The sequence below is a fragment of the Vollenhovia emeryi genome, unplaced genomic scaffold, assembly GCF_000949405.1.
Source record: "Vollenhovia emeryi isolate VEMERY1.0 unplaced genomic scaffold, V.emery_V1.0 DF939234.1, whole genome shotgun sequence".
Lineage (NCBI taxonomy): Eukaryota > Metazoa > Arthropoda > Insecta > Hymenoptera > Formicidae > Vollenhovia > Vollenhovia emeryi.
Genome location: NW_011967132.1, coordinates 260,652 through 321,581, shown reverse-complemented (window position 1 = coordinate 321,581; position 60,930 = coordinate 260,652). Strand labels below are relative to the sequence as shown.

Below are 60,930 nucleotides of genomic sequence, written 5' to 3'. Positions count from 1 at the left end.
TGAGCGTTTTTGCGGTGGAAACACCAAACTGGGTCAGAATCGGGTTGGGGTTAGGTGTTTCCACCGCAAAAACGCTCACCCCAACCCGATTCTGACCCGACTCTAGCCCGACTCTGACCCTCGGTGGAAACGTAGTCACAGGTTCTCGAAAAATAGTATCGTGTACCGTTTGCTTTAAGGCCCAATCTTGATAGGCTCTCGTAAGCAATCCAGTAGGAGAAACAGAATCGTGTGCCGTTGGCCTGAGACTAAAGGCGCAGTAAACGCATAGGACACGTGAATTACGTAACGTCCGATGTCGCGACGCGGGGGAATGGCGGGTCGTCGGTCTCGCAGCGGTGATTTCGCCAACATTCGCGATTTCGCCATGGCGCCCGGCATTAAATTGAAATAATGCCGCTCAGGTGTATTAACTCCTAATTATTAGGCCACTGAATATGTATGGCGCGACGCGCGTTCGCGCCCGGAACGTTAAATCGCCAAGTTCGATGCAGCGGGCCGCCGTTAACGACTGTCGCGCTAAACCGCCGGGCGCAATGGATTCGGCGTATCGTGTGCGCGGGTGCACTTTCGAAGGGGGATGCATTACACCGACCAGCGTCGCATCGACGCAAACATTCGGCGCCGATATTCGCGATTTGCTTTCCTCCCCCGTGCTGCAAACACGAAAGTCCGGCCTGCTATCGTCAATTTCGCCGCGAGTGTGTGCATAAACCGCGCATAAATCGCGTGCATTAATCGACGGGAACGCAAACAACGCTCGTGCGCGCGATTACGATTAATGTATTAGCATACTGTCGTTTGTAAATCGCGGATTAATGACCGCCGACGCTTCTTCGAACGTGCGAGACTGCTCGGCGACGTGTAAACGTCATTTTCGGACCTTTGCTTCAATGTTACAATTACAAAACGTAGACTCTTAATCTCGTCGAAAATCTGCCGCGGATGTTGTCGTAATGAAATGAAAAATTCATTTGGTGTAACAACGCCGGGTAATGCGCTTAAAAAAAATGCTGATTCAAAATATGAAATTTTCTTTGAAAAACCGAGAATTAAAATTTCATAATTGGACGTGATATTTTTGCGTGGAATTTATAAAATATAAAATATTTATACGTAGAAATATAGCGCGTATATATTGTATACGATATTTCTTATAAAATTATATACATTATGCATGCGAAATTAATATTCGCCCTCGCGGCAACGCAACATTCTTTTCTAAATTTACGAAATATCCCATTTGTGATATACCGCAACATTATACAATTGAAATGATTATACATTACTATTATCATATAAATATTTATATTAATTTTATATAAATTGCGGAACGATCTCAAAATATCCGTCATTAAAGTAAATGTTATATCAATATTTATATTATAATGTGTATTTTTTAATTATTTACATCATAAAGTAATATAAATTATTGTAAAAGATAGCACCGCACGCGCTGCCGCGACGAGCACTTCTAATTATATCCAAATAATTATCTCATTTTACGAAACATCTCTGAGCGCTCGTTCCTCCCGCTTGGGCCGGTGTCACATTAAATTCCATTTCTCGCCTTCGTCTCGTCCAGAAAATTAATCTCTGCGCGAGCGGGCATTCAAGCGACGCTTCGAAGAGACAGCCTACCGTCTTAGACAGGACTCCCGTTTCTTCGCTCGAGTTTCACGGCGCGCGAACAAAGGAACGATCTTTTAATATACGACGACCAAGCATTAAACATAATCCCGCGAGCAGCGATAATATCGAAGCGGGAGCGGAGCTCTGGCCGGCCGTCTCTTTAAACAGACGTGGTGCTCCCGCGCTGATTATGGTCAGATGATCAAAGTAAATTTTGAGAATTAAAGATTCAAGGGAGGAGTAAAAACAATGTCATCAAAGTGGGTTAATGCTGGTCTATGTAGGTGTATAGATCATTAAAATAGTAGCAAAATTTCGACTCGGGTAAACGAGCTAGTCATCAATGAGCCCGCCGTGATCTTTCCGAATACGCGCGCCGAGATCAAGCAAACGATCGTCACAATTGATTCTCATCGGCGACGAAACGACCCTCTTCTCGATCGCGGAGAACATTCGTTTAATGGCTCCGGGCTTCGCCGTGGACCCGCCGCGCATCGGGATCTGCCGCGTATCGATGTTATTTGCATCGAAATAGCGCGCGACAGCACGCGCAATATACCGCGACTGTTCTGCTTTCTCGAATTCCGAAATCCACCAATTTCCGGAAATCCGCCGGCGCGGGTCCCCGTGATCCCACGATGCACGCGGCACGTCACGTTGCGCAGTGGCGGGCGCCCAGTGCGCGGTTGGCATGTTTTTCTGCTAATACCTGGCGCGCCTAATCGACGGAAACTGGTATTTAGCGGCAAGGCAATTTTGCACGCGCGATTTCTCTCCGGCAAAAATTGTTTTCGTACGAAAACGCTTAAAAATAATCTTTGCATATATTACGTACGGTATTTCTTAGAAAATTATACGTTTCTCCGTCTCGCTCCTCTCGCACACATGTATATTAAGTTATAAGGGAATGTTCGCTCAGTTAAAGAAAAATTTGCAAGACAGCGAGGGACTTTTTCAATTTTCAAAGTAGGGAGAGGTTTCCCAAGGCTTTTTGGTTTGTCAAGGCTAATCTACGTGTTCTTTGCGTCTAGGAACATCCTATTTTGTACCAAGAAGAATATTATTGTCGCCAGTAATTGATTAGAAACAGGAAGAAAAATTGTTTAGCGACGTGAAACTGACTAAGGTGGTTTAATTTAACAATTTATTCCGATGTTTCGACCATCCGGATTGCGGTCGTTTTCAAGGAAATATATGGATTAGTTAAAAATTAAAGATGTCCTCCGTCTCTGGATATCGGTCGGAGAAAAGGTTTTCTCTTTAATTTTGAACAAATAAATCAAATTGTTGAATTAAACCACCTTAGCCAGTTTAACGTCGTTAACCAATTTTTCTTCGTGATTCTATTTTGTAGGATAAATACGTTTAAAAAATTTGTGCGAGTTGATCAATTGTACAATCGTGAATTGTCGACTAATTTTTCAAGCGTTTTGCTTACACAAAACAGAATGTTCCTAGACGCAAAGAGCACAGTAGGTTTGAAAATCTTTTCACCCGAATGTTTCTTCAGCTGAGCGAAATGGCCCCCGCTCCATGGCACTTGTCGATTTATTCGAGATATTCTGCGATTCTGATATCTCTCAGAATTCAAAAATTGGAAGTCTCGCCCACCTCGGGCACCGCTGCGCATGAACGTGGAAAGTTATTGCGGCCGGGTCGTTGTTATTATTGTGGAACAGCTATTGTTCCAAGGGGCTACGGAATAGTTACGGTTATGGCTCTCGACTAGACTGAGAGCACTTTGACCGAGAGAGCAGCTAGTTACAGGCGTTTTCGTCGCCGGTCGCTCTCGTCGGGCGCGCCTCGCCTCGTAACCGCTCGCGGAACGATCGCGAAATTTCCGTCGTTAAAAAGATAGAGCCTTATTACGCCGCTCGGGACGGGGTATATACGGCAATAAACGCGGCATATGCCTACCCCGCAAAGGCGGCAGCGGGTCATTGTTTCTAAACAATATCTACCTCGATGAATACGTCAACTGATTCGACGTAGCGATTTGACGAGCTACGAACGCACGCGCGATTAACATTTAATTCGGTTAACGAATTTTACGAACCGCCTGTGTTCCTGAAGCGAACGACTGAAACGTGAATGCAAAGAGCACAGCTTAAGAAAATGTACTGCTTCATTTCGTCGATGCTTCGTGTGACGTAAAAGCACGCGTCGAAAAGTCAGTTTTGCAAAATTATGTTTTTGTTGCGCAACGTGCGAGAAGAATCATCCGAGTGAACGCATTGTTATGGCTTCGATTTTGTGTCGACAGATTCAATAAAGAACGGACGCGGCAGATGTGACGTGGGAGGAGAGTTTTGTGTAAAAGTTATACCTATATATTTAAAAAAACAAGCTGAAGAACTGCACGCCCCTGCGATATGAAAATTATTACGTGAGGCATAATGCAGGCGCATTATATGTCGGATTAAAGTCCTTTCGGACGCACGAGCCTGAGGATAACAATGCGGGCAGATTTGCGAAAATATCGGAGCAGCGCGAGAAGCGAGAGGTTCGAGGGAGGAAAAGATCTAAGAACAAAATGATGTGGGCGCGGGTTAAAAGAGAGGAGCGACGATAATAGGCGGAAAATGGGCGGCGCGCGAGGGAGGGTGATTATCTAAGCGGAAAAAAAATGGAGAGACGTGCGTTACACGCGGAAAGGAAAACGATGCACGCCTCGAGGATCATAAGAGGGAGAGTGAGTGAGTGAGAGAGGGGGGGGGGGTAGAGGGGCGAAAAGTAGGCTAACGAGATCCTGCGGTAGTCGGAAGACAATGGTATCTCTCTCTCCCGTTCCCTTCCCCTCCCTCTTTCCTCCGCTTGTTCAACTTTTTTTTCCAACGCCTTCTTTGCTCTCGCCGTCCTTCGGGCAGGGGGGCGAGGCGGGACAAGACGCCAAGAAAAGGGGTCGGCCGTAATTAGATCCTTGAGAGTCGATCGCAATTGCAGTTGATCCGGCCGAGAACGCTGCTCGCAGGCGCAGCAAAACGAGCGGATGTTGCGTATAAAGTGTTGTTGCATTTTACGGCTCTGACTTTAATTCTACGATCCGGCGCTAAATACAATCATTCAGAATTCACCCGAGGAAAAACTCTCGTAGCGCAGAACTGGCGCGTTTGAAGTTTGACGCGCGAGGGCAGATGGCAAGAACGCACGATACGTACATTTTAATGCGTGTCTTCGACACGTGAATTATTCGTCAGGTGGATTGAAGATGAGAATGTAGTGCGAGATAAAAAATGAAAATATAAAAAGGAAAGACGTTAATAATGCATTTACGTAGAAAACATGGTACATCTGAGCTTGAAACATGTATACGACGGAGTATCGGAAGAGAGTTCCTTCCTCCGTTCCTGCCCGGTGCATCCCGAATTGCACTTTTCCTTCCGCTTGATTAAATCTGATCGAGCTATCGAGCGAGATCGGCAGCGACAAGCTTGCCGTCGTGTAAGATTCGCGTGCAACACATACATACGTGTATACACTGGGTTACAACGACGAAGAACTTCCCGAGCCATAAGTATTTCGCCCGAGAATTGCCATTGAGAAGGCCGGCGAGATCTTATTTCGGAATCGAGAGATCCCCGGGAGAGAAGCGACCGGTTGCTGTTGCGCCGGGAGGACGCGGCAGGATCGGACTGGAGGCTGAAAAAGGAAGAGAGAGAGACGAGACAATCCCGCGAGAGTTTGCACGACGCGTTCGATTGCTCTGAACTCTGTTCGAAACATGCCGGTGCCGTCGGAAATTTGAAAGAGAAAGAGCGAGAGAGAGAACTTTGAGCATATAGAGGATGTTTCGGAATAAGCTGGAGAACTCGGAATTTGGATACAAGTTACTTCGTACAATCTGAAGCAAGTTAAATCCGAGATGTATATTTGTACAGCTGTTTAAGGGGACGCTGGAGCGATTTCTGCACCTTTCGCACTTTTTTGCATCTAGAACTGTCAATTCAGAGGATCCCTCAGTCATCTTTTTTACCGACACAGTCAAATATAGTTTTTACGCACAAAATAATACCAGGATAAGTTGCGGACCGCATAGCAAAACATTTTCATACTTAAAACACTCAGGTCAGAAGTCTAATAAAAAGGATATTGGTATTTGAAATTTTCAATTCGTAGTTCGTACTAAATTCGTACTAAACCGAGTGTTTTAAGTATGAAACTGTTCTACTATGCGGTCCGTAACTTATCCTGGTATTATTTTGTGCATAAAAGCGCGCGCGCGCTAATAAAAAGAGTTACAAGCGCCAAAACTAGGTTTGACTGTGTCGGTGAAAAAGATGGCTGAAGGAGTTCGCCGATTGCAGAATGAATTTACCGCTCGATCGTCCTCGAAGACAGTAAAGTAAACGCTGTGTTTCACAAGATCCTAGAACTTTGGCTCTACCGATGATCGTTCCGAACATTACAGTCTAATTATTAACGCGTCACTACTGTCGCACAGGTGGAAATCGTCATTAAATTCTACGTATCGAATCGCGGCGCCGATTTTATATATGTTTTTGTCAGAGCGACCCGCGACCACGAGGGGCATTATGGACAGAGATCTCCGCGCGTAGAATTATGCATTCGGCCGCAACAAATCGCGGACGTCACGCATGGCGAGCGGCTCGGCATAATTTACGGGGCCGAACGCGAAACGCATCTCATTCCGATCGCACCTGTTCGATCAGAATAGCCGACTGATATACGGCTCCGGCCGGCCTGATTCGACGTAAGGACAATGGTGCGATCGTATCATAATAGCGGGGTGTTTGCGATGGAAATCCGTTCCCCATGAATCATAAACACGACAAATTAATTATCCGCCTGTCTGTCTCATTTCGGAGCCGAGCATTGCGCCGTCGCTGTCACTCCACGTTGTTTCATTATTCTAATTTAACCGAGTACATATTTATTTAGCCTAAACGCACACGCATGTGTATTGGAAAACGTTCTGAAAAAAGTGACAACGCCGATAACAGTGATGTTACTAAGTACGCTTATTTATTTAGATCTTTATATCTTTATTTTTAAATAATCGTATTTGCGACGACGTCATTCCCTCTGTTTTTCTTTTTAGAGTATCGCGTCTTTATTTGTACCTTTTAAGCTTATTTTTAGGTCTCCGTTCTTCTTCCCGTTCACGTTATTCTTTTTACGCGGGTTGAAACTGCGGAACTAAAAACCAATCGTGAGACTGCAGACGTTTGCAGCAAAGCGAGAAATGTTTTCCCACAATCGAGACTCGCGTATTCGATAACAGGGAAAACAACGCGAAGGTCCAGATGGCCGTGTTGCGATGTCGGCTGTGAATCGCGGAGATAAACGCGAGCCATTCCCTCGCGGTTCACCTGTAACACGCTGGAGGAACGATAATAACCGGAAGCGTATCGAGACGAGGTCCATTACCGGGGCTGTCGCAGAATCCCTCGGTCGTTTTCGTTCGCCGATACCGACGCTGGAAATTAGCTGCAATTAGCGGGGCACGCGGCTGCAATGTGTACACGGGATAATCCCGTAAATACCACTTGACAGGAAAATCCGTTAGTTTTCTCGCTTTGCGGCAAACGCGGCATGCGTTTTAAACACGTACATTATCTGTATTTAAAGTCTATCACACAGTCTGTCCATAAAATCCTAATGCCGATCAATGTGGTATAATTTTGTGGTTCTACAATCAAACGCGCAGAGAAATTTATACTTATCATTGGTACAGATTTCTTGTAGAGTAATTAAAAAATATATAAATTAGAAGAGGCATATTAGCCTTTTAAAGTTTGACGTTAAGGTTTTTATATAAAGATGACTGTTCCTGGTTTTGTCTTCATGTGTACTTTAATCGTGTGGAAGAATTTTGCCATTTTATAAAGCCAATTTCAAATTTAGTTAGAACTACGAATTAAAGTATGAAAATGATATGCGGTCCGTAACTTGTCCTGGTATTGTTTTGTGCATAAAAGTTAATAAAAAGAATTACAAGCGCAAAAACTATATCTGACTGTGTCGGTAAAAAAGATGGCTGAAGGATCCTCTTTGTTGAAAAATTATTGAAAATAGAGCGAGGGCAGGCGGAAGCTGAAACGACGCGTTTAATTACGATGGTAAATTATGGATAACAAATCCGATTCGAAATGAACTTGTCGCATAAATCGCACGTTTCAGTTGGGATTGCGGTCTGCCGATGCTAATTAATAGCGATTAATGAGCCCGGTCCGGCGAACCCCGCCGGGAAAAATGTAAGGATCGTACGAACCCCCGACGTAGCCGCTTCGGTGATTAGAACTCGGAACGAGAGCAACAAGTGGCGCACGATGTCTCTCATTATCGGCCAGTTATGGATAGACTCGCCTCTTCTTTGTTTTATGGAGGGTTTGAAAATTTCACGGCGGCTTATCGCGATACGTCCGACCCGACTATTAATAATCGACGACAGACACGAGTGTGAAGGCCTTGCATTATTCACATCCAATACCGTCGCGGTTCTTCTCCGGCAATCGCGCTAGATTGGAATCGCATCTAGATATTTCGAGACCTACGTCGGGTCGTGCGAGATAAAAGCATTAAAATGTCCAGAACATTTCGAGAAAAAGAACGAACGCTTTATGTACATTTTGTTATATTAATGAGACATAGAAGCGCGAATTATTATCTTTCTAATTACCGTTTTGTTCGTTGATCCAGACGTCGCGGATTAAAGAATTTATAAAAGAATCTAATAAAAAAAAAGAAGTACCGCTTCCTCCGAGCGTTTCGCGATAAAGTCGACATTTGAAATTCCACGGGAATCAAGCTGCAGCCAAAAAATTAGCACGTTGATTTACTCCGTGCAGCATATACGCCGTATCTCACGTGGCATCTCGACATGCTGCACTTTCCCACTTGCACGTTCTATCTCGAAGCACCAGAACGTGACCGTAGCTTTTTCGTAAGTTCCTCCTCATTCCTTACCTTCTTTCTGATCGCTCGTAGGAACTTGAGACGTAGAGTCGAAAAAATACCTTAATGATATACTCGTTTATTTGCTAAAATTTCATATCCTCCAAACTGTTACCCAGTTTATGCGACCTTCCGTCAAAATTCGAGCTCCTTTTCGTAGGGATTTCAGTTTTATCGCGCTAACAAAATTGTTTTCTCTCTTTATTTCAAGCTCGCGGATCCCACCTACATTCCGGGAAACATCCACGTTTTCGTCCCCCCCCTTTTTTTTATAGACAAGGTCGATTCGGTCCCCAGAGAGGAGTAATCCTCCCCGATTATCCTGCCCGGATCTCGCGGAAATGCAGCGAGTTCACACGTGAAAGAGACGCAATCTTTCAGGGAGGGTTGCAACGCGTTGTAACCCGCGATAATTCCGTTAATGCACACATGTCGTGCAGCTCTAACGAGTTATAATCAGTCGAGCACCGGCTGAGTACAGTTTAATGGTTTATTCCCCGCATTAGGCACCCTTCTAGTCCCTCTTTCCCACCTTGGCTTCTATCTGCGTCCTCTCCTCTCAGCCATCTCTTCCACGTGTCTCCCTCTTCCTCTCCCTTTCTAGCGCTCTCTCTCTCTCTCTCTCCCCCTCCTCTCCCTCTACCTCTCTTTCTCTAGCTCTACGTTTCTCCTCTCTCTCTCTATGTCCGGACTTCCACAATAATGCGAGCTCCATCGGCGGGATAGTACGACGAACGCGCAATTTGCGGCCGAGCTCTGGCTTTCTCGAATAATTGATGCAATTTCCGGGTTGCGAGCGAGCTGCGAATGACCCCGAGAATTTGGATTTTAGGTAGATTCACGAGATGTTCACGTCACAAAGTGAACATTAATATCCGCATACTCCCCCGAACGGTATTAAATCGCGAACAATGGACTTTTCTAAATACCCGGATTCCTATCTTCCGTACGTACGGACGTTGAATAATTGCTAATTTTCGGAAAATCTCATCCGAGTCCCGTCCCACCCGCGCCGAGTCATCAGTTTTACTCCAACAATCGCCTCAACATACGCCGCACACGTATCACGGGGAAAACGGTTTTGTCTACATACATTTGCAAACATAATCCGTTTAATTTACAGACCGTACCCCCTTCGCGTGCCTCGCTGATATCATTCATCGCGCTCGCTCGCCCGTAACAATCATTCACGAGATTATGCTAAAAACGTCACAGTCGAACGATAGTCAACGCCGATAACGTACACGACACCCAAGCTCGTCACAACTGGACGGGAGGAGAGTAGGAGGATACACTTCTATATATCCTGTCGCCTAACTACCGCTGACTTCGCGGGCTAATTCTATTAGCCTTCCCCTCCCCGGCGAGCCTACCCGCTCGCGTTCCTGCGGGATTAATTTCGCGGCTTCGTTCGCCAACCACGCCGTAAGTTTCCGCGTCGTCTGGCCCTGCCCGGGCATGATCGACGACCTCTTCCCAACCGCGGCGGCGGCGGCGTCGCTAACTTTTTCGACGAGCCCGATGTTTCCCATCCGCTAATGGCGTATTCCTTTAATCGCATTTACCCTAACTCTCTTTATCCCAGCATCGACTCCGGTTTACCAACTTGTTCGCTTCAGCTTCGGAGAAACATCTGTTTTATTATACTCCATGCCGTTTCGAATTGATTAACAAAATGTGCCAAACGTAAATTAGAAATTCGACAAGACATTTGTTTAAAACAAATAAGTACGCGAGGCTCGCGGAATCAAGTCTTGTTAATAGAGGAAAGTCCTCCATTATGAGATAGCAGGCTTTCAACGTCGAAATTCGATCACTTCGATCTTTTTTCGCGACGATTACACGACCTAACAATGAATTTTCCACTGAACATATTTCACCCCCAAGGGCGATAAATTCATGGTGGAACCAACAGATGATGCCTTGATGCCTATTAATTTAGCAGAAACTCCGCTGTCTCATATTAGGGGACTTTCCTATATTACACATTTTCGCTGAACATGATCGTGGAGTCTACGTCTCTTCGAATAATAATTCGACTTTGAAATCGCTGATTGTAGCGATATATCATTTCATTGACTGACTTTATTATGTTGTCCGTTCGTTTTTAATATATCGGGCGGTCAGTAAATTTACGTTTCCGGTACGCGCTTCATCATAGTTCGAAGAATTGGAATATTCAGGACACGGAAACAGCGGATTAATCCGTATTATGAATATTTGATCGCATCGCGCAGAACGCAGCGGGATGAACTTTAAAAGGCTCTCTCCGATGCAAATTAATGCATGCCGTAAAAAAGGCCGGCAGACGTGGCTTTTGCGATACGCTATCCATAATTAAGTTGTAGATTAGTTTTAGCGGATTAAACGAAAATAAACTAAAGCCGTACGCGAGTTATATCGAATCCTTAGCAAGCTAAAGTTTCTACTTTAATGACGAACTAGAAATATAACTAATTCAAGGTAAAACAATGATGAAAAATACCTAATTTAATGTCTCAAAATTCATGGCGTCCTTTCGTGTCGTTTAAAAACGATTTTCAAGTCCACACTGGCAACGAATTCAACGTCTTTTTAATTTTATCTAAAGCACGGCGAGTTACGAGAAATCGATATTCTGTCTAGATGCTTCGTTCCAAGTATTCCAAAGAGTTAAAACATTTTAATATAAAACTGTAATTACGCAAGGCGACACAAAAGAAATTACCATCATCTCAACGTCGTCCAAAATAATTGATATTTTTCTAGACACGCTTCTAGCGACGCTCACAAAGAAAATTGCTATAACTAATAACCGCGACTAAAGCAATCGCGATTGTGTTATCGATTTCCTTTATCGATGTACTCTTCAAATAGTTGGCACGAAAGCCGTAATTTACAGAAGCTGTAAGAAAGACCTTTCTTTGCTGAACTCCAGGTCACCAGTGGCTGAAAACGAATCTGGACGTGACACCCGAGTCAGGCTGGTCCGTCGACCCGTTCGGCCACGGCGGCACCATACCCTACTTCCTCAGGGCCTCGGGCGCTTCCGGCACGGTGATCCAGAGGATACACTACGCGTGGAAGCAGTGGTTCGCCAAGAAGCAGTACGGCGACTTTGTCTGGCGGCAGCCGTGGGACCGCGACGGCGCCGCCGACATGCTCACCCACAATCAACCCTTCGACATCTACAACATCAAGCATTCGTGCGGCCCGCACCCGCATGTCTGCCTCAACTTTGACTTCCGTAAGATTCGCGGCGAGTACACCGAGTACTCGGTCCGCGCCGTCGAGATCACGCCCAACAATGTCAAGCAGATGGCCGAGCTGTTGCTGGAGCAGTACGCGAGAACCGGCTCGTTGTTCACTCACAACGTCGTGCTGATGCCGCTCGGCGATGACTTCAGGTTCGCATAACTTCGTTACGAGAAACAGACTTTCCTCACCCGCAGACAAAATTTCCGGATCCAATACTGTTACACTTGAATGTAACATAAAATAGGATCGATATAGCGCCAATCATATTTATCATAGAGAAAGGAATATTTAAAAAATTCTCAAATCTAGAATAAAATGACAGTATGTATGAATATCGCTGTGCCAACTTCGTGCGTTGTAAGTTGGAGGGGAAATTTATTCTAAACTTACATTTATATAAGTTACTCTTGTCTCAATATAGTGAGTCCATCTTTTTTAATTTGACGGAGGAGAATAAGAATTATTGATTTTATTTTGATACTGTCTTATTTTTATACTAAATGAGGTTCTGGGAAATATAAATGCGTGAAGAAAATTTTTTGCCTCGGTAACAGAAATCCTTTCTGAGGGTGCTCGGTTTCCACATATTTGTCTGTGATTCCCTTAAATCTCGTCATTTCGTATTTTTCTTAACGCTATTATTCTGGAAGGGAGACGCGCAGCAACGTTTTCTCTTGCCCTTCAAAAGTCGCAAACTCTTAATACCTTTATTAATTAATAATTCAATTATAATTTGATAGATCACTACTTTAACTGGACAATTAGTATGCTATTAAACGCGATGTATGTTGCTGTTTGCAACACATATATGTACCGAGAAAACAGAACAGATCGCTTCTATCGATGAAACGTCACGTTTCCCCGCTATTTCAGATACGACCACGCGATCGAGTGGGATCAGCAGTACACCAACTACAAGATCCTGATGGACTACATAAACAGCCGCAAGGACGAGTACAATGCCGAGGTGGTGTTCGGCACACCGAAGGACTACTTCCGCGAGATACAAAAACGCGTGGACAAGTTCCCGTCGTTGACAGGCGACTTCTTCGTGTACTCGGACATCTTCAGTGAGGGTAGACCGGCCTACTGGAGCGGCTACTTCACCACCAGGCCGTACATGAAGATTCTAGACCGCGAGCTCGAGGCGAATCTCAGATCCGCCGAGATCCTCTACACGATCACACTAAATCTCGCCAAGCAGTCCGGCAAGGATATAAAACTTTACGAGACGTATTTCGAGAAGCTGGTGAAGGCGAGGCGTAATCTGGGCCTGTTCCAGCATCACGACGCGATCACCGGCACCTCAAAGTCCTTCGTCATGAAGGATTACGCGCTGAAACTCTTCGAGTCGATCTCGGACACGACGAGCCTGCAGAGCTTCGCCATCCAGTCGCTCGCGGCCACCGTCAGCGGCAAATCGAATTCCGTCTATGTGCTGGCCGAGTCGGACAGGGACAGCTACGAGAAGTTGCCGAAGAAGATACCAATCGGCGTAAACAGCCACGAGACCAAGAAGATCGTTCTGTTTAATCCACTGGCGCAGCCCAGACAGGAAGTAATCAGTCTCAAAGTCACGTCATACAAAATCAAAGTCCTGGACCCGCAGAGGAATCCCATACCCTACCAAATCGCGCCGGTGATGAACGCCACGAGCATCACGCACGACGTGTACGTGCTACTCTTCGTGGCCGAGCTGAAACCGCTGTCGATCGCCACGTACCACCTGCGGCAGGTCGACAAGGTGCCGGCGGAGGCCATCTCGACGGTGTATTGCAGCCGTTGCGGCAAGGATAACGTATTTCCCATCAAACCCATGCAGGTAGGCGACGTGCAGCTCGAGAATCAGCGGATGAAACTGCTGTTCGACGGACAGACGGGCTTCCTGAAGCGCGTGACGAAGAAATCCACCGGCAAGATCATGCAGTGCGCCGTACAGTTCGCCGCGTATCCCTCGGCGCAGTTCCACAGCGGTGCCTATCTTTTTATGCCCGACCCAAACCTCCGGGACACCGACAAGGACGTCCTGGAAGCGTACACGCCGCACCAGAAGATCTATATCGTCAGCGGTAGCTTGAGTTCCCGCCTCACCGTCGAGTACGGCAAGTTGTTGACGCACCACGTGGCCATCTACCATCACGAGGGCGGCCTCGGCGAGGCCATCTACTTGCGCAACATCGTGGACTTCGAGACGCCGCCGAAGAACCGCGAGACGGAGATGTTCATGCGCCTGCAGACCGACATATCGAACGGCGACCCACCCGAGTTCTACACCGATCTCAACGGCCACCAGATGATCAAGCGCACGAAGATCGAGCGCATCGGCATCGAGGGCAACTACTTCCCCATCACGACCATGGCCTACATCGAGGACTCGAACCACCGGCTGACGCTCTTGGTGAACCACTGCCAGGGTGCGGCCAGCTACCAGCCTGGCTGGCTGGAGGTGATGCTGGATCGCAGGACTCTCTACGACGACTCGCGGGGCATGGGCGAGGGTTTGTTAGACAACCGGCGGACCGTCATCAAGCACTGGCTGTTGCTTGAAGACATCAGCGGCGAAAAGGACAGATATTCGAGGCCGTCGCTGTTCGCCAATCACCTAAGCAACACTCTCAACTATCCGGTGAACATCTTCGTGGTGGACGGCAGCGAGCAAGAGGTGACGATGGCGCCGGAGGTTCGACTGTTGAGTCAGAGCTTCCCGTGCGACCTACACCTGCTCAATCTGCGCACCAACCACGATCAGAAGCTGCCGCATTTCCCGGTCAACAGCGCGCTCATGGTGCTGCATCGGCAGGGCTACAGCTGCTCCGTGGGCATTGACGTCGCGCTCAAGCACTGTCCGCTCACGGAGAGACTCGTTCAGGGAACCGCGTTCTACAAGCTCGACAAGGTCAACGTTACGAAGACGTCGTTGACCGGCACGAAGCCGGGCACACGCCTGAAGGACGGTTTCCACGAGATCGGCCTGCGACCGATGCAAGTCGAGACGTACAATGTAAACTTCGTACAATGATCCTAAGCCACCTGCCAGTCGGCTCGACGTTCCCGACGCGTTCGCGTTGATCGGTTAGCAAAATTCCAAGAGTACACAGGCGTCTCGCCCCTTCCAAATGACACTGCCGTATATTAATCGCATTGAATACTACCTCTTTGACTCTTTGTGTAACGCGCGTTGGCGGTAATGAGCGCAACTTTGCGGAAACGGTACCGAAGCGAGGGTAATCAATAATTTCTCGCGGGTGAACAAATGGGACGAAAAATGTGACAAATAACGTTGACCACTCCGGGACAATTGAAATAAACGATTGACCCGTATGGTTAAAATTAGTTCTCTCGTGTTAGGATTTTAAAAAATTAACAAAACAATTTTTAATCGACAACCTCGTTGCTCCACGGACGTGCGAGGGAGGCATTTTAATGAATTTCTTTCGACACTAATCCTGACAACGTATTGGCCTAGTAAATCGTGTTTTTATACAATTCTCCTTTCTCTCGCACTCGGTTTCTTTTCTATCGCTCGAAGAAGAGGAGTAAAGGGTTTCATGGCAGATCAAAGATTAGTAATTGAATTAACGTAAGAACTTTCCATTCCAAGAGCTTAGCCGAATTTTGCGAGACGCACGATGCTTTGGTTGCATCACATTTTCCGAGAAATTTTTTTCTTTTAATGGCAGGAAGCGCGTGCGTGTAAATATTTCGATCGATGCAACACAATTTATTGCTAATCACGACGAACGTGCAACGCGTGCGTGCACCATTGTACATATTGTTCCTGTACGACGTACCCTTGCGTTTTATTATCAAACGGGAGGGAGAGGGAAGGGAAGAGGCGAGAGAGATGTATACACGCGCAGATATATAAGTACATTAGTAATTTACTCCAAACAGAGTCTGAGATATCTAATTATAATAATATACGTATATTCGCTGGAACGAGATATTTGGGATCAGGTTTATCTCGATCTATTTTACTCATTCGAATTTCAAACGATTCTTCCATAATTTAATACCTTCATCGCGGGGGTGTAACTTTAACTCTGTATTTATTACGATTTTAGACGTAGGACTTAGCCGACCCTTAAACATTACTTTGTCGTTACCTTATCGCGGTATAAAAATTCCTCCATTTCTAAATTTTCTTATTTAATTGCCAAAACGTCGCCCGAACGGCAGCAAAATGACATTCCTAACTCGCCGCATTTCTTCGCGACGGCTCGTTTTCAAACGCGAAAAGTGATTTCACGGGAGACACGAATGGGGCCATAGAGTCAGGCCTGAGAACAAAAGAATAAAAATTTCATAGTTCACCTTTTATCTGTTCGCACGGCTGTTACCGCGGACAAACGGACTGACGGCTGACCGACGCAAAAATTTCTTTTATCAAGCGTACAGAGATATATATGTGTATATATTGTATCGTATATGTATATATTACATATCAGGTCGTAACTTGCCCTAGATAATTACCGATACCGTAGACAACCTTTGTGATAGCGAAACGATGTAAAGAAAATCTTATACATCTATTTTCGTATGTCAGATATTTTGCTATCGACCCTCCCTCTCTCCCTCTCCGCGAGTATCGACAGTAAGTGTCTTCTTGTAGACGTGGGGGCCGCGCGATTCCGGGGATCGCGCGCACAATCCGAAGATGTAGTAAAGTGTGATGCGTGTAAAATAAACTTGCGTGCCAGACGACGACGAGGAAGCTATCCTCTCGGAGATAACGCGGGGCGGAGCGGGAGTCTTCGCGAGGTACGAAGACATGATTCGCACTGAATTGTAAATAATTTAATACGACGAGTTCTCGCAGCTCTGCGGACGTTAACGAACGTCACCGAATGCGGAATCTGTCTCTCCTTGTTTCCTCTCTTTTTCTTTTCCTTTCTCAAAACTTCCGGGGCATTTATGTCACGCGTTAGATCGATAACGAGATACCGTACTCCCGTGGAGTCCTGTGTAACTTTATTACGACTGTGAACGATAAGTATTGAGACTCGCGAACGATAAATGTCGCAGAGAGAGAGAGAGATATACTTTGCGGTGTGTATCGTCGCGCGGCGTTCCCGGCGATCTTCCACTTCCACGGGGAGTCTCGAAGTGTCCCTTTTTGCGGCTGCACCGTCGGTCCGATTTGTACATATTAGATTAATTAATGGAAAGTCGTGCAGCTTCCGCGAGCGCGCGAGTGGACCGCCGCGCGTTTTCCTCCGGCGCGAGGAACAAGAGAGGAAATTAGTTTCTCCGAGGGTGCAAGAAATAATGTAAAATGTGGTCGCTGCTCCTGCGCGAGGGCGGCAAGCAAGATGTTCGTCGCTTCTCCGCGCACGGGCTCGCAATTATTACAACGTAGCGTTTTTTAATTCACGCGAAAGATGTGTATCTACGTAAATTTTCTTATTTAAAGTAAAGGTCCGTATTTACAAATACGGTGCGAATACGGTGAAAACTTCCTGGTGGTTTTATACTTCGACGTTGTCTCTTAAGAATTTTATCGCGCGCGTGTAAACTGCTGCCCGCAATTCTAATGTATAAACCATCAGAGATTGTAGATTTCCAGCTCGTTCGTTTTAACAATAAGTTTATTCAGTTATTTACAGGTAATCGACATATTTTTATCGTCACGCTATCGCTAAGAGATGTAACACGTTTGCAGTTAATTGCTTCTTTTAGCGGCACACGATGGCATCTGTCGCGCTAAATGTTACATTTTCGTTGAAACTAATTAGTTTTAGAAAAATATAAAATCAACAAGCGACTGGACTCTCGAAATTAAAAGTAAAATTTAAGGATTAAGGCTGTGAGAGTCACGACATGTCCTTTCGAGCGATCGGCTTGGAATTCACGCCCGTAGTGTTTAAATCTTCAGAATCTGTCGATGCTCCGTTGATTACTGGACAGAAACTAGTATAGTCAATCCTCTGGTTGACCAAACTGGATAATCATTTACGTGAATTAGACCCAATTCTCTCAGTCTACAATGGGGCGCACCTTAAATCGTTGAAGATGGTTAAAACCTCTAACCGAAACGTCCGGAACTTGTAATCGAGAACTGTATTTGGACAATTATATTACACTAATAATCGCGTTTGACTCTCGCGGTCTTAATCCTTCCATTTTTACTCTTAATTCGTTTTCGATCCGTTGTTAGTGTCAAATTTGTCATAGTTTGATTTCAGTCGTGAATCCTCTATCGTATCTCCTGACGCGAATTATTTCAAAGCGCGCATCGATTTGGTAAAAATTGAATATCGATCTGAAACGTACAACTTCGCGTTAAAAAGGCTGAAGAGGTCGGAGACGGCAGAAGTATATCGTGATAAGACTCGGTGTCGCCGAGTAATTAGGCGTCGGTTATGAAATTTTTTTCGATAGACTTATGGCTCCGATAAATTTCACGGTTCACGGCGCGAACGAGCGTTTATACGAGTTTAACGATGTTGTGTAAATAGAGGATCGTCGATGAAATCGTTAAACCGATAGTTCGTAAAGAGTAATGGAAGATAAAGGACGGGCGGATGGGTGCACGGGTAAAGTGTAGCAAGTTATCTCCTTCGTGCTGTTGTCACTATCAATCGTCGCGCATTATCACGTTTTTTGTCCGAAAAAAAATTTGCAAACAAATTCTATCTGCTCGCATACGTCAGTTCGATAGAACTGTCCTCTTATAACAAATCCAAATTTAACTCCCGGTTCTGTCTTTTGGTGTCGAGCCTCTGGCATTAATTGGGCGAATTAAACGGTATTACCTTATTTTGTTATTACGTAATCGGTTCGACATTAATTCATTGTGTGCACTAACGACACTGCCCACGATAACATATCGTCCGCTCCGTTTAAGCTTAAATGTAACGAATCAAAACAGAGAAGGCAGCGAGATCTCGCCGTGGACGGTTCTGCGAGACGCGGATTCGACTCGTTCGAATAATTTCAACGTCGCGAAATTGCGCTCGCCCTTTAAGAGCGCCGTCGGACCTCCACGCCGGGATTTCTGCGAGTGTCGACGAAATGCCCGAAATTGCCGAGCGGCGAAAATCGCTCGGCGCCACAATGACTGTCCCTGTAACGATATTGTAACATACTGTATGTTTTGTGCCGTCGTTAGAGAGAAAGAAGTGTTCTATATCACAAAGAATAAAGTTATATTACATGTTCACACACGCCGTCGCTCGGACGATTCGCAAAGGGCCCCGGCCGTTTGGAATCGCGCGAGCGCGGGACGCGCGAGTGGCGATGATTACATACGATATTCCTTATGTTACAATGTAATATTATATTTATTAAATAAAACTAGTAACTGACGTATTTTGATCAGCCGCGTTGTTTTCTATGCCGCACGGCGCCCCTTCGATAAAAGCGGGCAAAAGTAATCGAGGAGACTGTTAAAAGGCTCAATAAAATCCAGTCCTTTGTGCAAACGTGCTCTCTGTCACGTTTTGTTTTTTCGTAACGAGGCACTTGAAAGGAGCTCGGTTTTTCTTCGTATCAGATGTACGACTTTTCTGCAAAGTTTTTATTCTCCTCTCATTTTTTTCGCATATACATATATAAATATAATATACAGGTGTCATATATTTAGTAAGAACACTAATAATTTTAATGCTCAAAGGAGAAGCATTTATAATTTTGCGACACTGACAAAACAATTTTTTCTAACTAAGTAAATAGATTTACTAGAAAAATTATTTTTTTACTGAGGTAAATATTTATTCTATTTAAATAAAAATATCAAATTTCAAGTAAATCTTGTGTTATATTAAGTCAATTAATTAAAATCATTACATTCTCTACGTTCAAATAAAGATTTCGCGAGATATAGAATATAATTTATAAAATGAAATAATTGTTTTTGCTAAATAAGAAATCCAATTTTCTTTGCTGTGAAAATTACATTGGTAGTAGACATTTTATAGAATCAAAATAAAATTTAAAATTCTCTACTCTTTGATATTTTATAAATACTCAAATTAAAGCAACGCGTGTATCAATTTGTTTCTTATTTTTTTAAATTTAAGTTAATAAGCTATTAGGAGCCACCTAATGAATCCTTTTCTTGAGTAAAGTAATATTTGATTGGATTAAGATATTTTTTTATCGGTGTAGTAACACGCAAGAAATATTTTCGCCAATTAATTCGCGCGGGCATGTAAATTATTCGATTAATGACACGAATGTCTCGGCGTTCTGTTTTCACCTTGCTCTTCTCCGGAAAGCATTAAACAAATGAAATATGTAATCGCGCAAGCGGAGGGAAGCGTCTGGACTAAACGTTAATCGATACCGTTCCTTGACGCATAACTCTCATTAATGGCGATTATACGATATTCCTCGCGACGATAAATGCCTCGCTCGTGCCGATATCTCGCCTACTGACTGTGTAATTAAATCCACAATAAGACGGGGACCGCAGACGCGGAATCAAGAAAATTGCGGGCAGGCTCCCATCGCGCGAAGAAGATTAATTTACATATTTCACCCCCGGCGACACCCAGGTCGCCCCCCTCGAGCCCTTTGTATATCGCCCATTCAGATAAAACCGCGAGGCCTAGATAGTTAACCGGATTATAAGATCGTAAAGATGGCTTTGCAGAGTTATATAAAAGCGCGGAAATCGCAAATTTCTCTCCGGGCGCAATTAAGTTTCTCATCCCGGGAGTTTTATTTTGTAAAATTATTTAATATCGCAACAATGACTTTAATTAATTTTACCGAATCCACCTGCTCTTTATGCATTAAATAAGAACGGCGGGAGCGAATATTCGCTCTACTTGTACCTTGGGTTACATTTTCAAAGATTACATTTTCGGGGAGGGGAAAAAATGGGAGAGGATATTCGTACGGTTCCGAAATCTCGGGTCCGCTTTCGCCGGTGGGATCAAAAGCTACGCTAATTTATAAAGCACACGGATGGATTTTGGTCCCTCGCACGATGATTCAGCCCGACGTAGGCGGAAAAATGGGATTTCCGACGTCCAGGTCCCGACAGCTGGAATGAACATCGCGCGCTCGCGCGTGCCTTCGTTATACAAGTTTTAATTACAATCGATTCAATTTCCTTCTACGCCGGGGACGGAGTTTCCATTCGCCCACCCATCGGGATACTTCGTCAGCTCGTTCGTGAACCTGACACTCGTAATACCCCGTTTACCGTTTCCGTAAGACCGGAGCGCGTGGCCTTTTTGCCGTTTCGATGGCTCGTCGAGCGCGCGCGGTTAAGAAATCTGTTCCTCGTTTCTTATTTAAACAATTGATAAAATTCACAAGGCGCTAATGTGAAAACGCAAACACGAAGTAATGAAGGAGTAAGAGCCAAGACAGGATGTTAGTGTCTAAATGATTTCAATTTTAAGTCTACACACGCCTCGCTGGTCGAATTAGTGAGGAGAGTCTAGGTTCAAAGTTCAAACCCTGGCTGAGGTATTATTTTTCGCAATGGACTTAAAATTAAAATTATTTAGACACTAACATCCTGTCTTGGCTCTTATTCCTTTATTACTTCGTGTTTGTCTTTTTTTATTCTTTTTCCTCCACGAAAGTAGTCGCAAGGTATGTGCCGCGAAGATCTCCTTGCAGAGCAGTTGTCATTTAATCGCAGAGAATTCCATTAATTTCCTCCGCGCGGGTACGCGGTGAAAAAGTAAGTGTCAGATCAACTCTTATGTGCTCAAATTAACGCATTCATTGTTTTGCATATACGCAACAATCTGTAATATTCTTGGAAGCATTTAATAATCTTACATTCCAACAATATTACAGTCTTACTTAAATATTAATTTGAAGAATTCATTGGTCAAGGCCTCGTAAATTTCGCTCGACGGTATTCTTTGTTACCGTGTTAATTTTAATCATTGCAATCTTCGATCCAGTATTGTTTCCCTTCCATTCAAGAAAATTATCCTGAAATAATAAACATATATTTTTCTTGGCTGAATTATATAATTATATAAATTGCTTCTTTCTAACAAGTTTCTCTTCCTTTAACGCAATATGTATAATCTGATTTCACGATTTTCACGTTGAAAGTGAACATGTTTTCAAAAGAAGATTCTTTTTTTCCGTGTAGCAGCAGAAATTTGCCAAATTCTACATTGCGTATTTTATACTTAAAATTAAAAACGGAGGAGAATTGTATTTTTCCCCCGATTTCTTGCTTTTCTATTGAGAATGTATAGTCGCATCGGTTAAAAAGAGAAGCAAGACAGAGTTTCACTTTGATGCAGTAGACTTTCTTTTTGCGAAAGAAAATTTTCGCCATTCAGGACGATACTCGAGCGTCTCTGGAAGTTAATGAATAATTTGCATTTTTTTGCCGCAAAATTATACGCGCGCTACAGCTGATATTGTACTATCGCGCGAATCGGGCAAGATCGCGGAATTTATTCAAAGATATTCAAAGGAAAACGCCAGCGATTTTCCTCGCCGAGATTGACTGCGGCAAGAAAAGCTCGACGGAACGAGCGTCGCTTAGCCGCCGGTTATGAATATTTATAAATCTTAACCCGCCGTTACATAAGTCACGCGAATCGATCGAAGCCTTTTTTTCCCAAGATTGCTTTCTCAATGAAACTTGCAGCAATTTCTCGCATAAATAATTATATGGTCAAGCTCGAACGTTCAAATACGGAACGTTAACAAGCGCTATTATTACGCGAAATATTTATAATATTTTCCATTTCCAGAGAAATCTGCACGAGCGAAGAACAGTCTTTCTGAGGTACGCGAAAAGATCTCCAAATTGCGCGGGTATAAAGTAAAAGTTCCGGTACGCGAAAAGAAATTGCTAAGAAATAAGATTGCTGAGAGGCGCGGCAAGTCCTATGAAAAATCTATCTCGGGTCTCGATTAAAGCCATCCTGTTCCTTCATCGTCCATTATAGTCTACCAGCAACTGCTGTTCTCATTAAGGGGATGCTGGTGTGATACTGCACCTTTTGCATCTAGAACTGTCAATTCACGAAAACATTTGTGTAATATATAATACAAATTATGTGGCTTTTGTGTTCAGACCGACATTGACCTATTCGAATGAATAGATTTCTTGTTAGACTTCTAAATTTATTATAATTTCATTCATGGTATAAGGCTGATGGCAGAGAACGATCCGTAAACGCTTAGGACTGACTTGCAAACAGTTAACAAAAAATTGAAAAACCAAGCCGCGAGCAGCCGAAGTATATGAAACTCTCCGCGGATTGTATATCTTATGGTATACCTTATACCATGGTATACCTCGTATACCATGATTCGGACTAACTCTCTAACAAGAAATCTATTCATTCGAATAGGTCAATGTCGGTCTGAACACAATCGCTGGAGCACGCCGAGCTGAAATGCAGCGCGGCCGTGTGCACCGTGCACGACGCTCGTCGTCTCTTCTTGTCAACGTTGACGTCTTAACGTCGAGTAATTAGCGCGGGGACAATCCCGGGACGCGTGCCGTGGATAATCGAGAATCTCGTTAGGAACCGCGAAGAAGCGAAGGCGTTTTCCGCCGGCATCCATAAACGTCGCGCCTGATGGGCGCAGATAGGCAACGTCGGGATGAAAGCGGCCCTTTCTGTATCGCGTCGTGGCTGATACCCGCGTGTATAAGACCGCCCCGGGATTCCGCTAGTCGTCGTCCGTGTTGCGGTGCCGTTAATTTATATGGAAATATAAGCAGTCCCGCGGATTATAAGCAGCCGCGGCTGCTCCTTACCGCGCGACGTCTTGCAGCAAATTATTCCGACCGCCGCCGTCGTTGTCGTCGGGAGACAACGGGGCGAGCCCAGATTATTCGCCGCCACCTTCGCTGTAATATCATTAATAATTAGCGGTATTGCGGACCATTTAAAGCACGCGGCGAGCGTCACTTCGCGCCATTTTATTTTAATAGCGTTGTAAAGCATTAAATGAGGATCGCGGTGCCCGGCTAAAAACTCGGCGAAGTGTTATTTGTTTAAGTTTCAAAACGTACAGAGTTTTTCTCGTTTCCTTTGAAAAGACTGAATTACCTTTCAGAAATAAGGAAAATAGCTTTTTTTCCCATTCTTTTGAATTTCTTACTTCTGGCATTTCTAGTTGTTTTTGTATGCTTTTGTTACCGCGGCAGTTTCGGAAGGCGCGGTTTAGCTAGGATACGTCGAGCCGGCGTGTTCTCGAGTTAATTATCGTAGCGCCGCCGCGTTTGTCAAAGTCGAAATCCCCGCGTGCGCCGCAAAGGCGAATATATTTGACTCGACGTCAAAGCCAAGAGATAACGTTAACACCAGTCGGTTGCCGCCGTATACAACGGCGGCGGGGGAGGAGGGATAGTTTTAATAAATGCTCATCTCGAGAGAAACTTTTCTCGTCTTCCCGCGCGCGCAGAGGGATATCGCTTTTCTTCTACCCGCTAGATGAAAATCCGTCTCTCTCTGCCCCGGCAACACGGCGCGGCGCGACGACTCGAGTTTCATCAATTACGACGGACGACGAGGCAGACGACGCGTGTGCTTTTAAGCGTCTGCGAACGTCTATAGGATAGCGTTGCCGAGATGTCTGCGGGGGAAAATTTGTTCAGGAGAATAATAGCCTCGAGATCCCGCGACTTTTCAGAAGGGAGGAAACGGGGAGACCTCGATACTAATTATAATCTTAGAGCGAATTCGGTTGCTTGCACTAGTGCGCGCTGCATTTTAAGGCTTGTCCGTGGAATCCAAGTTTTATATTTAATTTAAAATCCAATTTTTAAGATCGTCTTAAACACACGTTCAAGAACTGCCTAGCCGAAAAAAAATGATGCTACATAGATCATTTTACCGAGTAACAAGTATTTCAAGAGGTGTTTAAGACGATTGTTAAATATAAGAATTGACTGTAAACAAGTCTAAGGCCTTGGTCCACGATGCTAGAGCTTGGTCCAAGTTCTAAAGGCCTGTGTCCACGATGCTAGAACTCGGTTCAAGTTCTAGTTTCGAGAAATGTGTAGCCAATCAACTTGGAGCTATTCCATAAAAGCTTTTCATCCAAGCTATGCGCCCTACTCCGTACAAGCATTTCAAGAGGTATTTAAAGACCCGTGTCCACGATGCTAGAACTTGGTTCAAGTTCTAGTTCTGAGAAATGGATAGCCAATCAACTTGCAGCTTTTACGGAATAGCTGCACGAAACTAGAGCTCGGGCCAAGTTCTAGCATCGTGGATACTTGAGAGGATCCTTAAATATGAGAATTGATTGTAAACAGGCCTTAGCGCGCACTCGGTGCGCACTAGTGCAAGCAACCGAATTCGCTGTTAATATCCCGGGTGATATCGCGCGGTTCGGGAGAATTGGGAGCAGGAGATGCAGAACTCCGGGACGCAAAGGGCACGCACCTTGGTGTCTTTCGTTCGCTCGACGCGCGACAAGGTGATACTTTTTACTTTCGGCGTAGGTGCGAAGTTAAACTTAAAACGACCGAGTCGACCGTTTCGCTAACTACGAAACGACAAAGTCTAAGCACAAACGCGAAAGTTATATTGAAAAAGTTCATCGCCGGCGCCCGCTCAAGTAACCCCGCCGGAAGAGACGAAGATTATTTCGCGCCTAAAGCAGCATTAATGAAATCGATAACGCTGAATAAGAGTTTTAATCTTTTATTACACAGAATAATGCGAAATTTCAGAAAGCGGCCTCGCGTACACACTACGGTGCTGAAATTCAATACTATTCAGCTTCAAGTAGACGAGCTTCTCGCGCGTTTCTAAAATTCCGTTTCAAATTCAACTCTAATTAGATTCGCGCGCGGGTGAATACTTAATCGGGACTGGGCTTATTTCCGTAATTTATATATCGGTCCGCAGTTTACATACAAGCCGATTGATCGCCGACTTCGTTTTTGAGAAATTAATTAATAATTAATTAAGTCGTCCACATGTATGGGAGATAAATTAAGCGGCGCATTCATTAATGGCGCCGGGCGGCTTGATGCGCGCCAGGATATTTCGCAATATCCAGGGTCTAATCGGTGCTCCGAGTTTAATCTCGATGTTTCCGAATGCGAGCGGGGGATGTCTATCGGCGGGGGAGGGGGTTGGCGGAGGGAAAAACGCGCGGAAACCGACCCGGTCGGCGGAGGGCGCGGGTGAGGACGGAAAGAGAGCTTGTTTACCAATAATAATAAGGTTCAAGCCGGCGCGAAGGAAGACGAAGCGTCTTTTCTCGCGCGCATGGATGGATGGAAACTCGAGAAACGGCCAACTCCGCGCCGGTAGCAACCGTTGCCGTCTGTATACAAGACATATTGCCCCGGGATGATCGCGCAACCCCGGGGTGGATGCGAGCGAATCAAGTGGGAGTATGAAACACCCCGGCTATTCTCGAAGCCCACAGCATTTCGCGGAGTGGTACCCAAGTTACACCCACAGAAAAAATTTCCGGATCCAACGCTATTACACTTCAACGTGTCACGAAATAGGATCGATATAGCGCCAATCGTATTTATTATAGAGTTAGGAGTATTTCAATCTTCCTAGAAATGACAAAACGCAGTTTGTGGCTGGGCTTTATATATTTTTAAGAATTTGTATACGCGCAAAGAAGCAATCGTATGCGCAACGTCAATTTAAGATAAAAAGTAATTTATCACTCACTGATACGATTCGCAACAGCAGAGTTGTACAGCGTTAACTTATATGTTGAACTGTAAAAATACAAATATGTATATGATTGTTATAGACTAATTATGTAAAATCGAAATTATTGCATTAGATACGCTTTATACTTTGTTTTTTAAAATAGGTATTTATTAAAATAATTATATAGAATACTGAAAGTCTTCCTTTTAAATATAAACTCACAAAATTTTATACGTATGGTTTTGTTTCTAACGCTTATTCGAATCCTCATTCGAATCATTTGAATAAATAAAATTAAAACACAGAACAGATGCTTCATTTTGCACATGTAGCAAATAACATAAAAATGTAAGACACCTCACGATTTCTCCGCCGTTGCCCGGTGCCTCACAGGCCTCCTCCTCCTCTCAGATTTCAGTGTTGCACTCACACAACACTCACTCGCGAAAATCATCGATCGCGCAAAATTTCGGGCACTCCCGTACGCGATGTGAAAGACCGCGAAACACACGAAATATTATTAACAAATATCGCGTAACTTTCTGTTGTACAAATTACTCAAACTAACAACTTGCATTTTTAATTCGGAAGAATAGAATATTTGAATTGGCGGTATAAAACGCAACGCGAGCATCGAAAGCATAATCTGCGGTAAAGAAGTAGTTATTAGTCCGCAACGAGAAACGATATTTTACAATCTCTGTCATTCGATCTGATCCTCGAAATAAATTATGTGAGCGAAATTTCCAGCGATAAATGGTTGTCATTAATTGCAACAGTTAATCGAGATAATTTTCGATTACATTTACATAATGTAACGACGTGCAATAAGCGACTTTCTTTGCTTCCTGCCCGTTCGAGTTGCGAAGAACGACAGAGCGAGTTACAGCGCGAACGCCGAAGTCGCACAAATTGCTCTCTTTTCCCGAAAATGGAACAGATTACACGAAATCGATAGATAATTAAAAGCGCGGTGCGTAAACGGGATGTACATTCGTATTTTAGATGAGTTAGTCACGTGAAATGTCTACGTGTAAGAGTCGTCGAGGCGGGCGCGAGTCGTGAAAATCGTCCGCGTGATTCTCCCCGTTTCTGACGTTAAAGATCCAGGATATATCGCGGACTCTTGAGGTATCTTAAGAAATTGAGAATACACTTTAGACGTCATAAGCCAGGGAGAGGCTCGCGGGACCTTTAATACACGAGAAATTGAAAATGCACTCTACAAACGCGACGTCGTTTACATGGAGACGGCAGATTTGCCTCCCTCTCCACCGTCCTCCACCCCTTTCTGTCGCGCCCCGTAGAATTCCGAAGAAGATCTTGAGCGAGAAGCGGCGTCATTTATATCCGAGGGACTGGTACCTTCGGTCCGTCTTGCCGGTAAGATAAATTGCCATTCGGGCCGCACGATAAACGAACCACCATCCACCCACACGCTCTCACTTATCCTCTCGCCTCCGTTTCCGTCCCGGGAAGCGAATAGAGACATACGCGCTGTTTCGTTTGGCGGATCGTTTCCCCGTGCAAAACGCCGAAGACGTATAAGTCCACTCCATCAAGCGTCGAGCTCCGGAGCTTATCAAACTTCTGAAGGCGGTTTCGTAATATCGCGTCCCGCTGCCCCGCGCCGCATCCATCTTCCGCGGGGCCGCGATTCAGGAAGCCGGAAATTAAGCTCGCCACGAGGGTATTTTTTTCTAAGGCGAAGTTCGCGCAGCATTTATCAGCGGGAAAAAGTATTTTCGCAATCCGCGAATAGTTCGTTGCGGCGAACAGTCTGAGGTTCAGCCGGTTTTCCGCCTCTTTTTAAACTGGAAAATGTTGCTCGCGGATACCCGAGGATATCGCAGCTCGCGTATACCTTCGCCCTTCCCGATCTCGGAACTTCACAAAGTATCTAAAAATGTAAAAACTCCCCCCCCCCCTTTACCCTCTCCTCTAGCGAGGGTGCGCGCGGGAGTCCGTTTAACGCGAACTGAAACTTCCTTCGAGCCAGAAAAATAATTTGCAAGGACGTCCAGCTGCTCGGATCGCCCGCTGCTCGTCGGCGAGCCATCCATCATCTCTCGCGGAGACGCCGTTGCATCAATTTCGATTAGGAAGACGTGCGAGTCGAATGTACACAAGCGGAGAGAAAAGGTCTCGGGCAAAAGTCATCGAAGGAAATCATGGGGAAGACAGATGCGCCCGTGTCACCGGCCGAGCTCAATTTTCGGAGGACGCGGAGGATCCGCGTTCCCAAATCAGTGAATTAATACGCCTGAGACAGTCGCCGAAACATCCGATATATATTAGACTCGGTAGCGGGACTTTTGTAGTGCATTTTTTTCTAACCAAGTTTTCTATCAAAATTATAACTTAGCGATATTTTTCCCACCCGTCGGGCGTTGGTATTTTTAACCCAAGTTCTTTTTCTGTATCGAGAAAAAATCTGAGAGGTCTTGGCAGATTGTCGAAAGTATTATTAGATACGGGCACAGAATCGACTAAAGGTGAACCAATAACGTAATGAAATTAATGCAAACGGGATCTTCTATTTCTGCAGACTTCTCCGCTAAAATTGTACTATTTCGACCGACCCTCGAGCAACCATCGATCTAATCGACGTCATCGACATCTGAAAATCTACAATTGTATGTAAAAAAAAACAAAGCATAACGCATTGTTTTCATTCAGGTAAAACGATTGTTTCGTATCGAATCGAAAATTTATCCGCCTGATAAATCTGTCGCGCCCGGTGTTTCTATGAATATCAGGCGCGACAGATTTATCAGGTGAATCAAGAGTTTTTCGATAATTTTCTTACACTGAAACGCGCGAAATTTATTAGATTCTTGAGAAACTTCGCAGGGAAGGATTAAATCCAGGTTCCGTGCCAGCCGAGGGCCTCGAATATCGATTTCATCCGCGGTGCGGATGAGAGAGAAGCCATCGAGCTCTAACTAACTAACGGTAGCCGGAGCGTCGCTACCGATATCATTAATATTTATCGAAGCGATTTTATTATAAGCCGCATTTTGCCTATATTGCCTAAGAACCTGTACCTTGAACCCGCGGATATCGTCCCCGTTATCTAAAGACGCGGCTTCGCTCGTAGCATAAAATTTTACCGGTTTACCGTTATAATGAAAACCGCCGAGACGAGCTCCCACAAGGACTTGAGCGATAAACGTAACGTTATAACAGCGTTACAACCTCCCGTAACAATTATTTAGCATAATGTACAATATACGGCTATAGCACACGGACGTAATTAATTATTGCAAGTTGAACGCGCAATTTACATCGAGTAAATATAATTTATTATTGCTTTGCTCTTCGAAAAGGAGTTTTTATCAAAAAGGAGGGAAAAAAGAGTCGCATTTTCCTTGAATTACCTTCTTGTGTTAACTTCAACGATACCCTTTCTCGGCAGCTTCGAATTATCGAATATTAAATGTCGTAGTAAATATCTCATATTAGAGCTCGGTTAACGTAAAACGCGCGCGAAATTACATTCAGAACAAAATTTTATTATTAATCGGCTCCGTCGTCGAGGCACATAATTAAAAATTTAAGTTATTTCGCTAACAATGTTAAATGTCTAATTAACTGATTGTCTACTCGACTAATTAACTAATTGTCTGGTTAACCGATGCATAGTTAACCAATTAACAATATTAACTGACAACATTCAGTGTTCTAATAAGGTCGCCTCGAGTTTGAAAAGACATTTGGAAATTTTAATAAAGAATAACCCGCTCTGTTATTATTATATAAATTTGCTGAAACATCCTGTGCGGAATGCCCGGTGGCAACACGTATGCACCCGATGACAATCGTCAGAAACCAATACATGTATCGATGCGCGCGCTATTACTTTTAATAATTACTTCAATAACTATTCAGTCACTAGTAACTGAAAACGAACTATTTATCGGCGATGCATTTTCCGGTCACGTCTACGTGCATTTTACGTATATTTTACAATATCTACACAGAAAAAAAAAGAGTATTCCCCTTTGGAAAATAAGTTTAGTTTCAACGTGAAAATCGTGGAGGAAGAAAAACTTACTTGAATGAAGCAATTTTATATAATACAATCAGGAAAAATGTGTGCCTATTATTTAGTTTTATTAGAATAAGTTTCTTGAATGAAAAAGAAACAATGCTGGATAGAAAGTAACATATCTTCAAATCAAAGACTATAATGCTTAAAATGATTATATTGTCAAAATAATACGTGTTCTTAAAGTGACGATTTCATATATTTGTCATTGTATACTTGCGTATTCGTTAACGCGGTAACAAAGAATGTCGAGCTGAATTTACGAAGCCTTGACCCGAAGGGGAAACCGCTAAGGGCATTGTGGTGTACAGATTTGCGGCATTACTGGGCATTAGGCCTCGCTGGGGCATTATAAAGATAAAATAAGATAAAACGAGATATATAAATAGGATAAAATAAGATAAGTAATGCCCACTGGGCATTGGTGTATGTACAAGATTTTGGTCAGCGGTTTCACCCTCGCCTTGGCCAATGAATTCTTCTAATTAGTGTGACTGTAATATTGTTGGGATGTAAGATTATTAAATGCTTTTAAGAAGGTGCGTCAGAGATTGTTGCGTACAAAAGAACGAACGCATTAATTTGAGCATATAAGAATTGATCTGACACTTTTTTCTTCCGTGTATATTTAAAAAATGTGAAAACTGTCGGCATCGCGCTTTCAGCTGAATATTATCAGTTTGTATCTTTTGTTTTCCAGTCATTTTGAATCGAATACTGAAAACACATATGCTATCTATCCCAGAAGAAATTTTATTACATAACGATGATAAGAAAGTATTAAAAGATACTCCGTTGTTGATCAGAAAATGTCAATATCTACGAATATATCTGTACACCGATCGCTGCACGTAAGAATTCAATGGTCAAGGCCTCGTAAATTGCGCTCGACAGTATTCTTTGTTACCGCGTTAACGAATACGCAAGTATATAATGAGATATATATAATGAGAGACACATGAAATACAAAAATATGTAATGTTGCCACGAATTATTTCTTCAGCGCGTCATCGTCTACCGCATCTACAAATACTTTATGCTAATTATGTTAATTATGTAAACGAAGTGTGCATAATTGTGTGCGTAATACTTCCTGCTGTAGGCTGAGCTTTCTGCACGTTTTTGTAAATATTTCACTCGACAAAACCAACGAAACGCATGTCTAAAAAGATGACATCTTTTTAGCAGTCTTCCAAATTTTGCGAAAACAACGTCTTAAAAGATATTTTCAAGATCTTTTGAAAAAGAACGAAATCTGAATTATCTTTTTAAAACACTCGAGATATTTTTTAAAATAAGTACGGTTATTTTTATTACCGTTCGCAATTACTTATTAATTACAATTCATATTCACGGCCAATGTAGATGTGACACGGTCTATAAAATTTATTACTGTTTCCCAAAACTTTTAAGACATTAAGATGTAAAAATTGCTTAATCGAGTGCGTCAGTTCGTCATAATTTTTATCAAAATTATCGTCAATTATGTAGAATCATGACTGGTATCGACGGGTGTAAGAGATTGAAATCCCTTTTTGCACAAAGTGGAATGCAATTCGTCGTCGAGCCAAAAAGCGACACAATTTTTTTATCAATAACTTTATCAGGCACGCCGGCCAGATTATATTCAACCACATGCGAATCTCTGATGAATTTTGCCTACAAGAAAATCACTGCAAGTGATTTATTTTTACGATACATTTCAATTTACGTTTTACGTTAAGAATTATTCCCTCTTTTTCTAAGTATACACCATTTTATTTATCCATACGGTGTACGAATAAATGTTAATAAACTTATACACTTTTTTTTAAACCAAATGTTAAAACAATAGCAAAGTTTACGTATATTACCTGATTTTAATTTCAAATAAAAAAGTTGTGCGACAAAGGTTGTAAATAAACACATAAATAAATGAATAAATGCGCTTTGTTATGCATTTACTATTATGCATAACATTTTTTAAACGCAAGTAAGATAAGAACACCAATATTATAGAATACAGAAGAAAGAAGGAACAATGGATCGGAAAGGGAAAATAAGTATATTAAATAGTTCAAAATCTTTTAAGAGTCCTTAAAACCTTAACAAACCCCCCCCCCCCGTTTTGTACATATCTGCACAAAACGTATTCACCCATTGTTCGCGCACGGCTATTAATGGCGAAAAATAAAAGGTACCAAAAGTTGAACAATGAAAAGGGAAACGAGGAGGAGAATCGGGAAGTTGGTACCACGTTGAGCGGTGAAAAAGGGACAATAACGACGTTACCGATTCGCAATAACGCCGAGCTTACATTAATATCAATTGCGTTAAGTGGTGGTGAATTTTTTTCCGAAACTCCCACGATTTGTCCGCGGAGCGCGTCTCACGTGCGTCGGACGCGAGCCCGCGCGCTCGCAGACGATTGACCCCTGAACGATGCTGGCCATTTGCAGCAGCCTAATTTCCACTTATTACGCAATTGATGCAATTAGACATGTCAATCGCAGGATAATAGGCGCGCGGGACGGTCGACCGCGGCCTCACGGAGCGGTGCTCGGCTAAAGCCAATCGAACGACAAGATATAAACGGAACGAGCCGAATTATTAACGACGCGCGGTGTTAACTAGGTATATAAAGATGACCTCGCGCTTTCTTCACGACCGCCACGTGTAGATCGTTAATCGAAATGCGGCAGGGGCCTAGACAGGAGCGCAGACACGTTCTCATATAGCGGCATTCTTAATCGCGAGGAATTTTAAATTTAATTGTTACGATAAACCTCGCAAGGCTCCGACGTGAAATCACAATTCGAAGAGCCAAGATAGGACGTTGGTATCTAAATGAAATTTCTAATTTTGAAACCTATTGCGACAAATTTACCCCAGCCAGGGGGTTTTAGCCTGGACCTCCCTCTTAAAGTCCCTCTTTGAATTTTGTCTTCGCACCCTCTAAAGTTTTTGGAGTGAAACGTTCACACTATTCGAGCGAATCTTTGATCTATTAGAATGAACTATTTACTCCAATAGAGCGAATATTTCACTCCGCGGTTCTATTTTCGCTCCAAAAACTTTGGAGAGCAAGCTGGAAAAACTAAAGCGTACGCGGAAAGACAGTTTCAACGGGAGATATCACATTCGCGAAAAATACAATTCGCAAAACGAACGGAGAGGCAAGTCCTCTGTTATGAGACGAGCTTGTAATGTGAGATAGCAGGTTTTCAACGTAAAAATTTAATCGCGAATCTTTATTCACGACGATTACACGATCTAACAATGAATTTTCCATTAAACAGATACCAAGGGCGATAAATTCACGATGAAACTATTAATTTAGCAAAAACCCCGCTAGCCCAAATTAGGAGTTTATAATAGGAGACTTTCTCTCCGCTCTCTAGAAGTCAAACAGTGGATTATCGCGGAAAATAGTGAATCTTCGTTAATTCACAGTTATAAGTACACTAAAAAAAAATTGTCCGCTACCGTAGCTAATCATGGTTTGCTGAAAATATGTTGCTGCCATAACTGTAAGTTTCCAAAGCAATCGGTTTGCTGTCGCACCTAATGCAATAGGCGCAGCAGTAAAATATTCAGCTGTCACAACTAAATATCAGCTGTCCATACTGTACAGCTGAAATTTAGTTACCACACGCATTCTTCAGCTACGGCGGCTACATTTTCTTTTCCGTGTACGCGCTGAATAATTCAGTGCCATTGCACTGATTGACTTTTAGACCCGTATTTATAATATAATCGCGATTCTGCTGAAAAACTCAGCTAAAACCGGTCTTCAGACGCGATACAGTTTACTACGCGAATCTTGAGACTCAACTCGATATTTGTCCGTAATCTCGATTCAACAGAGATTCCCGAAGGAAGTTTTAGAAGATAGTCCTTGGATTTCGTATCATCTGAGATCCGAGTCGTGAAAAATTGCGTATCGCCGCTTTAATCGATGTTTTGACTCTCAAGAGGAATTTCAGGTGAGTAATCGGTCCCCTTTTCAGTTGAATGCAGTTACGGTTGATCTTTAATCAAAATGCAACTATTGAGCCGTCTGTGTCTCAAGCCACCAAACTCCAATCTGATTATCTCAGCTGATACACTCTTGAGAGACGAGAATTGAGAAACGACTGTACGGTAAATACGGGCCTCGGAGAGTACGTTCGTTTTCAGCGACAATGCGCCGATTGACTTTTAGGGAGAACGCAGCATAAATTGACATAACGCGAGGTGATATTTTCAATTGATACTCGTTTCTCTCGTTGAGCGTGTCTACTCCGACATTTAACTCGCGAGCCTTTTGCAGCTCGACGTCTCGCAACTTGAATTATGTTTACGAGACACCTCTGCGCCGCTCGGAAAAATTAAGCTTTATTGGTGGCATTCAAGCTGTTAGTTATGCATGAGACCTCATGAATAGATAGCGGCAGGAAAGTATAGACTTGAACAATTCTAAAAATAACAAGAGAACACTCCCGAACACTTTGCAATCGTCAGATTCTACGAGGGCTCTCGTTATAATTAAGTGGAAAGTATCATTTATCTCTCGTCAATTGTTGTTATTAATCATGACAAGAGTCCTTTTATGACTTAACGTTGTGTTCTCCAGCTACAGGGAGAGCATTTTCAAATTTTAGCTCAATATGGCATCAAATTGACCACAATTTTACATAAATTTGGTCAATTTGACATCAAATTGACATCATCCTCACTTTTTCTTCTCCTCGGGCCAGGAACGTTAAATACCCAAGGAAAATGAAAGGTCAGGATGACGTCAATCTGATGTCATATTGACCAAATTTGTGTCATATTTTGATCAATATGACATCAAATTGGCGTCATCTTGACTTTTCCTTTCTCCTTCGATATAGGTACACTCTGACACTGACACATCCGTAATCAGCTTGACGGGACCTTTCGTGTGGCACCTACTTTGCGACCGAAATCGAGTGCGAAAAAAATGGGGCCATCTGCCCGGTGGACACTTGTTCTCGCTCTTTTGTGCATTTAACTAGCGAAATGTACGGTAAAGTTTCGAAAGAGCCCTCATGAAATTCTTCGAAACTCCCGCGCTTACACAATTTCCAGGATAAAAAAAATTCTCCCCGTGCGTAAATCCTGATTTCCATCAAGTTTGCCGTAATTCACGCCGAGTGTCATCGAAATTCATACGAGTGTTTCCTGAATTCCCGTGAAAATTGCTGTTAATTCCGCACGAGAGTTCTTTTTCAACTCGCCTAATCTCTCCCGAGGACGAAATCCTACCCACCTCCCCCCCTCTCTCTCTCTCTCTCTCTCCCTCTCTCTATCCGTCTCCCCCGAATTCTCGCACACGATCGTTCCGTTCGCCCCCCCGAGACTCAGATCGGTATTCATATTGAATACAAGAACGTCAACACCGCACTCAATCATCCTCTCCCCAAGCGTGAACTCGTCAAGAGCGAGAAAATGTTCATCGACAAATGTTGAATTCACAGACGTAGTAGCCCCATTGAACAAGCCGAAGCTTGTAAAGAGGGAGACAGAGAAGATTAGACTCTCTTTCTCTGTCGCGCACCATCGTGAAAGAAAAGAATCGTGCCTGCGCAGTAACTACAGAGGCGTGATTCTCCCTCGTCACGACGGTGACACAAAGAAACAAAGTCTTCTCAAATCTCCTCTGTCTCTCTCTCCTCGCAAGCTCCAGCTTATCCAATCGGACGCTCCGTCAACGTTTACTACGTCTGTCTGAATTCGTCAATGAAATGTCCCGGCCCTTCCGCGAGCTTACGCCTGAGAAAAGTGAGAAAAACTTTCATTGACGAGCTGAATGCGTTAACACGCAGACGCCTTTTCTTTTTCTCTTGCCCCGCGAGAACGACGTTCGCCCGATAGTTTTCGATTATGCATACGATCAACTCGCGGATTAACGAACCGCGCGCGGCCACGGCCAGTTACGCGACGGACTCGGCCTGCGACGCTTTTCGCCCACGTCACGGAACGTGTTCTCTCTCTCTCTCCATCCCTTCTCGGCCACGTGTGCATTCGCCGACGCACCTGGCGATTGGCCACGCGGCGGGGGCTCGGCCCGGGGTTGGGCTCTCTCCTCGGTTCTAAAATAAATCGACGCTCGCGCCGAGTCTCACTACGGCCAGTGCACTCCGGAGGCGCCCGAAGCCGGGGACCCGAGGCGACGTGTGCCGCGCTTATCGCGCGCGAGGAATGTAAGGGGAAACCAAGAATCGTCAACATCGTCGTTGTCGCGCGTCGCGATCGGCCCGTCCGTTCCTACTCGCCCGGAATTCTTGCCGCTTTCTCTCTCTATCTCTCTCTCTCGCTGGCTCGCTCGCTCGGCGAGTTACGCGAGCGATGACGCGCGTCCCGCGGCACGTGCGGGCGCAGCGATTCGTGTAAGCGCGCCGCGGAATCGATTCCCAAGTAGCGCGGCGGTCTTTAACGCGGCCTCTAATGCGCCGCAAAAACGAGCGCCGTACATAACCTCGAATCCGCGACCGTGGCACCGTGGCACGCGCGCGGCGACGGCGTAGTAGTTTTTCTCTCCTCTCGTTCCGCGCGTGCGGGGTGTAAACCGTAAAGGGGGACCGAACTGCGCACCGTCGTCGTCGTCGTCCAGGACGGCTCGCGAGCGTCCCGCGTGGCAGCGTCGGCGATGAAGTAAGCCTCGAGGTGCGCGGGCGTTGGGAGAAAACGCGTCTCGCGCCCGCACGGGCCGCCCGTTATCGCGGACGCCTCTGCCTTCGTAAACGGCGCCGCGAATTAGGTATATCTGCCCGGCCTGGCGCGACGCGCACACGCACGCACACGCCTCGGTTGCGTAATGACGGCGATAAATCGATGAAAAACACGCGGCGCCTTTTTGCTCCCTCTAACCTATCGCCGCGGCGCCTTCGCGGTATCATGTGTCACGCTTCGCCGTATCGATACTAGGGTGGCTGTTGGATGTTGCTAGGTCAGTTACGGGCGGCGCGGCGACCTGCAGTCGGGGGATGTCGATGTCGGTGCCGCACGTACGGTGTCGCGCGTAGGTGAGAGAGATGTCTCGCAGCCTGCCGGACAGGGTGGCCGGGCTCTACTACGCCCACGGCCTGTTCTGCTCCTCCTATCCCATCGCCGTGCTCTCGCTCGCGATATCGGTTCTCCTGTTATGCTGGTGAGTTGTTGCCCGCCGGACCCGGCGTTTGCGAAACCGCGCCAACCGGTCTGGTCTGTTGCAGCTATCCGCTTGTCAATCTGCCCATGCCGGGCAATGCCCCGAAAACCCTCATCAACGACACTGTCCTGCCGGCGAACGGCTCGGAGACCTCGGCGCTGTACGTCCAGCAGGTGCTGCTGAGGATCGGAGTGACGCCGTGGGGCGAGGACCTGACGCTGATGGACGCCTTCAGGGGGCCTCTGTACGAGGTGTTCAATCTCCTCGAGATCATACAGAACTATCAGCACCCGGAAACGTAAGACTTGGTGTACGAACCAGATGTGAAACCATTCGAACGAGGACATGTCCAATTTCTCTTCGAGGCGTTTACGTGTAGTCAGAAATTATTGTTTTGGTAGGCGCCGTTTACTTGGAATGAGAATGTGACTTTGCTTTCAGGTTGAAAACACTGGGCCAGGTGTGCCTGCACATTGAAGCGGTGAAGAAGAGAAACGGCAAGAAGGCCGAGGTCTTGCCCGAGTACAACTGTCTCGTTCTGTCGCCTGCAAACCTCTGGCAACAAAGTATAGAGTTGTTCGCCCAAGACACAAATCTCATTAACACAATATTTTCGTATCAGGTAAATGCACGATCGTGTAACTGCGCTGGTTCTGTGTGAAGCAGTCTCGCAAATGAATAATACTTTTTTCTTGTTGGAGCACAACAGCTGAAGCATTTTTTTTATGCGCGGTAACTTAATCTTATCTTTACTGCGACATGAAAAATTTGTTAATCTGTTTCTATCTTTGTTATCCTTATTTAGAGTGAGTAGGGGAAAAAAATGGTTAATTTGCTCCTATTTTTATGATTATAGAATCTTCAGAGAGGGAAGATAAGTCTCGCAGAAGTGATGTTTGGGATGAGCTTGAAGGAGACGGGAGTGAAACGCTATCCCGCTCGGGTGCGTCAGAGAATCCTCCAGTACGCCGTAACCATTTACCTGAAGAAATACGATCAGGAGTGAGCGTCTCTCGTGCAATCCGCAACGTTTCCAATGCATTATTGCGACCGTATTAACGCTTGCATTATTTATTTTGTAGATTCGTAAAAGGATTGCAGCACCGACTGAGAGCCTATTATCAACTGCATCAAAATGCCGACAACAGCACGGACGTTGAGCCGCGCGACCAAGTATTGAACATTTTCTATCCCGGTGAATTCAATTACAGTGAATTCTTCCCGCTGATGATGACTTTCCTAGCCTTATTTTTCTACGAGTACTTCCAAGTGCGGAAAATCGAACTGGTAAAGTCCAAGATTGGCATTGCATTTAGCGCCAGCGTGACAGTGATGGGCTCGCTGTCGATGACCGTGGGCGTGTGCTTCTTCTTCGGTCTAACGCTGAGTATGAGCGCCAAGGAAGTGTTCCCGTACTTGGTGATTATCTTCGGCCTCGAGAACGTTCAGGTGTTGACCAAGAGCGTCGTCAGCACGCCCGCCCAACTGGACGTGAAAATACGTGTCGCCCAGGCTCTGTCCAAGGAGGGATGGTCCATTACGAAGAATCTACTCACGGAAGTGACGATCCTGACCATCGGCCTCTTCACTTTCGTCCCCGCTATCCAGGAATTTTGCATATTCGCCATTGTCGGATTGCTCAATGACTTTTTCCTGCAAATGGTGTTCTTTTCAACGATCCTGGCGATCGACATCCGGCGAACGGAGCTGTCCAGCGAGAATTCCAAGTTTCACCTGTCGCACATCCAGGCATCGCGCAGACAACAGTTTACCACTACCATTACCAACCGGAAACCTCATATATTCAGGTCCAAGTCTCATCCGAGGCTGAACGGACTGTCGACCGGGCCGACGAACGTTATCGCTCCGAACACGCAAAATACTCACACGTTGGCCAAGATCCCGAAGCGTTTGAGACTGGTGCATTTCTGGGCGCGGACGCGAATCTTCCAGCGGGCATTTATGGTGGGGATGGTCGTGTGGATCAGCATGACCATTAACGACTCTGGTATCATCGAGCACATAATACACCTTAGCGAGACGTTAAAGCCAGAGACTGACATTGATGGATATACGGTGGACAAGCCTCAATCATTAAACAACTATGTCGAGCTAAATACGGCAACACCTATGTCCATATCGCCCGCGACGGTGGCTCCGGATAATTTGCACGAACAGGTAACTCTTTACTTCCAACGAACCAAGCATTTCCATATTTTTTGTGGCCCATTATTTAAAAAGAAAACATCTTTTTAGGATCTAACTAATAATGCAACGGAGGAACTGAACAGGCTAAGACCCATGGATTTCCCGCCATGGAGAGGCTTGTCATTATATCATTGGTCTTCAATTCTCTCAATGTACAACGTGTCGATTGCCGGTGGCCGAGTGACTATACTACCGACGATAAAGTTATCGCACGCAGTGAGTCCCCAATTAGCAAAACAAATTAGCAATCCAAATGACGTTCAACACTTCCAGTGGCAGAGTCTCGCTACCGCCGCGCTCGATCCTTTAGATTTTTCAGGTTTGAAGCTTTCAGTTAAAAAGAGTTAGAAAACGTTAGTCGTCCAACCTTTTTTACTTTCTTCCATTGCTTTTAGATATGGAGGTACTGTCCAGGCCGGAAGGACGCGTGTTTAATACGAATACGCCTTTCGTACCATCGAGTCCGATGGAGATATTTCTGGCCGCTGTGCTGTGTCTTATCAGCGTGATCGTGGTCGCTTATACGATGGTCGTGTTGTACCGTTGTATCTGCTCAAGGAATTACGCGGAGTGGCGCGCCAGCTGGTACCAGCAGGAAAAGACGCACGACTTCGTCACTCAGTTAGTGCTGGAGGCAGTACCTCTGGTCTTGGAAGGCCACACGCAGGAGGTGGAATGTATCGCGACGGACGGTAACACCGTCGCTAGCACGTGTTTAGCGGGACACGTCAGGATATGGGATTCGACGTCCGGCGAGCAACTGGCGCATATCGATAGACGGCAATTCTTCAGCGGTCCGCAGAAAACGTTGAGTCAAACGTCACCGGACGCCGACGAGCTGATGTCGGATTACGAGAGCGGTTCGCCACCTTCCAGGGGAGAGATGGAAGCGGCACAGTCGATGGGACTTTATTCACCGGCCTCGGCGATGTATCAGGGAAAGTTGTCTCCCGCTTACAATATGCGAAGGGTTAACAGCAACAACAACAACAACCACAAAAGACGATCCGTGGGAAACATGTTAGATTACGATTACCAGCTCAATGAACTCGGTAGCGACGGTAAGCAGAAGTTGCTGTTACGTCGAAGCCTAGACAGTGCTTACGACCTTCCCGATCTTAAGCCGACGATCAACACCAAATTTTCGACTATAAAATACACGCCTTCGCAAAAGAATTATGATCAAGGCTTCGACTTCGGAGAGCGATATAAAATCTTGTTAGAGGAGCACAACAAGTCCATCGAGGAGATGCAAAAGTCTACAACCAGGGAACAATTTGGCGTTCTTGCTGCTAGATCGAACACTTTAGTTGGCAGCACGTCCTCCATAAATACCGATCGCACGATACAATCGTCGCACATTATATCGGCGATTTGGTGCATGGATTATCAGGAAAATCTCATAGTAGTGGGCTGTGCTAACGGCAGTTTAGAATTCTGGGAGGGTACGACCGGTAGATTCAAGGTGAGACGCGAATAATCTGAGTGAATGTATACTGTTGAATGTAAATTAAGTAATTCAACAATTCTTTCCCCCCCTTTAACTCAGTGTCTCTTCGATGATGGATCAGGACTTGGAATTTCTGCCGTGAAACTCATCGGTAGCAGAGTAGTAGCAGCTAAATTAAACGGCGCTGTAGACTTTCTGCAACTTGAGAGTTACAGCGAAGGCCAGCAAATTGATTGGGGCTTCACGTCTTACAGAAGAAGTAAACGATCCTTAAGATCTTTAATGGCATAATTGATTTCTGCGCGATATTGTATATAAATGGCAAAGTTATTTTCTTTACATTAAAATAAATGTATGTTTAATTGACCTGCTGTTTCAGCACATGTACGAACGGGAAGCGCCGGCTCGCCCATGGATCTAAATAACAGTATGCAAACGGAGGAAGACATGCGCTGCATGAAAATTAGCTCTTATAGAGCGCATCAACAAGCGATCACTGTTTTAGATAGCGAAGGTGGACGCGTATTAACAGGCAGCCAGGATCACACTTTAAAAGTGTACAGGTAATAATTACGGTCTAGTACAGTCCAGGTTGCCTTTTCTAAAGGTTGCTCATGTACTTTTCATATATTATCCAGGCTAGAAGATCAGCTGCCCCTGTATACGCTTCATGGACACTGTGGTCCGATATCGTGCCTCTTTATTGATAGAATAAGTCCCATGACATCCGGCAGTGGGTCTCAAGATGGATTGTTGTGTGTGTGGGATCTTTTGACAGGTAACATCTCCATTTCGACAAATATATCTGGTAATTTATCGTAATTATTACAAGTCTCCTGATCTAATTCGTTTGTGTTATATTCTTGCAGGAGCGTGCATGTATAGTATTCAAGCCCACGATGGTGCTGTAGCCGCTATCACATGCTCAGTGTCCTATGTGATAAGTATCGGAACGGATGAAAAACTGTGTGTTTGGGAGCGCTTTCAAGGGCACTTATTGCATACCTTACCGGCACACAAAGCAGCTTATAGCTTACAATTAGTGATGCTGACGCATCATCTCCTCATAACTAGCAATCAGGTATGAAACTGGTTCTTAAATGCTTATCGATTATGAAAATAAGCCTTCACCTGAATTTGATTATTAATGCTTCAGGGATCATTAGTAGTCTGGGATGTAAGAACGGGTGAGCCAGTGCGGGAAGTAAGATTAGGTCATAAAGACAGCTGCATTTTCGTGAAGCAAATGTTGGCGCTGGGGGACAGCGTCGTCTGCGACTACGGTCGGCAATTGCGAATAGTCAGATTTCCATTGGTCTCTGATAAGCTGGACTAAGTTCTTTGTATACGCGTGTACATAGCCGTTTCTCTTTCTTTTGATCTAGCGTTATTATTTGAGGAAGTGTCTTATGTTATAGTCTGTCTAGATCTTAGAAACTATAGATTTTTATACAACATATATCGCGTGTATATTCTAAAGAGTGATGTATATTTTCGATGTAAGTTTATGTTTTATGATAATACACGTCTTTACGGGAATATATTTTTTATCCGACGAAACACTGTTTACATGAATAATCACATCTTCGATCTTTTATGGCGAATCGTATTAGTGGCATTAAACACCAATTGAAAAGCTTTGAAGAAATTAAGATTGTGTAGTTAGATATGCAACGGTACGTTCTATTTTTTTATTTCATTTCATTGAAAATGATTTAGAATTCTGAACTTTACTACAACATCGAACAACTCGAAACAATCTTAGCATGCGTTTATTTAATACCTAACATGCATAGTGGCTGTGCTTCGTTCTGGAACGTTTATTAGTTTTTGTTATGTAACACAAAAGCGTTTAACGTTTTTAATCTTTTTATAATAAGTAACATCTCGTGATAGCATACATGCATTTGTAAAACCGATGTTGTTCTCTAATGCAGAAGCGTAAGACAGCTATGGCCCATAAAAAATTAGGTAACAATCATGGTGATGATGATGCAAAAATATTGCATCTACAACAGAAAATTGTAGTGACCATTTGTACAAATGAACATTGATTATGGAATTATAAGAACTTTTTTGAAAATTTCCCTTCGAGTTTGGAAATTATCGGTTAATGTAATAACGTTATATTCATTGGTTAAAATTGTAAAATTTTCAAAGCTATTATCTATGAGTTCTTACGTACGTAAATTCATCGTATAGATGAAAATGCACTGACGTTGTGTGTACATCAGGTTTTAAAAGTGCCTTTATCGTATCCGTCATTTTCATCCTCATATCGAGAAAGAGAACGAAATAAAACGTAGATAAATATGACAAAAAGAAATAACCTTATTCCGTATTACACATTATGATAAATAAAACAAACTTGAAAATAAAAATTTATTTTCTATTTAGTTAGAATTTTGCAATATGAGTCTCATTTATTCAATGGCATAGCGTAACAGCATATCTTCAAATACTTGGTATCTGTCACTCGCTATAATTTAATTGAGACAATCTAGTATACCCAGATTGTTATAAAAGTTTGGAAGAACTGTAGCTATGATGTTATTTTTTAATATTATGTTGATTAGTTGATATTTAAAATTAATTTATTTCATGGAGTTGAGTATAAGATAATTCTTAATTATGTGTCAATACTTCATTTAATATTACATATATAATAATTCGATAAATAAATTATACTCCTATTTTTAGCTCTAAGATCGCGTCTTGAAATATTGATATATAATTAAAAGAATTATCCTGTGCATATTGATTATGTACGTTACTTGCGTGAACGTATTTCACTGATACCATTGATTCTACTGATTAGGTGTCTATTCATGGTTATTGTACCAGATAACATTTCCATTTGTGTAGGCTTAAAAATAATTTCCTACTGGCGGTCATCCATTCGAACAAAGTGACGTGTGCTTTTACTTCATACGGACTGTATAAATACAGTCGCTGTAGTAATGTGTTGTGTCTAAATCAATACATACAATAGAGGTATGCTTCTTTACTTGCTTTTTATTTAACACGGCAGCTGCACCGACGTTTCTTTAAGAACGTATAGTGTTACATAAAGGGGCATTTGGGGGAAGAGTGTACTGTGTGTGCTGTTTCATTTGTTATTTTATTATTATTATTTTGTTAGTACTCTACGACTTCGAAACATGCAATGAATTCTTAGTTAAGGTACATGGAGCGAAAATCAATTTATTAAATAGTCTAACATCTATAATGAAAATTAACTCAGGAATATTGGCATGTCGAGCAATAATGTTAATAACCCATTGTGGAGAAAAATATACTTCTCTCGATCCTGAGTTTTGCTAAATGTTTTGCACAATATTTGGTCGTATATAATATCGCTGTATTAAAAAATAATAATTTGTAAATTATATACGCAATGATATTATTGTCGAAATAAATCTGATTGTACTCATGCCATTTTTCACGAGTTAATCGTTTTAGACTGAACATATATATATATATTGTCAATAAATATTTTAGATTCTAGCGGAAAATACCAGCGAGTCTGAGAATCGTCGAAAATCGAGCCATCAAAGAGAGAGAGAAAGATAGCGACATGATCGTACTATGTATTTTTCTCAAGCAACTTTCTACATCACAAGATATTGCATTGCGAAACATTGATTCGTCTGTACCAATCGAAAATGAAGCAAGAAAAGAGAGCGATTTGCGTGTTTGATAAATCGCAGCACACTTCGGAAAGAAAGGAAAGATGTACGATCAATTTTTTTTAATTGAATTGATTGCATTAACTTTAAAAGATTACCTAACTTTAGAAAAAAATAAAGTATATTTAACTAATGTTCTATGCTAGTTAGGGTGCTTTGTGAGAATTAACCGCGATTATTGAAACATTATCGCCACGATCTTCCAGCGATTTGTCGAGCATCCTGTATTATAACAAAATATATTCTCAATGAAACGGTTATTGGCTCGCTAGCGATTATATGTAAATGAAATCTATGTGATTTTATATTTATTTAATTAATGCGATTACGTCGAGATTGTATGCACAGTACAGAGCGAAATATATTATTCTTCATAAATTGCCGTAGGTATTTACTACACCCGGATTCGTTTCATCTCATTTTATATTTATGTCTCGTTACATTTATTATGACATCTTTTCCGGAATGATCTGTCTCATCGTCGAATGATTTGGGATTCTTTCGATAGTTCTCGGTACCGCGCAAGTGTAAATAGTTAAAGGGAAGGTACGCGCCGCGATATTGAAGAATTGCGCAATTTACACTCTCTTCGGATCTTCTCTTCAAGCAAACTTTCCTCTTGTGATTAGTTGCAACCGCTAATTGAATGATTAGATTGTGTAATGCGTTGTTAATACGTTACTCTCAGTATCATTACGGTCTGGAGTTGACGCAACGAATTTTCTGAGTATTTTCAACGCAGCGACAAGTGTCGTCCCACTTTATCTGACTGCGACAGCGATGGAAGTCTCGTCAATTATATTCGAATTAATTATTCATACAACTAATTAGGAGAAATGTCAGTTTAAAATAAATCCTTTATATAAAACTCCAGCCTTTTTTTCGCAATAATTCTTTTATGTAAAATGCTTATTAACGTCGCTATCGTATAGAATTAATTAGATACTTGCACTATTTTACCTTGGGACTGCGTTTCAAGACCAATAATAAACGGCGAGCAGTTCGCTAAGTGAGAAATGTACATGAATTTATGCAAAGAAATACACTATTCGGCACAAAAAGATCCAGCCCGACAGTGTATTGTATCACATTTTCTATTTGTTTAATATTAATATTTGTATATTTTAGTATTATAATTTATTTATATACAATTATTGTATAACAATAATTGTATATAAATAAATTATAATACTAGAGAAAGAAAGAGTACAGATTTTTTTAAATAATATATACAATATGCACAGTAGAGCTATGCAGCTATAGGGCTTGCAAATATTACAGTAGAAAACAATGAGTTGCATTCTTAAACGAATGAATTGCATTCTTAAGATATGTACATACATGCATTACATGTGCAAATTTCATGTATCACGTGTCAATTAATGATGTCGCATAATATGAAACAGTGATATCAATCGTGTTAAATTGTTCTAAAAATTTTTAAGACTTTTCTAGATTTTCAAGAACTCGAGATTTTCAGATTTTAAGTGAAAATTTAAACCCTCTGAATGTATAAATATTTATAAAAAAATGGTGTTGCATGGTGTTGCAAGCAGATACTCTGTCTAACAGAAGCAATTTCGACGGGTTCACATTTCGATTACTGGTTCACATTGCGATAGACACTGAAAGATAATCTCGCGATGATGAAAATGAAATTGGAGCACTCGAAAAACAATTCCAGCAAAATCTATACACGTGCAATGTCCGATAGATATAAAAACGAATAACAAATTCAGCATTCAATAAGTTTGAATAACGACCAAACGTAAGATCGCACGGGAAGAGAAAAGAAAAGTAACGAGAGACGAGGTAATGGAAATATAAAAATAGTCGATGAAATTTAAATATTATCTGCGATCGATTTTTCATTAGTGCCGCTAGAAATAATGCAAAAATGTTTCCTGGAATAGATTTCAGACCCGGCGTCAATTTGCAGGAAATTATACAATACGTGACATACAGCGGTATTTTAGTTCCATTTCGCATCGGTATTGTCGTAATCGAATCGTAATCGATTAATTTTAAATCCGTATAGTAATTGCGAATTGTCTTTTAGAAAAATATATCAATAGATATAAATTTTAAATCAATTTTAAATTAAAAGCTTATGTGCTTAAGGCACTTGTGTTAGTATTTTCGTTCCATTAATATCTCCGACTTAAAAAGTTGACTTCAAGTTGACTAAAAAATGTCGACTATCAGCCGGCAAACTCTTTTCGTAAATTACACGATCTAACAATACATTTTTATCAATTTCACTAAACTGATTTCACTCCAAGAGCAATAAATTCATAGTGGAACAATCAAAGGATGCCTACTAACTTAGCGGAAACCCTGCTATCTCATATCAGGAGCTTATCTTATAACAGGGGACTTTCCTGTATATCTAAAAGCTCCGGCGAAATCCCCTTTTGCGCGAACGCCTCTTATAATTCAAAAAGACTTGGTGAACGTCCTTAATTTCAGCGATCGCTCGGTCCCGCTGTCTCTCTCGGTTCTCCATCGTATTAACGGTTCTCGGTCGCGTTATGCCGCGGGTGTAATCACGACAAAATGACTGAGGCGAGAGAAGGGAGGAAGAGAGGTCACACATACGCGTGTGTACGTACTTATTCGCCTACAACCTCTGTCAGGAGGCAGGCAGGTGTCGAAGGAGGGAGTTCAAAATCGAAAGTACAGCTAGCTCATGGCTTTCGTGTCGCGCGCCGTTTAGTCTGCCGCGGTGCCCCGATCTAATGTAAACCGGTAATCTTCCTCCCGATTTCTCTAACGCTTTCTACTACGTGATTCCTCCTTCCGGATCTTGTCGCGACAGAGCACTAAGTCGCCTCGCAACTCTCGTGTGCAAATGGTATTTTTCGTTCTTCCTTTTTTTCCCCCCTCGCGCTCCAGGATTGGCTGCGATAATGTAAGAGAGATTTGCTTCTGACACCGAGAAAGAGAAAGAAGAAATTGGAAAACACTTTTAACTTAGTTCGCCGTCAAGCCGCTGCGGAGATGTTTCGCATGGCGATTTAGATTGACAAATGAATGTGCGGGGAAAGGAAGAAAGTGCGACATTTGTTTGGGAAACTTTTTGCACGAAATCGTAAAAGATTTAAAGACAGAGTTCGATACCCGACAAACTGAAAATTCGCTGCTAATTCAATGATTCGTTTAACGATTAAATCACGAGCCGATTGTTTCGTTCATGGCAGAAGCAAACGACACAATTGTCGATTAATTTTTTAAGAAAGTTCTTATTTATTATATAATTCTCTTAACAATACTAGTTTCTCAATAGCAGTATATATATCAAATTTATCCTATTCGAGGAAAGAGAAAATAAAGCGACCGGAGTAAAACATGCAAATAAATCGGAAAATATCGAATGCAGGCAACGAAAAGTAATGGCGAGCATTGCATGCATGCAAGGATATCAGTTTGTGTTTAGCTGCGTAACCATTGAAAATATCTGCAGTCATCATTTACTGGGATCATTTACTTGGCCGTTACCGGCCAACCGTTGGTTGTTTTACCAACAAATAACGTGATATCGTTACGTGTAATTTCAGGTGTCATTTCAATCTCTATGAAGTTGACGCTTCATTTTCAAAAATAGAAAACTGTAACACAGTTCCGTTTACACCCGCAATAGTTCTGTTTCTCGAGGCGCTTCAATCTGCCGAAGAAATCACTTCATTACGAAGCAGCCGCTTCCGTCTCAATTAAGGTGAAGCTGATCTTCTACTTTCCGTAGTAAAAGACGGAAGGATCGGGTCGATCGCTTCTGCAATCTCCAGGTGAGCACAACGGGACTTACATCGAATAAAAAATATCTGGTGACGAACACCCGAATCGAAATTGATCGAGAGAAATTCATTCCTTTCAAGCTGGATAACTTGTTGCATCAATTCATAATTTTTTTTTCCAATTTCTGTATTCATCGATGCCTCATACGCAAGGTGTTGCTGAAAAACTTCATTTGCGGCTTTTTTTACGAGGTCTGTAGTCAACTTTTCTCCGCAAAAACTTTGATTGGATACCATCTTTTTTTCAAAACTTAATAATTCCTAATGACTAAGCCTTTAATTAAAGTTCTATTAAAGTAAGTTCCGCTTGGAATTGAATGAAAAATAAAAGTTTATCCATCTAAGGAGAATCCAGAGCGAACTGGCACAGGGAACGCTCGTTCTTAATCATTTCTCATTTAAAAGCTACCTTTTAATATTTATTGAGACAAAACACATTCTGAATTGCATAAAGAAATCATAAATGAATAGCGAGGGAACTTTGCATATCAGCTTTTTCACGTGAGTCATTTACTTTAATCGCGTATAATTAAGTAAAGTAAATTTAACGCAATGAAGTAATCAATATAGCATTAATCACACACGTGCTGACAGTCTTGTACATCACCGACGTCCTTAACGTCAATTTTTTATTTCAAAGATTATAAAAGTCCACAGAATAAATTTCCGTCGATCCTTTTCTCATTTGCATTTGCTCGTCCAGCATGATGCGAGATGTCTATATATATATATCTCTCTCTCTTTGTCGCTTCCATTTTTTTAAATCCTACGCTTATCACTTTATGCAAATACGAAGACGTGCCGAGACTAGATCGAACGTAAGCATCGGTTCGCTAAACTCAGACATCCGCTTTCACGATTCGTCGTAAAAGTAAATCCGCTTGCGACAACTTCTCGCGAATCTCCTCTCGTACCGTATTAACCCGTAAAGCCTAGCTTCAACCGATCGTACGCCGAGAATAAATGGTGGAGGATGATAATTACGGCTTCGCATCCTCACGATCGCGCAATAATCTGATTGCACATTGTTTTCCTTCGAAAGAAGGCCATCTTCGTCGTATCGGTCACGTCGTCCTTCGATATGCAAGAGAATCGGTATGCACGAAGACAGGAAAATTGAACCACGAGCAGGCCCGACCGAAATGGCAGCTTCCCAGCCCGTGGAGAACGGAAAAAGGTACGTTTATCCCTGTGTTTTTTTTTCTTGTACTTGGCATTTAACGCCTGGCGATTCACGGAATATTCCGGGTGAAAATTATCCTTTCTTTAAACCCGCTATAAATTAATTTCATTATTTACTTGAGATTATTCGCCGGCGCTCTTTACAATCCTCCTTTTAATTACGCAACTGCTCTTCTTGACATAATATGTTATTTATTTTAACGACTTCCGACTCACATTTTATCTTATTTTTGACCGCTGTTTCTTCTGACGTTCACGTTCCAACAATTGTATGAGTTTGATCACACAAGTAGTGCTTCACGAAGTAGTGACTTTCGAATACAATCGCTAAGCGCTTACATAGAGTCGCGGGACGTGAGATAAAAAAGTGTTTTGATTTAATTAAATCTTGTTATTGCACTAATTATGCTTCGAAGCAAAGCTAAAACGTACGTATAACACTATTTGTCAGGATAACATCTTGAACATTTTGTTATTGTAAAATAAATATATCGACGCACTGAACTTTACACGCAAATACGTCCGAGCTCATTTATAATTACTCATTATTTATTTAAAGTTTTTTTTAAGAATGTTGAAAAATAGAAAATTATTCTCTCGATAATAAATATCTATAAATGTTTCAAGGTTAATGTGGAAGTGAATCTCTCGCAAATCTTTCTCTAAAAATAGAACTGCAAGTATTTAGAATTAAATCTCCGAAAAATATCTAAATTTATTAATTTATTCGTAAAAAGATACGCGCGAAAGAAACGGGAAATCATATTAGTAATTTATTAACTTCAACTTACAGCCAAGAAGTGGACTTGGTTTACAATATGTTCTTAAATCATTCATTCTTGCATACTTATTTCCATCCTCCATATTTTCAACCTTGCATGTTGCGACCAGTATTTCTAATTGCTTCATTTACTTACTTAGTTTACTGGTATTTGAAACGAAAATTTAACAATTCTAAGCTCAGCTTCATTCTACGTTAAATTTTTAGCCTATTTGTACTTGCAGGGAATCTTATTATTACTCAGGCAAATTCACATAAGATTTCTATGAATAGCACTTGCAATTTTCTTTCTTTTACCGTCCTTGCAAAACTAGCCTGTAGAACTATGTTCAACGATAAAGCAATAATTAGAATAATATCGTGCTTAAAGAGCATTTTTTTATATCAAACCGTCAATTACATAAAGACGTTGTATAAGATTCCGAGAAATATCAGTAATCGTGAGATTCTTTCGGGAAAATCTCGTTTTTGTTCTTTTCAATTAATAGAAGAATTGTAAAATTGCTATTCAATCTACAATATGCGTTTTTCCTTAAACGGTATATTTCCAGCGATCAAACGGTCAGAATTAACATGCCAGGTATCCTACCGTTATAAACCGATTGACATTCATAGTTAAAACTGAATCGGCCGTAGATCTTATCTCATTTGTATTATATAATAATTTGAATGCAAATATTCAGGATATATAAAAGGAACTCGGCGTTAATGATATGCAAACGAAAACAAACCAAGAGCTCGGGAGACTTAAAATGTGGTTTACCGACTTTCACGACGACTCTGCGCCAAGTCACGCATATGATTTCCCGATCGTAAACGCATCGACCTTGAAGTAACGGATCTAAAAAATTAATAGTACAAAATCCAAGGTTTCGGTGCCGCATCTAATTGGTCTCCAGGAGAACCTTAGGGGGGCTACGAGAAAAAAAAGACCCGTGACATAATTTTGCGAGCTTCCGCGTGACCAATGTATCCAACCGTACAATCGTTTCTCAGGCTATGTCAAACGATTAAGTGTGCTGTAGCAATAAGACCAATAACAACACAAATTGCCTTTACCATCGCATTTTCGCTTGACGCGTTTGCGTAAAAGCACGTCAAAATTTGATATGTTGAGTTAAATCGACCATTTATAATGTAATTCGTTACACAGTCGTGATGTAACATTAGTCACGCGAATACAATTGTCCACTCTGCTGTGTCTCTAGTTTCACTAATTTGAAAGATAATTTTTAAGTAGTTTTATCTATCAAGCGCAATTAATCGCGATTAATAAAATAGTATATAAAAAAACGAAAATCGTACGCAGAATAAATAGAGTAACGTAAATAAAAAAGAGGAATAGATGACGAGCATTTCGTAAGCTCCTTACAGTAATTAACTTTACATCCGCTCATTAAAATTTACCACCGACATGTTCCGAGTTTGATTGTGAGTTTACGCTGTACGCTCGTGACAAACGCACCTCGTGTTTCCCTATCTTTGTTCTTTTAACTATATCAGAAAAAGACATGGTACTATGAACTCATCTGGGAATATAAGTTTTGCAGACTCAGGTGAAACTGCAAGACATTAAGAAAATTGCAGGAAGTGAGGTATTATTGAATTGCCAGTTACTTCATCATCCCTAAGAGCCACGTCGTTTTTCACGAGGCCTAAATTATTACGTGTGTCGCGATTACTCGCATGACATATTTGATACAAATTCTCGAGTACGAACGTACGGACACTCTTGTGGCTTCGAGCTCCGCGAAGAATTCAAAACAGGTTTATAAATCAAATGCAAAGTAATCAAATGACATTTTTGTTTCTTTCCGTTTGATTCAAATTTCAACTTAGGTAATATAAGACAGTGTCTTTTATAGATTGCGTTTGTATAACGTAAAGGAAAATTGTACAAGAGACTAATGTTATGACAGCATGGACGTCATATTTGGTCTAACAGCGCCAAGTCTTTTGCGTTAAATATCTTTTTATTTTGATATTTTTTACTTGTGTTATTTATCAATTTATTCTCTCTCTCTCTCTCCCTCCCTCTCGGGCGATGTACCGGCGATAAAAAAAACATTAACTTCACATTAGAGATCAAGATTAATAATCTTAACGCCCTATCGCTATTAGGTGGATACCATCTTTACAGTAGACTATAATCTGCTGTTTGCCAATGGGTCATTGACCAACAATCTCATTGTATCAATGCCGTCTTGGCGCGCTGCGATTAATTAACATGCTGCGCGTCAATCGGATCTCCCTGCGAGACAAAGCTGGCTTTGCATTCAATCAGATGGCAGCGGAAAATCTCATATAATATATAATAATCGCTTTAGCAATCTCACCATAAATATGATTAATACAGCAATCGCTTTAGCCGTCTTATTGCAAGTCTCCGAAACGGCGGGGCCGCGATTGCTGACGTATCGTGTCGTTAAAAACCTTGACCCGGCGCGTTTAGATATCCCGGAAAACTGCACTTTTGCAGACTTAGCCGTCGACCATTGTGCGACACGTAACGACGTGTAATGCGTAATGACGGTGCTAATCGACGAAGATAAAATCTTCACTCGGCTATGATATTTACGGTACTTCTTCGCATTTGAGAACCGACATCGCGCGACAAACTGCAGTACAAATAGAAATAGAAAGATCACGAGACAACAGTGGGAAGAAAAACACGGAGGGAAATATTCATCGCGCGCGTTTCTCACGTGCATATTTTATGAATGTTCACATAAATCTTCGGCGCGGATGGTTCTCACTGAAAATCTCACGGAAATCTCGCTGAATGAGTGGAAAAAAAGGCGTGGCACGTGCGCAATACAGTAGGATTTCTGTAAATATAAGAAAGTCGGTCAAATTAATAAAATGACGCGAGCTACGGATTTTATCTGACGTCGCGAACGTTTCGAGATAAAAGAGACACTTTTCTGGGGGGGTTTTTTTAAAGTAGACATTACGCAAATATTTGAATAATGGAGCATCCGGACGAAGGATCGTTCAAATAATGAGCTTCGAATAGAAACGTTCTGTTACATCCTGATGTTTCTTTTTACGACAAAATAATGGCGAGTTATTTGCCGAGACTCGAGCGACTCGCGGCGAGCCTTAAGCTAATCTCTTGATAAAATCTGATTTCCTTCCGTAATTAATGCCTTAAGGGGAATTTACGTCCCACAAAAGTGGAATGGTAGCAAAATCAATGACTACGCGCGCGCGAAGGACATTCGGTTGGCATATTTCATGCATAATTAAAATCACATCAGGCTTTGATCGATTGCTAAATATTGCCAAGTGCGGATTAACATTGAGCCCCTCGATAAGCGTAGCGTGCAATCAGGAGTTTCGTAATTCAAATGACGAGTATTTACCATAAACCCCGTGTCCACTTTCGAAAAGAGACAGAATTTAAGCTCGAGATGATCGAAGCGAAATAATAATTAAAATCGCGGGGTTGATGTCGAGAATTAAAAAGTCGCCAAGGAAGATAACGAGCGATCTAATTATTCTACGAAAATACGCTTCGTTCATCTCGGATGCATTCTGTAAATACCGCACGCATCCTCGTATACCTCACGGACCCCATCGGTAAGCGTGAAAAGTATGCGAGAGTACGCGTGAGAAAGAATAACCAATACGTTTACACGCCCGAACGGGTAAAAAATCGGGATTGCGTTACATGATTGGAGATGTTACATCATCGCTGGGCTCGTTTCATTCAAAATAAGAGAACGGCACGTACTTAGCGAGCGACACACTTCGCCTAAAGCTAATCTAACGCATTATTCGCGAGCGTGGATTTACCGCGGGCAGAAAATGCGTGGAAAATGCGAGATAAATAATCCACGGGAGTAGATACACGGAGAGACGTTAAAAAATATATCTACATTCGCCTAACCGCGACCTCGCGTAAATAACTCACTCATTCAATACTAATCGTTCGCATTGTTCGCCGGCGTTTCGCGTAACGCTCGTTGCACGAGCGATTTTAAGCCGGCACGATTCAACACAAAAGGTGCCTCAACCGTCATTGCGCTTATGTAATTGTGCACGTTCGTGCACGTTTGCGCAATGCAACATATGTGGATCATCGCAAACCGGTTCTTTCTCTCTTTCTCTCCTCGCGGACGTTCTTACGGGATTCACGGAATTTACTTTAATCTCGTCAAATCCTTACGGTGAACGCATTCCCCCCCTCTTTTTTATACTTTTTAATGTATAAATTTCAGGGATACTCCGTACTGTTATTTCAATTCGTGAATATCTTTTGATATTATAAATTTATATTTTATGCAGATTCCAGACGCCGGTTTCTCCATAAAATAATAAATAAAATGGAGAGAAAAATCATGATGTCTCCTCCAGCGAAAGAATTATTGGCGAGCTTTTCATTTCTAATTTATTTACGGGAATCCTCGATCACAAAAGTGGTTATGTCAAACCTAATCGCAATAAACGAGTATTTATATGACAGATAAATGTTGCACGCAAGAGAATGATATATAATTTACGGAATCAAGTAAATTAACTTAAGAGAATTAGCATAAAATTACGCCTGCCAGTTGTTTCTTGTCTACGACCGATCGCAGATTCAAGATCGATTTTTTTACAAAAAAATTAGAGATACTTCCAAGTGCTACAAATTCGTATAGAAATATCTCATAAAGTTGTTCAGATTTTTCTTTTAATACGTGACTTAAAGAAATATTGTGAGCTATTGGCATATAATCTTCGCCGGAGAGATTGCCGAAAGCAAAGTGATTACGCCAAGTGAAAGGTTTTGTAAATGGAGCGTCGATTATGCTTTAACGAGGTGAAAGAATTGCGTTTCATTGAACCCGAGTATACTTTCCTGTGCACAAGTATCCTACTTCTATTTTATATCGACTGTGTATTGCGCGTGACTGTCTCATTTATATTTATATTGTTAATAAAAGTGATGTTTCTCCTAAAATAATTCATAGATACATACACGTGTGTTTTACTAGATTCAACAACAGTCTTAAAGTAAACATTATATTTGAATGATAGTATTTGCAATAAGTTAATTTTCCTTCTTCCCCGTCCATTTAATTATGGATGTGGTTTAATTGTCCTGTAAATAAATTTACTCGGCATCACGGATCTGTGGGACTCCATCGACCTTGTCTGCAGTCCATTTAAGACCTTTTATTCGACTGATTGAAAGTTCAATGTAGTACACACGTACATTTAAAGATGTGTCCAGCAGGCTCCAAGGCCTACAGCGTCAAATAGCTCAACAAATTCTAGAGGATGTTATTTTTAGATAAAGAACTGACTATTTCCATCGAAAATGGGATATAGTAAACGTGCGTTAATATATTTAATGCAAAGTGATAAATGACACGATAGAATTAATATTTGCAAAATTAGAGGGTCTTTTTATAAATCAATACGATTATTATGTTCTTTTAGCGATCATTGATCTTCTTGCAAAAAACCGAATCTATTATTACGAAGACCTCCTTGGCCTCGCGCGGTAATCATTTTGACTAGTCATTTATTAGAAGAACTAAGATATATCTTCTATTAATGTACATTTTACAATGTACATTTTATATTTCGAAATTTACTCTGTGTATAAAGTGATAACAATAGAATCTTGCTCGAATTTTTAGATAATAATTTCTTTTTGTCTGTTATCAAGATCCATTAACTATTATGTGTGCTTTAACGCTCAAATTGGCACTTTAAGGAGAATTAAAAAAAATAATTATAAAAATATTTAGCACGAGAAACAGATATGTTACAAAAATATAAGAAATGTACGCGACAATTATTACTTATTTAATGTATATGGAAGAGATTTCCATATTTATTAATTTAATAGTTATAATTAATGTTTAGCGTTCAATTAATATATCTACAGTAAAAAAATTAGGCATTGAACTCAATCGAGTTTTCAGAGTAAAATATATGTTATAATTTGTTTTACTGCATTTTAGAAACGATGACAAAACATCAGTCACGGATGAGGAAGCATATATTTCCAAACTTCGACAAGCAGTACCGCAGTGTTGCGCGGTTGGCGCTAAAAATTTACTCCTAATTACTTTTGGTACAACCTTGGGATTCTCAACTATCCTTATTCCAGCACTGCAGAAGGAAGATGCGGACATCAAAGTCACGATGGAGGAATTGACATGGATCAGTAAAGAGCTATTTATAAATATAAGGAGCTGAAGGCATCCAATAAAGAATTTTTGCTTTAACCCACGAATAGAATTAAAATGCAAACGGAATTTTTCTCCCATCTGCCAAGGAGAGGTTTCCTCTCGCCTCTATCTTATAAAACTGTCTATTGCAATTTACGTCAGTACGAATTAAATTTTATAGCAAAAAGTTACGACATTAGTTTACACATTATCTCAATATTCGTCAAATTATCTCAATATTAACATTTAAATTTATTATGTGCATTTATAGTTTAACTAAATTTTACGAAATAACCTTTACTTATTATATTAATAAGGATTTTATAACATCATCTGCAATGTTTCCACTATTAATCTATCCTCTTCCAGGTAGTTTAAATTTATTTCTCGTGCCGATCGGCTGTCTGGCGAGCGGGCCGCTGTCGCAGTACCTTGGCAGGAAACGGACGATGATGCTGGCGAATATACCATTCGTGATGGCCTGGCTGATATTTTACTACGCCAGCAATCCCGCGATGTTGCTCGCGGCGCTCGCGATGACGGGCCTGACGGGCGGTCTCCTCGAGGGCCCGGTCATAACTTACGTCGCCGAGGTGACGCAGCCCTACCTACGCGGCATGCTCTCCGCGACGTCCTCGATGGCGGTGATCCTGGGTGTCTTCACGCAGATGTTGAGCGGCAGTTTGGTCCACTGGAGAACGGTGGCGTTGATCAATCTGATTTATCCGATTCTTTGCTTCTTCGCTCTCTGCTTGGTGCCCGAGAGCCCGCACTGGCTCGCCGGTGGGTGATCATTCGTATTATTTACCCATTAACAAATTTGTCCAGCTGTTGAATTTTCTTTTCTTAAGTTACTCGCTTATAAATATTAGCAAATTGCCATTTATCTCTCCCCTCAAATGTTAGAGTCATATAATTATGTAATTAATATTTTAACGGTTCGATAAATCATCGTCACTCGAATCTATTACTTTGGATAAACTAAAACTTTTTTTTAGTTTTTTAGCGAAAGTAACGAGTCACAAGAATCCTGTATTCTTGGTCTAATTTGATATTAGAAACTTTAAGTTTTCGATAACACAGAAACTCGGTTCTTTCTTTTCAGTCAAGGGTCGATTAAAGGAATCGGAACGCGCTCTCTGCTGGTTGCGGGGCTGGGTGGGTCCGTCGCAAGTGCAAAATGAATTTAAGGCGCTCTGCGAGGCGATTCGGAAGCCGACCGATGACGTCGACGCTGACAAGGAGAAGGTCTGGAAGTCCTACACGAAGCGGACCTTCTACTTGCCCTTCATTCTGGTTAGCTCGGCCTTCTTCATCAGCAGCTTCGGTGGAGTCACGACCCTGCAGACCTTCGCCGTCGTGATATTCGCCAAACTGAACGCGCCGATCGACAAGTACACGGCCACGGTGTTCCTGGGCGTGGCTCAGCTAATCGGCATTATAATTTGCGTGCTGACGATCCACCTCGTAGGAAAACGCAAGCTGACCTTCGTATCGGTCGGCGGTACTGGTTTATGCTTCCTCATTACCGCTATCTACGGTTATCTCAATGAAATGGGTTACTTGGACGGGATCAAATACAGCTGGATACCGACTACTCTCATGATAGGCGGAGCATTCACGGCGAACCTCGGCATCAGGACGCTGCCTTGGATCCTCGCGGGCGAGGTGTTTCCCGTGAAGGTTCGTTCCGCGCGATACCTCTCTTTTAGTATTTCAGCGTTTTTAACATCTGACTCGTCTAAATAATGTCATCTCAATTTTACGCCATTTCTTGATTTCAAACCATCTCGACTTCGTCATCAGGTACGCAGCAGCGCAACCGGCGCGGCCGGTATGATCGCCTACATCATGGCATCAATCGCCAACAAGACTTTCCTCTACATGATGAACAGCATGTCACTGCCCGGCACGTTTTTCTTCTACTCGCTGATCAACCTCCTCGGCTTATGCCTTCTGTACGTGATATTACCCGAGACCGAGGGTAGAACCTTGCGCGAAATCGAGGAGCATTACGCCGGCATACAGAATCTCAAGGATCGGCCGGGGAAGGAGCAGCAGGCCGCCAAGGAGAAATGGGCAGTCACGAATCCAGCGATCGTATACGACGAGAATACCGAAAGTAAATTGTAGAAACTCGGCCTGGCAACTTCATGAATTAAACTGTCATATTGTTAACTGTTGCATTTCGAACTGTCTTCGCGGGAAAGATTTGTTGCATAAAAAACATTTGATTTCGTAACTGACTCAATGTAGCCTGTACGGAAAAGAGGCGATCGTTCGTAGAGATTATTTGATTGATGATCTATTTCAGTGCAACAGGGAACGAGACCGCAAGAGCGATAAGTTGATCGAGTTTTTCCAACAAAGTCTCCGAGAAAAGATTAAAGCTGAGTGATACGTTGAAGATTCTTAGGAAATAGTATTTTTATTTATTATTTTGTATTATTTAAAAGAGACGCGGTTGCCATAAAACGGTTCTGATATCACCACCGACATTACTGCTGACTTAATCTTTAGAAACGAAGAAACTGACTTATGAACTCTGAACTGGCAGTTTATTTTCTTCCCCAAAATATCTTTGCCATATACTTAAATAAAAAAAATACAGGAGTCGATGGAAAAGATAAATTTCTAAAGGTTAGCAGAATACTCGACAGACTTGTCTCATTGACTTGAGATTCATTTCTTCGTTATTGCTTAGGGAAGCTTTTATATTTTACGAAGACCTTCGCATCCTTTTATTGCGATTGAATTATATTTACGTAGGTTTAATAAAAATGAAAACGAGGTTGTATAACGAGGGGCTGAGTAGAATTAAGCGTTATTAATTACATTAATAAACACTGTTGCATATTATCAAGGTTGAGAAGTAATTCCTTACTTGTAACGAAGTTACAGTTACAGTTACTTCTTTTTGGCAACTCTAACTTAACTTCGTTACTTTTTCTCCATCTGTAACTGTAACTTAACTCAGTTACATTTTTTCGATAACTAATTTAATAGTTACTTTATATATTTTTTTAAACCTTCACTTAATCGCATAGGCCTTGCCTTTGCGTATAAGCGCCTCCCTAGAAGCACAATTCATTAGCTAACATTGGTTAAACATTGGTTATATTGGCAGTGAATTGGCCAATATTTCTCCAATATAACATCAATATTGGTCATAAAATAAATGCAAATATACTACTAATATTGTACCTACATGATTATTTAATATTGGATTGATTGTATTATATTAGCAAGATTGCCCAATAAAATTGTAATATTGAATATAATAAATGCTAATGTAACGCCGATGTTACGTATCGATAATTTCACGGTAGTGTGTTTACATTGAAAGTGCAGTGCAAAAATATGAGGCCCTCCACCACCCCCGCCAATTTCGATCGGCGGTCCTCTTTTCTTTACAATAATTACAATTATTATTATTGCATTACCGACCCGTATTCCGATTTATAGACCTACCTACCCGTATTTCAACATAATGAATCGATAAATCTTTAATTAACCGCGACGCGATTTTTTAGGGGTTTGACTTGGAGTTTAACGCAACCGCGGGATTTAATAGGGGTTTCACTCTCGCACATATGCGAGAATGTATGTATATAAAAGCATAACCCACCCGAATTGTAACACATCAAAAGAAATTAAAGTATACTTCGTACAGCACCTTACTTAGGTACTCCATCAAAGTGGCCAATATCGACCACTTACCTCGTCGTATTTAGTCCTTCGGTGGGCCAGATTGGACATACCTTTCATTGCTCCCGGCCATACAATCTGGTCATTTTGACCAGAGATCAGGAAGGAAGAAAACTCCTTCCATAGTCGGATATCGTCCCCGACAAATATTTCGTACGGTTCGAATATACGAGTGACGGTCGTATCGCAAAATGCACGACCACGAGAAGTTAATTAAAAGAAAAATATTAATTAAAAAAACTTTACGGTATGTAACAATCAAATTTATTTTTACTTTCGTTATTTATTTAAATATATTGACCATCTCTTCGTAAAATGATCTTTGAATTCAAAATTCGAATAGATATAGAAAAAAATTTACTTCGCGTTAGAGTGATTTTAATCACATTCCTCGAT

General features: G+C 42.3%; 3 protein-coding genes across 12 annotated transcripts in view; all 3 read left to right on the top strand.

Moving 5' to 3' along the window:
• The window catches only part of LOC105560297 (alpha-mannosidase 2), a 163,878-nt gene extending 144,777 nt beyond the window's left edge, over positions 1-19,101 (top strand). For all 6 annotated transcript variants that reach the window (XM_012009295.1, XM_012009292.1, XM_012009294.1 and 3 more), the window contains 2 exons: positions 11,465-11,933; positions 12,658-19,101. In XM_012009295.1, the coding sequence (XP_011864685.1) occupies positions 11,465-11,933; positions 12,658-14,803 (2,615 nt within the window). In that variant the 3' untranslated portion in view covers positions 14,804-19,101. The remainder of the gene's footprint in view (positions 1-11,464; positions 11,934-12,657) is intronic.
• Positions 19,102-36,800: 17,699 nt separating this feature from the next.
• On the top strand, positions 36,801-45,277 carry LOC105560296 (sterol regulatory element-binding protein cleavage-activating protein). Its single transcript, XM_012009288.1, has 12 exons — positions 36,801-37,552; positions 37,617-37,850; positions 37,994-38,174; positions 38,409-38,554; positions 38,635-39,730; positions 39,809-40,079; positions 40,156-41,225; positions 41,310-41,469; positions 41,590-41,773; positions 41,849-41,988; positions 42,080-42,291; positions 42,367-45,277. The coding sequence occupies exons 1-12, from the start codon at positions 37,437-37,439 to the stop codon at positions 42,544-42,546; spliced, it is 3,990 nt and encodes a 1,329-aa protein (XP_011864678.1). The 5' UTR covers positions 36,801-37,436; the 3' UTR covers positions 42,547-45,277.
• Positions 45,278-47,563: 2,286 nt separating this feature from the next.
• On the top strand, positions 47,564-59,772 carry LOC105560294 (facilitated trehalose transporter Tret1). 5 transcript variants are annotated; one of them, XM_012009285.1, is made up of 7 exons: positions 47,564-47,647; positions 48,457-48,684; positions 49,736-49,870; positions 56,617-56,822; positions 57,196-57,609; positions 57,932-58,509; positions 58,633-59,772. In XM_012009285.1, exons 3-7 carry the CDS (start codon positions 49,791-49,793, stop codon positions 58,957-58,959), a joined length of 1,605 nt encoding a protein of 534 aa, XP_011864675.1. In that variant the 5' UTR covers positions 47,564-47,647; positions 48,457-48,684; positions 49,736-49,790; the 3' UTR covers positions 58,960-59,772. The 5 variants fall into 5 exon arrangements, with proteins under 5 accessions (XP_011864675.1, XP_011864674.1, XP_011864676.1 ...); XM_012009284.1 differs by having other exon boundaries at positions 47,564-47,753; XM_012009286.1 differs by having other exon boundaries at positions 47,564-47,810; positions 49,739-49,870.
• Positions 59,773-60,930: the final 1,158 nt, after the last annotated feature.

Coding starts and splice junctions, on each gene's coding strand:
- LOC105560296 (XM_012009288.1), top strand. CDS start 37,437: ATGTCTCGCAGCCTGCCGGACAGGGTGGCCGGGCTCTACTACGCCCAC. Junction 37,851..37,993: donor AACTATCAGCACCCGGAAAC/GTAAGACTTGGT, acceptor CTTTGCTTTCAG/GTTGAAAACACTGGGCCAGG. Junction 40,080..40,155: donor CGATCCTTTAGATTTTTCAG/GTTTGAAGCTTT, acceptor CATTGCTTTTAG/ATATGGAGGTACTGTCCAGG.
- LOC105560294 (XM_012009285.1), top strand. CDS start 49,791: ATGCACGAAGACAGGAAAATTGAACCACGAGCAGGCCCGACCGAAATG. Junction 56,823..57,195: donor GGAGGAATTGACATGGATCA/GTAAAGAGCTAT, acceptor ATCCTCTTCCAG/GTAGTTTAAATTTATTTCTC. Junction 57,610..57,931: donor GAGCCCGCACTGGCTCGCCG/GTGGGTGATCAT, acceptor CTTTCTTTTCAG/TCAAGGGTCGATTAAAGGAA.